Here is a 72089-nt window from a genome sequence, read left to right as displayed (position 1 = left end):
TCTATAAACATCTGTAAAACTGAAACACCAAAAAAATCTCTGCCAAATAAAAGTGGGATAATAAACTAAAAAGACAATTCTCGAAGAAACACAAATAGACAAATGGGTATTTTTTAAAATTTTGATTGTGCTGCACTATTAGGAAAATGCACAGTAAAACTATTTGAGATTGAGTCACACCTCAGTAAAAATCTACATATATACTCATGAATACAGTACTTTGCATGGCAAGTGGAGGCAAGAGCACTAGAGTTCAAGGGCAACCTTAGCTATAATGCACGTTAGAAGTCAACTTGAGCTACATGAAATTGTCTCAGAAACAATCAACAAGCAAGCAAACAAAAACAGACATAACAACAACAATAACAACAACAACAACATACACACACACAAAACACACACAAAAACTGACAAAAAATTCTAGTAACGATGTAAGGAAAATGGAACCCCTCCTTATTCAGGGCTGGTAAGAATATAAACTTATGCAGCCATTATGAAACACAGTATGTTTTGTTCTTTACAAAGTAAAATTAGAACTACTGCATGATCCAGCTACCTTCCTTCCAGACACATATACAAATGACCCTATCCTGCCACAGTGATGCCATCATATCTCTGTTGATTGCTGCTTTATTCACAAATGAAGTGGAACCAGCCTAGATAGCAACCAACAGATGAATGAATAAGTAAAAGTATGGGTATAGGTGACTAAGATCATGGAACCAAAAAGAGGACTATGATAAGGAGAAAAGATGTGTTGAGGAAGGGGAGGAATGAAGAACATATGGCATGACAGTAGAAAGGGTGGGAGCATGTGAATGGGAGGCAAGGGGAAATCAGCACAAGTGATACTTAAAAATGTCTGACTGAAACACAAGACTTTCTATGCTAAGTGAAAATTGAATTGACATTTGTAGATTTCCCTGGGTTATCTTATATTACAGTGTCTCCATCTCCTCTCTTCTTACCTATCAAATATCTAGAAGATCTAGAAAATATTTACCAAGTCTAATATTTTTAAAGGCCTGATATAGTTCCTTCATGTAAATTGGATTTAAGATGTGTTTATCTCAGGTAGTGTCAGCCACTTGTTGAGGATCAGAGGATCAAGTAAACAACAAAATATATTTGTCAGTACTTAATGATCCTTCACTGATCCTCTGTTGTCCATGGCAATATCTTCTTAACTGATCTCTTAAGTCCTGGTTCTATACTACCACTCCCAATTGAGCTCTCTCCTTTCCCATGATAATCACTATTACACTTGTCTAGTTTTCTGAGAGTCGCCCTTACTAAATTAGACACTGCAAGCAGACACAGAATGTATGTTTTATCAGACTTCTGAGGGCTGAATAGAGCTTGACAGAGAGGAAGCTCAGGGTGCATTTTTTCAGACCTGAATCAAATTCACTGTACCTTTCAACTACATCTTCTCCCTACATCCATCCACGTCCCTTGGCACTCAGAATCTTAAGCCCTGAAAGGTCACTTTGCATCTAGATGAGTGAAAACAAAACTTTGTTCAATCCATTAAAGTGCTGAAACTCTTGTGCTGGGGCCAGGTTGAGTGTATCTTAAGGTGCCCTGGATTTAAGGCCACAATATGAGCAGACAGGACTGCTGTTAAGGGCTTCTGATGGAAGGCCCTTCCTCCCAGGTGTCAATGATGATGAACAGGCGCATTTTCTGCATTTGGTTTTCATTTATATTACTTCATCTAAGGGTCACTTTACCACTCAGCAGTTTATTTATTATTTAGTTGTTTGATTTTTAGAAGCATGTCCTCTGCCTTAAAAGCTTGGAGGAAGATGTCCAATGAAAATGTATCATTAATTAAAGACACTTAAAATGATGAGCAGAAATCACAATAAACAAGTAAAGCAAAAATGGCAAAAAACAACCGCTTCATGTACTGTGTGAAAAGTTAGTCTCACAACTTACTGGTCATGCACCTTTTATGCATCTCCTCCTGTTTTCATAGTTTTTTAAGGCACAAAGAAATAATAACACAATGATGCCTGATACTTCCATGATGTTCCTTAATGGGAAACATAACAAAGATACAGGAATTAATGCAGCACATTTCCCCCATTTTCTTTGTGACTAGAATATGGTTCTAAGCCTCTGTCAAGGATTTCAACAGCTCATGGGAGCTATCTGTTCTCTAGGGTGAGAACAAAGAGACCAGCCTCCAAGGAGTGATAATTAAGAGGTTAAAACACTCAACATCTTGGCCTAGGGCAGTTCTCTGAAAGATTGTATCCTCTTCCCAATCTTGTTGCTTGTGTTGATCTCATGAACACTCTTTCTATCCTACTCTGTCATCCATGTTGCTCTATCGTAGACTGTAGCCTTGTGACGGCTTTCTCCAGATTCCTTCACTTGGTTCTTTAGTTAAGATGTACTTTTCTAAAGGGTGAAGAACCTACTCATGGCTATCCCATTAGCTGGGAGGCACATACATATTGTTAAATTTTAGTAGCTTTAATAGAGATATAAACGTCTGCAGTGGTAAGATATCAGAAGTGCTGTGACTCAGTGAAAAAACATCATGCTTCTTATTCTTTTTTTCCATTGTTTCCCTCCCACGCATACCTCAGCTCTCTGCCTCACTCCCCCTTTGTTTTCTCTCTTCAGTAATCCAAAAATGTAGGTGTTATGGGCCACATTCACAAGTGTATTGCTTACTTTCCTCATTGTTCTGAAAAAAAATGCCTGACAACAAGGAAGGGAGGGAGGGAAGGAGGGATAAAAGGAGGGAGGGAGCGAGAGAGGAAGGGAAGATGGATTTTGGCTCAGTTTGTGGGTAGAGTCCATAATGATTGGGACATCATGATGTCAAGAGCGTGAGGAAGTGTCTCATGTTGTGTCTGTAATCAGGAAAGCTGCAGATGAAATGCTAATACTCCATTCACTTGTTTCCCTTATTTATAATGGCACCTTTACTTCTTGGTTTAACAAACATACAAGGATGCTCAAAAGGTTGTTTCCAAGAAGATTGTAGTTCTTGTCAAGTTGACAATAAATATTAGACAAGTTCATGTGACAAGGATCAAAATAAAAAGATCTATGTCTGATCTCAAGCCTTTAGCAGATACCTACAGAAATGAATTTGTAATTCTCCCTTTCCAAATTATTTGGGTATATCTCTTTTTCCATATACATTTGTAAATGTTAATCTTCTTACAGGCCAAAGGGAAAACACATGGTAAATGATGAGGCTTTTAAAAATATACTACAATATAGTACCTAAAAATAATATTATTCTATTCTTTGTACTGTTACTGTAAATTTCCTTTTCAGCCAATTCTTTTTTTAAATATATAATTTAGAGATATATCTTCCCAGGCATATTCAAAGAATAAACATGACAATAAACTAGTATTTCATTTTAACATTCCCTATAATTTTAAGTAACATTTTTGTAATTGGAAATTGATTAAATTAGATGAAATACAAAAATTCTTTAGATTTTTTTGTTTTGTAATTTTTCATATTTATTTATTTATTTATTTGTTTATTTATTCACTTTACAGTCTGATAGCAGCCCCCTCCCTCCAATCCTCCCAGTGCCATGCTCAAGCCTTATTCTCCCATTCCCCCATACCCTGTTCCTCAGAGAATGTCAGGCTTCCCATAAGTACAAACACACCATGATATATCAAGTCAGAGAAAGACTAAGTGCATCCTCTTCCACTGAGGCCAGACAAAGCAGCCCAGGTATGGGAGGGAGATTCACAGGCAGGCAACAGAGTGAGACATAGCCCCACACTCCAAATGTTAGGGGACCCACATGAAGAAAAAGCTGCATATCTGCTACATCTGTGTAGTAGGCCTAGGTCCAGTCCATTCATGCTCTTTTGTTGGTTGGTTAGTCTGTGAGCTCCTATTGGCCCATGTCTTTCTGTGTACTTGAATACACAAATACACACACACACACACACACACACACAAAAACACAAAGAGTTAATTCATAATCATATATATATATATATATATATATATATATAAAATCATTTATACAGCATTCAGAAAAGGAAAAGGAATATATAAGAAATATAAATGTATATTTAGTGATCATCCAATATTTGCTGAAATCAAGAAATATTGCTTACTTCAACAGCACACATACTAAAATGGAATTATAGTTGGGAAGACTAGTGACTGGTCCTCTCTTTAGCAGCTTCCATAGCACATCCCAATACTCAGAAAGGAGAATCGCAGGACATTTCCATCTGGATTCACGAATATAGCATGAGTGTGGTGCCCCAGCAATAGGGTCTTACCATGAAGTTCTATAACTCAAACAAGGTCAATGTCAATTGTTCATATTGTTGTAGGAATTTCTTGTAATCTGCTGCTCAACAATCTGAGTGATGTTTTCATGCCTGACACTGGGATTTTTGTTAGATATCTTATGGCTCATGGGGTAGCATACACCTTGGCTCACAGGGGAGCAAACACCATGTGGCATGATTCTTTTTCTGTGTCTTTTTCTCTCTTCTCTCTGTCTCTATCTCTTTCTGTCTGTCTGTCTGTCACTGTCTGTATCCCTCTGTCTCTGTTTCTCTGCCTCTGTCTCTCTCTCTGTGTCTCTCTCTGTCTCTCTGTCTCTGTCTCTGTCTCTGTCTCTCTCTCTCTCTCTCTCTGTGTGTGTGTGTGTGTGTGTGTACTGGCTGGTTTTGTGCCAACTTGACAGAAGCTAGAGTCATCAGAGAGGCAGGAGCCTCAGTTGAGGAAATGTCTTCCTGAGATCTAGCTGTAAGGCATTTTCTAAATTAGTGATCAATGGGGGAGGAGCTAACCAATTGTGGGTGGTACCATCCCTGGGCTGGTGCTCCTGGCACTAAGCTACTAAGATAGTAGCTGAGCAAGCCAGTAAGCAGCACTACTCCTACCTCCAGTGTCAGCTCCTACCTCCAGGTTCCTGATCTGTTTGAGTTCTGTCCTGACTTCCTTTGGTGATGAACAGCAATGTGGAATATACCTTTTCCTTCATAACTTGGTTTTTGGTCATGGTGCTTCATTTCAGCATTTTAGAAATAGAAATAGAAAACCTAACTAAGACACGCTCGTTGTGTATAAGATGTATATATTATTTGTAAATAATATATATATTATTTATATATATGTAATTTTAAAATTATATATGTGTGTACTTGTACATGTATACATAAAAATACACGTATTCTGTTTATTTTAAAGTAATCTCAACTTCTCCATGTTCAATGAGTTGTGTAAGTGTTGTCTTCAGCAATGGGGGACTCTGCTATCATGTGTGGAGAACAATCTACAATCTTGGCAATGACCTGAGTTATTTATTGATCTCCTTTAGACCCCTTTGGCCAACATCTAGTTAGATGTGACCCATTTTTGGCACTGGAAGCTTTTTTGGTTGAGGAGAGATGGCCATTTAGGGCTTTGTCTTCCTCATTATTGAGAAATTTCATTTAGATGACCTTCATATATGGGTACATTTTAGAGTTGTATACTACACCTCAAAGGACATATAATTATTTAATTTTAGCTCTCTCCCAATAATCTGTCCCTCATATAACTCTCTCCTTCCATTCCCCACCACTTGGTCCTCACATTTCACCTTACCCATCCATCCATAAGTTCCTAGTTTCCTTTGCACACACACTCACACATGCACACACACACACACACACACACACACACACGTGCGTGTGCGCGCACACACACACACACACACACACACACACACACACACACATATATGCCCTCTATTCTTTACTTTACACCTAAGCTTTGTAATTCTATGGTTTGTAGTTTGGTTGTCTGGTTGTCATTGACTTTACAGCTAATATTCACTTATAAGTTAATACAAGTCATCTTTATCTTTCTAGGTCTGGGTTACCTCACAGAGGAATATTTTTCTTTAGTTCCATCCATTTGCCTGAAAATTTCATCCCATCATTGTTTAAACAACTGAGTAATACTTTATTGGGTAAATGTATCATATCATATCATCTCTATCTATCATCTCTATCTATCTATATATATTTCATTATTCTATTGTGGGACCTCTAAGTGGTTTCCAATTCTGGTTATTATGAATAGATCATCAATGAGCATTGTTAATCAAGTGTGTCTCTGGGGTAGCATGACCTGTCCTTTGGATATATGCCCAAAAGTGATGTAGCTGGATCTTGAGATATATCTATTCCCAGCTTTCTGAAGAACTAAGTCACTGCCTTCCATAGTGTCTGTAAAGGTTTTTATTCCCACCTGCAACATTCTCCTTAAGAGCATGAGCTGTCACTTGATTTATTCATCCTAGGCCTTCAATTTTGATAGGTTTAAGATGAAATCTCTTGCCGGGCGGTGGTGGCGCACACCTTTAATCCCAGCACTTGGGAGGCAGAGGCAGGCAGATTTCTGAGTTTGAGACCAGCCTGATCTACAGAGTGAGTTCCAGGACAGCCAGGACTACACAGAGAAACCCTGTCTCCAAAAACAAAAAACAAACAAAAAACAAAAAAAACAAACAAACAAACAAAAAAAAGATGAAATCTCAAAGTATGTTTTGCATTTCCCTGATGCCTGATCATGTTGAACACTTAAGTGTTTCTCAGTCATTTGAGATTCCTCTTTGGACTCAGTCATTTGAGAATTCTCTGTTCAGATCTATACCCCATTTATTAATTGAGTTATTTGTTTTCCATGTATCTAGTTTTTTGGGTTCTTCGTATATTTTGAATTTTAGCCCATGTAGTTTTAAAAAATCTTTTCCCATTTGAGGCTTCATTTTGTCTATATGGCAGTGCTGTTTGCTGTGCAGAAGCTTTTCAATTTCACATGTTCTCATCTATTAATGGTTTATCTTACTGCTGGTGCTGATGATCTACTGCTTAGTAGTAACTCTTGCCAAAGAGTTATTTCCCACATTATCTTCTATGAGGTTCTGTGTATTTGGTTTTATATTGAAGTCTATGACTCATTAAGAGTTGAGTTGTATGCCAAGTGGTAAGTATGGACCTATTTGTGTTGTTCTAAATGCAGCCAACCAGTTGGAGAAGCACCATTAATTGAAGATACTGCATTTTTCCAGTGTTTAAGGTATTGCCTTTTTCTAGATCTCTTTTTCAAAAATCATGTGTGCATAGATGTGTGGATTTATATGAGGGACTTCAATTAGATTTTAATGATCAATGTATCTGTTTTTGTACCAATACCATTCCTATTTTTATTACTATATCTCTGTGGTACAACTCCAAATTGGGAATGGTGATATCTAGCATTAATCCATGGGGTAGTCAGACAGGATGGAGGGTATTAATTTCAATTTTCTTGTATTTGTTGAGACTTACTTTGTCTCTGAGAATGTGTTCAATTTTAGAGAAAGTTCAATTTTAGAGAAGAATGTATATTCTTTTTTTGTTTTGTATGCCTCTTGTAACTTAATAGGCATCTCTTTCTTTTGATTAAGGAAATATTCTTCTATGATTTTGTTGAAAATTTCTGTGCCTTTCAATTCCAATGAAGACTCCAAATAAAGAGAAGATGGAGTCCCAGCTGGTGATCACCTGTCAACAAATGAAGCTTCCAGTACTGGGACTGGATTAAATTCAATTGAATTGTTGGCCAGAGGGGTCCCATGGAAATTCCAAACAGTCTAGGCTGTCACCAAAATAATAGATTGTGATCCACAAACTGACAAGCCTCACTACTGAAGACAACACTCACATAACTCATTTAACATGGAGTGTTCAAGTTTGTGCCTTCATAGAACCTTTAGCCCTCCAATTTTAATGTTTTTGATATGGAAAAGTACTCTGCAGATACCAAAAGAGAAATATAAATACCAATCCAGGCCCAAAAAAACCCCAAACTCTTCTATGTACAATTTTTGAGTGTGAAAAATATGCCAGAGCAGTGGTTTCCCAAACCTTATAAGAATAGTCAACCAGTGTTTTATTTGACTTATGGCCCGCTCCATGAAAAGGAACCAATACCTGACACTTCTTTGGTGACCAGGAACCAGAGAACCAGATAGCCCAGAGACCTAGGGTAAAGCCAAACACTCCTGGACTAAAACAATAATTAACAAGAAAATGACTCACAGACTGATCAGTGCCTGGTTCAGCCACCCTTAGAGAGGCTTCCTCCTGCAGCAGATGGGAATAACCTGGAGTCATCTACAAATAGGAAATGCCAACTGAGAAAATGCCCCCATAAAATTGACCTGCAGCAAAATCTATGGAGGCATTTTCTTGACTAATTACGGATGTGAGAGCAGCCAGTCCACTTTGAGTGGTGCTGCCACTGCACAATTATTTCTAAGTTGCACTATTAAAACAAGGTAAACAAGCCATAGGGAGCAACCCAGAAAGTGGCATTCCTACATTGCCTGTGCTTCAGTTTCTTTTTCCTTCAATGATGGTCATTGATCATGAGGTGTAAACCATATAAAGGTTTTCTTCCTTAGGCTGCTTTTTGTTATTGTGTTTATCATCACAGCAACAAAAACTAGATAAAGAAATTGGTATCAGGATCATGAGGTAACTTTGTGACAAGCCTGACATGATGCTCTTGGGAGAACACAAAATCATTTGGAATGTGTGCTGGAAAAGCCATTGATATCTCAGAGTTTAGTGAGCTACTTTCAGATCTTGGAAGATAAGAATAACAAGAGCAACACTGATGATGGAGACCAGACTTGTGAAATTTCAGAGGGAAGGTTGGTAATGACTCGACAATTCAATTGGTGCTGTTCATGGGATATTTTGAATTTGTGTGGCATCTAGTCAGCCAGCTGTAAAGAGTCAGCTGTGATTAATGAGAGGCCAGTGTAACCAAGGTTACATTTTGCTTTACTGTGAAATTGATGCTGGTTAGCTGGGAATGAAAAATTACCTATTAGTAACAACAGATCAGCCTCAATGAGAAGAAATCTTCTGGGAAGTATTTCCTTAGGGTCAGCACACAGAACCTTTGGTTCAGAGGAGGATAATGCTGTATCTCAAATTGTTAGCTGAACTTGATGAATGTGTAAGAATCCCCCATATGGTTACCATTTGGTAGCATGAGAGATTCAGAGATGAAAGAATTCTGGAGCGCTGTAGACTTTGCAATTAGAAATCAGGAGAGACCATTGCTGTAGATAACACAGTATTAAAAGGGTGATGAGGAGAAGCTGAGAGTTGGCACCAGGTAGCAAGATTGGACTCCATGAATAAAAGGGCATCATGGGAAGGTATGGCTTAGTTTTTAGTGTGGCCCCAAGATTTGAAGGGCTCTTAGAGAAAGGTTTAGCATGATGAAGCAGAGTCACAGTCCCTGCAAAGGTCCTAGATATGGATATTGTTTCAAGGTGTAACCTCAGTTACAGCGGTGATGCCATCATATTTGAGAGACAAAGAATGTTGTATAAATTGCCAAGGACATCAGCAGATGCAAATTGCATGAGCCCAGGAGACAAGAATTATGTGCTACAGATGGAAGAGCCTAAAAGTTGGAGTGTCCCAAAACACAGAGAGCCCAAATGATTGTAAGTGGTTCTCAGCCTTCAGGAATTGAGCTTTTGACATGTTTGGATATTGGCTTTCCTTCGGTCTGATTAAATTCTTTGTGCCATGGGACTTCTGTCTTAGAATAAGAAGTATTTAACTTACTTTTTTTATTTCAAAGGAACCCACAGTTAGATGACTGAGCTTTAGAGAAACTTTGAATATTTTAAAGAGACTGAACTTATAAAGACTAAGATTTTTAAAGTTATAATGTGATATATACTATGATGATATATTATGAAATTATATAGAAAAACAATGAAAGAATAGTTATTTGTGTCAAATTGACAAGGAGTCAAATTTTTTGGTAAGTTTATATTATATTTGTCAGCTTAACATACCAACTTGACTTGGAATCATTTGGGAAGAAGCACCTCAATTGAATAAAATGGCCTGACAGTATTTGCTCCAGTAAAATCAGAGGGTTTTTTCTTGATAAGTAGTTGATGTGCACTCAGATTGGGTGGTGCAACCTAAGGCATGCATCCTTGAGTTGTATAAAATTAGCAAGGTAAGAAAGGTCTGGTGTGCAAACAGCACTCTTCCTTAATTTGTGCTTCAGTTTCTGCCTCCAGTTTCCAGCTTTGTTTCAGTCCCTGCATTGGCTTCTCTCAATGATATGTTGTAGTGCAAATAGATCCATTCAACCCTCAATTGTTTTGTGTCATAAAGTTTATCACAGCAATAGAATACAAAATACAAACCTCTTTGGTATTAAAAAAAACAGAAAAAAATATTTCAAGCAAATAGCAAATGTAGCTATTCTGATATTTGACAAAACTATTTCAAACCAAAAAACAATCAAGAGAGATGGAGTAAGACTTTTTTTTTGCTAATTAAAGAAAAAGTCTACCAGGAGGATATTAACATTTTAAACATTTATGCACCAAATACATATCATATATTAAATAGATCTAATAAACATATACATGACATTCCATCTAAGCATTAAAGAGCACAATTTCTTCATAGCAGCTCGTGATATATTCTCTAAAAAATTATATATGAGAACATAAAGCAAGTCTCAGCAATTTTAAGACAAGTTGTAATAACATACTGCATGATATCTGACCACAGGGGCTAAAGCTTTTAACAACAGAAATGCAGAATGTACACAAATGCAAACGGGCTAAGCAAGACACTACTGATGGAATTAAAAGGAAAAAAATTTAAATTCTGGGACTGAGTGAAAATGAAAACAAAACATGCCAAAATCAATGGGATACAATGAAGTCAGTTCTAATAGGAAAAGTTATAGCATGAAGTGATTATATAATAAAACTGGAAGATGGAATCTTAATAGCCCCAAATAAAAATGATAGCAATATGACAAAGGAACTTAATGCCTTGCTCAAAAGCTTTTGAAAAATACAAGTAAACAACACATAAACATATACAAACGAATATATTAAATTTTAAGGCTGAAATATTATTAAATAGAAATGACAAAAAAGTACAAAGGATAATGAACAGAAGAATTAAATCTATAGCCAGATTAACCATAAGAAATAGAGAAGATCTAAATCAATAGCATCAGAGGTAAAAGGGGAAACATTCTTACAGATATTAAGGAAATTCAGAGAATCACACAGGTGTACTTTAAAACATCTATGCTCCACTAAACTGGAAAACCTAAAGTAAATAAATAAATTTGTTGAAATTTTTATACATATAATCTACCAAAATGATCTACCAATGAGCTAGAAATAGAAACAAAAAGAAAATCTAACTCAAAATAGATTAGGTCTTCTACATCAGCAAATTGTTATAGACATTTAAAGAATGATTAACATCAATAAACCTCAAATCACACCAACAGAAAAGAAACACTTTACACTCATTTTAGGAAGCTTAATTACCTTTATACTAAAACTAGACAAAGAACCAACAAAAATAAAATGATTGGTTATTTTCCTAATGAGCACAGATTCAAAAATTCTCAATAAAATATTTCCAAATGTGATACATATACTCTATGGAATATTATTCAGAACATCATAAGGAAAACTGAAATCAAGAAATGTTCAGGTAAATGGAAGAAAATAGTAAAAAGCATTTTCAATGAGGTAACCCTGACCTAGAAAGACAAGCATAATGTATTCTTTCCCATCAGAGGCTCCATGCACCAAATCTTCACATGTGGATATTTATCCTGAGTAACTGCAGAATCTAGCAAAGTAAAAAGTAAAAGGGAACCACAGAGGTGACTGGCATGGTACAAGTGATCTTATCCAGGAAATGTGGAAAAGGGAAGTATTTATATTTGGTGGGGGATAAGTTAAAATTAGGAGGAGAGGAAGATAAAGTAATAGTAAGGAAATTTGTATCAATATTTAATCCCTCCAAGAGAGAAAGGCCAACTAACAAAATCTTTGATATCAGAAAGGAAACTCCTTTTGAGTTGTTGGTTAGAGACTAAAAAAATATTATAGGCTATTGCTATTTCTTTTAGTTACCCTCCAGAGGTGAAAGGTCTGTCTTCATTGCTAAAGTTACCATGCATTTCCAGATGCAGGGCCCCGAAGCCCCCAAGCTAGTAGAACTAACCTGAAAGCCTCACTCATTGAGGTCTACTTTTATGGTACCAAAAAGCCATGCAAGATTCTAAAGGAGAGAACCACCAACAGTCCTACCCAGCTATGATGTCTATGAAACATAACAAAGATAAGCATTACAGGATAGCCCTAAAGGTGTAGTCATGGCATGTATAACTCTCTAATTGGACTTAAGGCCTGCTAAACCATGCCTGGTACTACAAACCCAGCCAAATACCCAGAGCTACTGAAGTCAAGAAACTTTGAGAAGACCCTATAGCTACTACTTTATAACATCAATATACTCCCTACTATATTATAACATCATATCATCTGTATATCCACAGATAGGTATAGCCCTCACAACTTATCAATGAAATTTCTCTTTGCAGCAGAAGGAAATCTTTATAGAAAACCATAACCAATTAAAATACAGAGTTGTAGAGCCTGTTCCAAAGGTTACATCTATAGAACAACTCCTGCAACTATGGCCCAGGTTATGTTATGGAAGAGAAAGTGCAACAACTGTAAGAGCCAGAGACTCAGAAATGATGCTGTAAGAATTGTGTCTCCTAGGAATGTCAGAAGCTATTCCCATAAAATTCTCCCAATACAACTGCTTTAACATGTGCTAAACAAGGACAACAATAATATACATGTTAATGTACTCTGGGGAAAGCCCAACAGACCACAATCCTACAAAAAGAACTGGAAGCAACTAAGGAATGGTGAGAGTTGAAGAAATAGTTCTCCACAGGGAAGAGCATACATTGTGGTTAACCAATACCAAATGTTCCATCACTGAAACCATACACACAAGTAATATTATACTAACTTGTGCAGGTTGTATTTCTATATTTAGGAATTTATGTATGTATGTATACATTTCAAACGCTGGAAAAAGTAATAAAAATATTTGCAAACAAATTTCAAAAGTACATCAAAAAAGATTGTTACTGTGATCAAGTTGTAAAAATCAAACTTGCCTATATATGCATTCTATTTCTATTCTTTTTATTTACATTCCAGTCTTTGTCCCTCCCAGTCCCCCCTCCCACAGTTCCTCATCCCATTCCTCAACCCTCTTGCCTCCAAGAAGGTGTCCTTCCCTCTTCACCAGGTCTCCTTCTTCCCTGGGGCATCAAGGCTCTCCAGGAATAAGCACATTTTCTCCCAATGAGGCTTGACCAGGCAGATCTCTGCTACATATATGCCTGGGTCCTGGTTGATGGCTCAATCTCTGGGAGCTCCCTGGGGTCTAGTTGAGACTGCTGGTCTTCCTATGGGGTTCCTCTCTCTTTCAGCTTCTTCAATTTTCCCCTAATTCAACCATTGCAGTCCCCAACTTTAGTCCAATGGTTGGGTGTAAGTATCTGCTTCTATCTCAGTCAGCTACTGGTAGGGTCTTTCTGAGGTCAGCCATGCCAGGCTCCTGTCTGTAAGCACATCATAGCATAGTGGTGTCAGGCCTTGGTGCCCCTCCCCCACTCCCTTGAGATGGATCCCAAGTTGGGCCAGTCATGGGACCTCTTTTCCTTCAGTCTTTTCTCCATTTTTGTCCCTGCAGTTTTTTTAGACAAGAACAACTCTGGATCAGGAATTTTGACTGTGGGTTAGTAACCTTGTCCTTCTAATTGAGTTCCTGTCTATCTATTGGAGGTGGACTCTGAGTTTCTTTTCCCATATTGGGCATTTTGGCTAAGGTCACCCCCAATGAGTCCCGAGAGTGTCTCACCTCCCACATCTCTTATACTCTCTAAAGGGCCCCTCAACCTCCCATTCCCCAAGGCTGCTTATTTATTCTCTTGGCCCTCTGGTTGAATTCATCAATACTTTTGTTCTTTTCAGTATATTGGAATTAAAATTACATAATTAATTATTATATTTACTTATTATATATTTAAATTGACATTTTTAATAAAAATATGAAAACAGAAACCAACTAGCATCATTTATTCCCTAGGCCTTTCATTATTTAATTTTCAAGGACCTACATTTCAGATTGTTAAAAGATTGTTAATAGGTAATTGATGATTGGCATTTTTGTGGGGGAGCATCTGTGTTGACTATTATTTCTTACATTTTTGTATTTAATTGATTCTTTCCTCCCAGGGAACTAACATTTCTGATATTTTCATTTGAAAACTTTATCTGTTTTCATGTTTTATTAAAGTTTGCTTAGATCTTAAGCTCAAAATTTCCCAGAACAAATTAAATATGTAATGCCAATGCATGCCAGCATCCAGTGTTCCTTGTAAAATGTTATTTGCCAAATTATTTTTCTTTCATTTTACTTAAAAGGTGTTTTTATTTTCTTTAACCCAGAAATTCATTTTTTCATGATATTTCCAAAATTACTGAAGATTTAGATGCAAACGTTGTATCCCACAATCCTCATTCTATTAGATTGTCTTTAATCTATGTGGTAAAGGAAAAGAAATATTAAGAAAAGCTTTCAATATCAAATATACAAGAAAAACTTAAAATTCAGATGTTTGTGGCTTAAAACCCAACTTGCCATGGGTTTCTGATTACCTTTAGGGAAACAAAAAGAATATGAATATACTTTTCCAGTGCTCAGAATCAACTTGATGAAGTACCAACAAACTTCTAATGTCAGACTCATGAACTTTATCTACAATACATTTTGCCTTGACTGCAGCAGTAGTAGGCACTACCACATGTACAGAATCTGGAAGATTCTGACAAACTGGATAAGTGGTATCTCATTTCTGGCACTGGGACTTTAGTTAGATATTATTTGTTATTATTCAGAGAAACATCATCACCTTAAGTGCCTTATGTGATCTAAGTTCATCTAAATATGTATATATTTTACTATATATGTATATACTCACTTATATGTACTATATGTAATTTTATGTAAATATAAAGGATTATATATATATATATATATATATATATATATATATATATATAATATACACACACACATACATATATATGTATGTATGGATAGATATATGCCCAGATTTTGAGAGGGATGTGAGGAATTTTGTGAGTGTGGAGAGTTGTCTTTTTCTTAATTGGTTATTTATTTACTTTCTTAATTAGTGCTCTGTTGCTATGAAAATACACCATGTCCATAAAAACCTGTTATAAAAGAAAACAGTTTAATTGGGGAACAGCTTACAGATTCAGAGGGTTAGTGCATTATTTTCATGGTAGAAAGTAAACAAGCATTAAGCTAGAGCAGTGAATCTGTAGGGAGCAGGGAGAGAGAGAGAGAGAGAGAGAGAGAGAGAGAGAGAGAGAGAGAGAGAGAGAGAACCTGACATGGGATTTTAAACCAATAAAGTCACCTACTCCCGGTGATATATCTCTTCCAACAAGGTACAACTGCTCCAATAAGGTCACACCTACTAATCCTTCCAAAAAGTTCATCAACTGGGAACTGAGGATTTAAATATATGCATCTATGGGGGCACATTGTCATTCAAACCACTACAGGAGGAAATGCTGTAATTGTGTTTAATTATAAGTAAGACAAATTATAAATAAGGATGCTAGGGACATACTGGAACACCTGCCCTTGTGATATGGTGAAGATTCTTTTGGATATATGCCCAGGAGTGGTATAGCTGATTCTTCAGGTAGAACTATTTCCAATTTTCTGAGAAAACTCCAGATTAATTTTCAGAGTGGTTGTACCAGCTTGCAATCCAACCAGCAGTGGAGGAGTGTTCCTCTTTCTCCACATCCTTGCCAGCATCTGATGTCACATGAGTTTTTGATCTTAGCCATTCTGATTGATATAAGGTAGAATATCAGGGTCACTTTGATTTGCATTTCCCTGATGACTAAGGATGTTGAAATTGCTTTAGTTACTTCTCTGCAAGGGCGTGTGCTCCACTATGTTCATAGCAACCATGTTTATAATAGCCAGAAGCTGGAAACAGCCAAAATATCCCTCAACAAAAAATGGATATAGAAAATGTGGTACATTTACACAATGGAATACTGTCCAGCTATTAAAAACAAGGATTTCATGAATTCTGCAGGCAAATGGATAGAACTAGAAAATATCATCCTGAGTGAAGTAACCCAGACTCAAAAGGACATACATGGTATGTACTTCTGATAAATGAATATTAGCCCAATAGCTTAGAATGCACATGATATATCTCACAGATGATATGAAGCTTAACAAGAAAAAAGGCCAAGTTGTAGATGCTTCAATTCCACTTTGAAGAGGCAAGAAAATAATCATGGGAGGGAAAAGGAGAGAGGGACCTAGGTGGAAGAGGGGGGAGAGAAAAGGGGGTGTACAAGATCATGTATGGGAAGAGACAGGAGAAAAGTCTAGAGGGCCAGGAGAATGAATAGAAATATGTAGAAGTGGGGGTTGGGGAAAGGAGGAACCACTAGAATGTCCCAGATGCCAGAGATGCTAGAGGTTCTCGGGACCCAATGGGGATGACATTAGCAAACATGCCAAACAGCAAGGACATAGAACAAGAAGAGAACACCTCCAGTAGGTAGACATGACTTCCAGTTGAGGTATGGAGCCACCCATCCATCTCAAAAATTTTAACACAGAATTGTTCCTGTCTAAAGGAAATACAGGGACAAAATCTGGAACAGAGACTAAAGGAAAGAAACGCCATCCAGAGACCTCCCCACCTTGGGATCCATCCCATTTTCAGATACAAAACCACAACACTATTGCTGATGTCAAGAGGTGCTTGCAGACAGGAGCCTGGTATGGCTGCCCTTTTGCCAACACCTGACTAAAACAGATGCAGATACTCCCAGCCAACCATTGGACTGAGCATAGGGATCCCAATGGAAGAGGTGGGAGAAGGATTGAAGGAGCTAAAGGAATTGTAACCCCATAGGAAGAACAACAGTATCAACTAACCAGACCTTTCAGAGATCCCAGGGAGTAAACTACCAAATAAAGAGTATTCATGGGCTGGTCCATGGCTCAGGCTACATATGCAGCAGAGAACTGTCTTATTTGGCATCCATCAGTGGGAGGATAGGCACTTGGTCATGTGAGGGCTTGATGCCCCAGAAAGGGGGATGTTGGATGGATGAGGTAGCTTTGGGTGGATGTTGAAGGAGCACCCTCTTAGAGTCAAATTTGAGGGGGGATGGGTTAGAAATGGGGACAACATTTGAAATGTAAATAAATAAAATAATAAAATGAGACAAATTTAAAAATACTACTTAGAACAAATAAGTGATCGTTCTTAGAAGACAATCATCTATTGTTACTTTACTACACCACCATAACTCGTAGCTGCACTCTAAAACTTATCCTTACATGCACAGATAAATGCATCTCTTATTTCTCCTCAAAGAAATTTAATAGTAAAGATAGATAAAAGTACAGAAAACCACAATAGTTTGAAATGCAGAAATCAATGAATTATATTGTACTCCTGCCCACAACAAATACATATTCAACACAACTTACATATCTGTAGCTCAGGGAACACAGAGGAAGTGGGAATAGAAAGATTATGAAAATTAGAGAACAAGAAAATCTGCTGTGAGATTGCATTTTCTAGAAATGACAGGGAAGCTTCATCCAGGATACCTCAGAAAGCCTCTGAAATGGGACTACCTTAGAGTACCTAAAAATGAGGATATCTATAGACATTAATGAGCTAGAGGAAGTCTCAAGATGCCTGACCTTAGTGAAATATTATAGTCAAATAATAACTGCTGAGAGAGAGAGAGAGAGAGAGAGAGAGAGAGAGAGAGAGAGATTATCTAGCCTTTACCAGATATTAGTATCCTAATTGACCATCCAATATAAAATGGTCACTCCTAAAATCATCTAGACAAAGTCACAATATAAGAATTTTACAGTTTGTATTTATATATTTATGAATATATGCACATCTGCATAATAATAAAAAGGGGTCATTACTTTGAGAGAAAGTGAGGAAAGATATAGATAAAGTTGCAAAGAGGGCAGGTTAGAGAGGAAGTGACTGCTGTAATATATTTTAAGTAATAAATTAAAAATTCACAATAGATAAAATCAAAAGTTCAGTGAATCTCATTGGGCCACACTCATAAATAATTAACTATGGGCAATTAAGGATGCCTGAGAGTAGAAAGAAATAGTCTTCATTAGGGATGAACCCCATGATTGGTTATCCAATTTCAATTGGCCAGCCTATAATCATATACATAAAAGTAACATTAAATACTCTGAGCATATTATATTTATGTATGTGTGAGTATATATGTATATATGCAATGATGACAAAGAAAAAGAGACTATGAATTTGAAAGTGATCAAAAAGTAGGGATATTGGCTGGGTTGGAGGAAGGTAAGTGAGGTTGTAAAATTATATAATCATATTTTAATTTCAAATAAACATTGGGAAAATGTTTGGTGGAAATTTTTACCTATATAATTGGTTAATGGGGAAGCCATAATATCAGAGTATGAAGACAGAAGAAAAGATTTAAATAATTCACTCAAGGTCAATGATAATTTTTAAAAATATGTGAACACAACATAGAAGTTTGAGAAAGCTAAAGCAGAATTTTATGAAAAAGGCATGGAAAATACATTAAATAAAAGCACTGAATGTCATAATTCCTTCTGAAGATACTATGCAGTGACCTCCCATTAGGATCTACCTCTTTTTTTTTATTATATATTTTTTTATTAGATCTTTCATTTACACTTCAGATGCCATCCCCTTTCCTCATTGCCCCCCTTAGAAAACCCCTATCCCATGCCCCCTTTTCCTTTTTGCATTTATACATTTTTTAAAAAAATGTTAATCATAGGCTTTATAAGTTTGGTATTGTTCAATCAGAGGTGTAACCCACTACCCAACCTAGATATATCTACTATCTTTGACTGGTGGAGATTCATGAACATCTGCTTCCCTGTCTCCCCCCCTCTATAGGATCTACCTCTTAAGGCTTCTATCTTCTTGGTCATTACAGTGTACTTTCAGAATGGATAACAAGATCTCAAGCCATTTTTCTTTCCTCTCCTTTTCATGACTACAATGAAGTTAACACTTTTGTTATGCTCTGCTCCCATAATATGCTGTCTCCCCTGATACAAGGCTAATGAATCTTGTATTAAAATCTCCAATATCAAAAACCATGTGAGCTTTTTATGGAGCAATAAATGGATGTTTATTTGCCTCAGTTATGCATGAATTACAGTGCAAATAATTCCACACATCTATCTTAGTGACCCTGAGTTTAATTTAGGATTACTTCAGGAACAAGGATAAGGAATTATTTACAGGAGAAAGGACAACTTATAAATGGTTGCATCACTTAAGCAAATGCCTCTGACTCTGTTTCTCTAAAAACAAAAAAAAAAAAAACCCATTAACGTTATATAAATTTTAAAATTCATTGAAAAATGTTTTCTAAGAATAGAGTTAGAAAAGCTCATCCAGATTTAAATGGTATACAAAATATCAGATGAGACTATGAAAGAAACTGCATGTATTGTATTATAGTTAATCACTGAAACTACAAAACAAAGAAAAGATACTGAAAGTTGCATGAGACTAGGACAAATTAAATTCAAAGGCTGTTCTATTCAAATAACAGTTGGCTTTTCAGTCAAACCCTTAAAAGCAAGAAGGGTTTGGAATGATGTATTTCAAATTCTAAATGACAAAACTACAAAACTGCTAATCTAGTCTAAAACACCTGCCAAAACTATATGTATTAAGTGACAGTAAATGAAAAAGCAGTCCATGATAAAAGGTTACAGAAATTTATGACCACCAACCTAACCATAAAGAGGATAATGTAAGGAATTCTTTACTCTGAAGAGAAAGATGGAAAATCTCAAAAGGTTAGTGGAGGAAAAAAATGATGCTAAGATGCTAATATATAAAAGAGGACCTAAGTATCACTAAAAACACTGCAAAACCAATAAAATGATGGGAAACAATGAACACTTCAAAAATAACTATGAAAATTAACCTTCTAAATTCTCCTATCAAAAGCCACAGACTAGCTTATTAAAAAAAAACAAACAAACAAAACTCAGAATTTCTCACTTTCTGTCTTCAAGAATGACATTTCTCCATCAAAGATAAGCATTAACTTACTGTGAAAATAGGAAAAAAAGTTATTTCAAGTAAATGCGGATCAACTGTACATAAAATAATAAATGTGTCAATTACATGACATCTTCTACAGAAGATTCCACTAAAACAACTTAAAAATGTACATGTTCTCATCATCTCATCGACCTTTTCCAAAAAAAAAAAAAAAAAATCACAGAATATAAAACAAGTCTCAGAAAGTGTCCAGGAAATAAAACAATGACTTGCCTAATGTTAAGGAGCTAAATCTAGTAATCAATAGCAAGAGAGACTACAGAAAGGAAACAAACTCCAGGACATAAGAGAACACACTATTGAATGTCATTGAAGAAATCAAGAAGGAAATAAACGAATTTCTAAAATTAAATGAACACTAAAACAAACGCATGTTAACCTCTGAAATACAGTAAAAAAAATCAGAGACCACAAATAATTTGCCTGATGATGAACTTTAAACTACTGGAAAATAACAAATAAAAAAAAAAACAATAGCTAGAGGAGAAACAATAATCTTCAGGGAAGAAATAAACAGTATAGAAATGCAAGACAATGGAAGTATCAATTAATGTTGATAATTTGAAAGAGCAAACAATATCAACAAAATCTTAGGCAAATTACCCCAAAAGGAAGAGAGAAGGTCCAAACAAAAACAATTATGTATAAAAAGAAAGACATTTTAGATATCACTGAATTTCAGAGAATCATCAGAACATATTTTTATAAGGCCAGGTGGGTACAGAAGTGAGGAGGTGTTCTGGGACTCTGGGGGTAGGAATATATGACAAAAATAAACAGGAAACTTTAAAATAAAAATTAAAAAATATTACGCTTAACAAAATATATAAAATAATAGATACATCTCTAGATTCATATACCTACCAATGTTAAACTAATATGAAGATAATAATAAAATCTACAAGAAATGAGAAAGAAGCAGTAATTAAATATCTCCTAAATAAAAAAGTATATTGCCTGATAGGTTCAGTATATAATTTTATCAGACCTTTAAAGATCTGACAATAATTAGTAAATTATTCCATAAATGAGAAAATTATAGAATCCTTCCAAACTTTCCCATTATTGCTATTAGCATTTTATGATTAAAATTATAATTGAAAGTGAATTACATCACTCCACTCCTTGTTTTTTTCTTTCAGTCCCTCCCAGTTAACCTCCCTCAAACTTCTTCCATGCTGCCCCAAGCTGAATTTGATAGCCTTTTTTCTTTGGTTATACTTGTTTTATATGTCTTTCTCTATGTTTGTATATGTTTATGCACAAATATATAACTAGAACATACTGAATCCATTTTTATTGCTTGTGTGTATTTGATTCCTCCTGACTACTATTGCTTTAATATCTCTGGGAGAGGCTAATTTTCTTTCTTCCAATAGTCAGTAGTTGCGTATAGTTATTTGTCTAGGGATGGGACCCGGTGAAATTTTCTGCTTCCACATCAACATGTCCATAAATATTAGTATCATTCCAGTTTTATTTATGCAGTCACTTCTAAGGTAGACTGCTTTACGGCAGACTTCCTTTTATTCTGGATTGTATAATCTTTCTACCTCTTCTTCTAAGATGTTCCCTGATCCATAAATGCAGCAGCTGCAATGTAGATGTAACAAGTGGGAGTGAGATTCCCCACAATCCGTTGACTTCTGCATGGTGCCCTGTTGTGTTTTCAGTGATGGCCTCCATTTTATGTAAAAGGAGCTCTTTTGATACAGTGTGGTAGCTATACTTCTCTGTGGTATATGAATAAAATGTATATTAAGGTCATTCTGGTTTGCAAAATGGTGGTAGTAGATTCATTTCTCATTAGCCCCTGGAAGCTGGCTGGATTTCCAGCATCATACATCATTTCCCTCCTGTTGAGTCTGTCTTCAGTCTGATTAGACAGATAGCTGTTGGTTGCCACCAACATGTGATTGCCAAGTTTTGCACCTTTATGTGTATCTTGCCATGTTGGAAACTGTTGTGCTTCATAGGTATTGCAGGTGTATCAGAGTGTTTAATTATTTTCTTTCTTTGGCATATTGCATAGTATTTTTGGAACTATGAAATTTATACTGTAGAAAAGAGCCAGCTTGAATCATCTGAGTCATGTGTTCTAATTATGTGGCAACTGCAGTGATAAGAGCCTAAATCTAGTAATACCCTTAAACCAAAAGCAGACAAGGATTCAAGGAAAAAAAGAAATGTGTAGCCCAGTCTTCCTGATGTTGAAGGTGCAAAAACTCTCCAAACTCAAGACTACACTCAAAATATCATGAAGTTGGCTTTATTTAAGGGTTATGGAGCTGGACCCTACATATGCAAATCAGTAAACATAATTCACTGCATAAATGTATTTAAGGCCAGAAATCACAATCTAAGAAAAGATGTTTGCTAGATTCCAACATCACTTTACCATAAAAAAATGAGAACAGGTATAGAAGAAAAATATCTCGACATAAAACACACACACACACACACACACACACACACACACACAAATATACATACATATGACAAACCTATAGTCACTATCCCACTATGATCTGAAATGATAGTGCCAACCCTAGTCACTCCTATTCAATAGAGTACTTGAAATCTTAGCTAGAGAAATTAAATAGATGCAATAGAAAATGAAAATAAACTATCTCTAGTTTTAGGTTATAGACTTCTGTATGAAAATACTCATACACATAAAATGAAAATAAATAAGAAGAAAAAAACGTGAGATTTTGCAGGGCACATGGATAGGGGATTCTGGGAGAGTAGGAGGTAGTTTGCAGGATAGAAATTATAGAAATACACACATTGTGTACATCTTTGAGAATTTCAAAGAAAAAATTTCAAAATTCATAATAAATTAATGAATTAGTAACTTAGGAGGATTAAAAATTGTAAAATTCTACACCTGCATATGTACTTAGGAGATGTCTTATATCCATGATATCTCTTATATCATGGGTTGTCCACTGAAACTGAGGCTGGGACTTCAGCAATGTCCATTTCTGGCCTCTTCACAGGGACTGTTACTAGGGACACCATATAATACCTCAGCTGCTCTATGTTCCAAACCAGTGATATTTTATCAACAGATTTTCTATATACCACCAACAAACATCCAGAGAAATATTATTAAGCCACTTCTATTCACAATAACCTCAGAATATGAATTATCTAGAAGTAATACTATCCAAGGAGGTGAAAGACTTTCACAATGAAAACTTTATACCTTTAAGATAAGAGATAAAGATACTAGAAAATGGAAAGAGAACATGCTTTCATCAATTAACAGAATTTATGTCATGAAAATAAGCATTTAACTCAAATTATCTCTATATATGCATGTTTGTATGATTTATATGTATTCAATGCAATCATAATCAAAATCACTAATTTTTCAAAGCCATAAAAAACTATCCAGAAATTCATGTGAAACCACACAAATCTAGTGCCCAAGACCACCCGAGCAAAAATTACAATACTGGGGGGGATTACCATTCTAGATCTCAGGATGTATTACAATGCCATAGTAATGAAAAGAATATAATCGGAACAAAACAAAAGTGTAGACCAGTGGAACAAAATCAAAGACCTAAACCTTAATACATATATTAATACACTTAATATTTGACAAAGATTCCAAAAACAAAGGTTGAACAAAAAAGAAAGGAAAGGAAAAAAACAAAAGGAAAGGAAACGATTTTTGAAAACAGTGCTTGGGAAACCAGATGTCCGTATTATTGAAAGCTGACTGTGGATCATGCTACATCGCTGAAATTATTGGTTTTCTAGAAATTTTATGTTAGATTTTGTGGGAACTCTTACATATAATATCAAATCATCTGTAATCAACTCATCTCCAATCTCATGGACTAGAATATTTTGAACATATTTGGTGTCTGTTGTCATATTTCCCTGTTCATTTATGATTCTGTTAACTTGTGCCCTCCATTTCCATTGTCAATCCAAATGTTTCTTTCTCTTATTTAAGTTCTCAAACAACCAGGTTTTTTATTTCTTGATTATTTAGCCCATTTCTCCATTTTGTTAATTACTGTTTTATTAATTAAATGTGTTTCTTATTATTTCTCACCTTCTTCTGGGCTTTGGGTTGACTTTGTCCCAAATTATTGAGTTAAATCACTAAGTCTTTTATTTATGCTCTTTCTGACTTTTAGTTTAGGAACATAGAACTATAAATTTACTTTATAGACTGCTTTTAATGCAGCCTGGAGGTTTTGCTATAGTGTGCTTCCATTTTCATTTAGTTACTGGAATTTAAAAAAATGTTGATTTCATCTTGATGCATTCATCATTCATTAATATGGTATTCAATCTCCTTGAGTTTGTGCAATTTTCAGAGATCTGTTTGCATATGTCTTATCGTATTATGGTAGGAAATGATAAATGGAGTTAATTAAATGTTTATGAATTTGTTAATATTATTTTGTGTTCCAGTGATAAGCCTATTTTAGAGAAGATTCCATGTACTTCTAAGTAGAGTATATAGTTTCTGGCATTTGGGTAGAATATTCTACAGATATTAGACCCATTTGAAATATGATGCAATTTAATTCTGATGTCTGTTTTTTTTCCCACATGACTAGTATATTGAAGAAAGTGATATACTGAAATCACCTACTATCATTAAGTTGGAGTTAAACTGTGTCTTTATTTTCACTAATATTTTTTAATATTCTTTGAATGAAATTTGGTACCCCATAATTTAGCTCATATATATTTAGGATAGTAATGTCTCCTTGGTTAATCATTCTACAGATTAGAATGAAGGTTTTTGTTCCTTCTGATTCACAATCTCTATTTCTTTCATTGTTTAAACACACACATACACACACACACACACACACACACACACACACACACACACACACACACATTCTTCCTAAATATATAAATACAACCTGTTTAGTCAAGTAAACATCTTTTCTAGTGTTCAGTGTAGCACTGGTTTGGTAGACATGCATTCTTTTACAATGTTTATATCATGGAAAGTTTTATTTCTTCAACAATGGCAGACAGTTTACTGGGCACAGTAAGTATAGGTTGGAATTCATGGTCAATTAGAGCTTGAAGTGCATTGCTCTACAATCTCTTTGTTTTAATTTTTCTATTGAGAAAACAGCTGGCATTCTAATAGATTTTCCTATACATGGGACTTGTGTTTTTTATATTTTAGCTTTCAATATTCTTTCCTTGTTGTATATATTTAGTGATTATCTGTAATGTTCTGTGGTAAGATCCTTTTCAGTTCCTGTTTATTTGGTCTTGTGTTTACTCTTTGTACATGTATGAATTTCTTTAATATTGGAGTACTTTCTTCTGTGATCTTGTTGATGATGTACTCTGTGCCATTAACTTAGAAATCTTCTCCTCTATTTATGTCTATAATTTGAAGATATGGCCTTTTCTTGGTATACAATAATTTCTACATATTCTTTATATATATATATATATATATATATATATATATATATATATATGGTCTAGTTTTTCTATTTATTGTAGAGTCTCCTTTATACTTGATTTATTCTGCTTTTTAGTATATTCCCAGAGTTTTGTAATTGTATTATTGTATTTTTAATTCTATTTTCATTTCAGTTTGAGTTTTCTTTGGCAGTTCAGTATTTTTTAATCTCATATTGTTTCATTGTCATATATATATAAATATATATATATATATATATATATATATATATATATATATATATTCATTCTCTTGGGCATCACTGAGACATTGATTTCCATTTCTTTAACTTTAAAGCAGTTTGTCATGTCTTCTTTTAAACTTCTTGAATTCTTTAATGAAGTTTATGGTTGTTCTTGTAAGTTTTGTGTTCATGGGCTCATATAGGTAAATTTTATTGGGAATAATTCCTATAAGACTGGTGGTCTTAAAGACGTACATGCTTTCTTGGCCTTCCATATTGTTGGTATTTTTTCAGTGAGACATAGATATGTGCACTTCTTTCCTTGGTCTTGTATCTCATGTGTGTTTCTATGCTGCCTCAAAATCTTGTTTTTAATTTTATTGTTCCCCAAGCTTTATTGATTTTAGATAAGTTATGAAAAATTAGTAGGTTCATTTTATAGAAACTCAGTGTTAAATTTTCAGTGGATAAAGGCACGCGGATATAACCAAAGGCTGGATCTGTTTGGAATAAGCTTTGCTAATGGAATTTTTGGAAGTGTTGGAGTTGCATGGGTGGTCTTGGGTTTTTAGTAGTCAACAGACTAGGAAGATATACAGGTTATACAACCAAAGGCATGTTTGAGCATTGGTGGTGGTGCAGGAATGCAAGTTTCCAGTTGTTTAACAGGTGAATCTATTGCCATATGTAAGCACAGTCTATGTCTGCAGTTTGTATATAATTCATGTGGGCTAGACCAAGCCTTGGTATTAGGGATATGACAATTGGGGCTGATTAGATTGAATACATGGCACAGGATGTATAACAGGTACAGAGTCTGGGGAATGTGAGTATCTGAACAGCTGTGACAAATCAAGGTTTTGTGTCTTAACAGAGAAACATCTAACATCTATAGACATTTGTGTACAAGTCTTGGCATTGATATATGATTTTATTTTTCATGAAAATGAGTTTCATATATACTTAAGATATATGATAGTTGGCTTATATTTACCTTTAAATAAAATTGTGAAAAAAATTTCCGTATCAACTATACTGGATTACATTCTCATTAACAATGGGTTATAGCAGTAGTTCTTTCACACCATTGCCAAATGTGAATAGTCAGAGTCATTTTAGCCATTTTAATAGGTAAGGAGTTATATATTTATTTTTTAAAAGATGTAGTGACTAATAATATATTTTCATGTGTTTAGTTGCTATTAGTAAACATTAGTGATTGAAATTTTGTTCATGCCTTTCACAGGGTATCTCTTTATCAAATGTAAAATTTGAAACATTTTCTTTTGAGGTTTGGATTCTTCTTCTTCTCCTTCTCCTTCTCCTTCTCCTCCTCCTCCTCCTCCTCCTCCTCCTCCTCCTCCTCCTCCTCCTCCTTCTCCTTCTCCTTTCTTTTTCTTCTTTGTTCTGCTGAGCCTAAATCTCAACTTTGCAAATTCTAGTTTACCAATATATTTTGTATAGTTTGTGTGTTCTGTACTTTACTTAATACTTTGGGGAGATCGTTAAGATGTTTTGCCTATCTTTTTCTAGAAGTTTTATAACCTAAGCTCCTATAGTTAGATCCATGATTTATTTCAAATTAATTTTTTGAAGTTAAAGATTTTCCTCAAAATTAACCATTTTCTATGTACAATTTCCTTATCAGATTATACTTTATCTATCAAATTTTCTTAGCTCTTCAAAAACCTCATATTCTATGGATGAGTTGATTTACATACTCCATATTGTATTTTACTTCCTTAAATCTACACCAGAAGCTCACACCATGCTATAAGCATTGCAGTAAGGGAAACACTCCTGTATTACTGGTAGAGTACAGCCACAACAGAAATCAGTATAGAAGTTCCTAAAAATTCTGAAAATTAATCTTCTGCAAAGAACCAGCTATTCACTCTTGGTCATATACCCAAAGGATGCTTCGTCCTACCACAAAAACAGTTGTTCATCCATGTTCATTGCTTCTGTGTTCATAACAGCCAGAAGTTGGAAACAACTTAGATGCCACTAAGTAGAGGAATAGTTAAAGAAAATATGGTACATTTACATGATAGAGTATTACTCAGGACCTAAAATAATGACATCATGAGATTAAAAGGCAAATCAATAAAACTAGAAAAATCATCCAGAGTGAGAGAACACAGACCTGGGAAGATAAATATTGTATGTATTTGCTTACGTCTATATATTAGCAATTAATTAAATAATAGCCAAGCTACAATCTGTAGACTGAGACATGTTAAGCCTAGAGGAATGGTATAGATGGGGGATATATGAATCTCCCTGGGAGGGGTAAATAGAATAAATTTTATGAGGAAAGGAACTAGAAAAGGAAGACCAGATGTGTAAGATGAGCCAGGGATGGGAATAAGGGGGTAAATGAGGGGTGAAAAAGCTAGAATTGATCTGTATTTGAGGGGTGGTATAGAAACCTAGGGCAGTGGAAAAATTCTAGGAATTATATGAAGCCAATCTTAACAAAGTCTCAAAATAATGAGAAAGACAGAATTCTAACAGGCTATCTTTTGTCACCAAATGGGCCTTCCAGTACAGGGATTGTATTTCATTCAGTTGAGATATTTGGTGAAAGATTCCCATAAAAAATTTCAAACAATCCATGCTGTTGTCAAGACAATAGCTTGCTTTCCATAAAATGAAAGCAAGGTCCTATTGCTGAAGAAAATACTCACAGAACTCATTAAGAAGGGAGAGTTTGAGCTGGAACCTATATAGAATCTTGCCTCCTATGTTCTAATGTGTTTGACATGAAAAGGTACTCTATAGGCTCCCAAAAGAGAAACACAAACACCAACCTAACCACAAACCTTTTATCCACAATTTGTCCTGCTTGCGAAATATGCTAGGGCAATGGTGGAACAAACCATGTAGGAGTAGCCAACCAATGTCTGATTTGACATATGGCTTGTTTCATGAGATGGAACCAATATGTGACAGTGCTTTGATGAAAACTAACCAGAGACTAGAAAGTCCAGAAACCTAGGTTAATGCCAATTACTACTTGTCTTACAAGAAAACAGTAACAGTAAAATAACTTCTAATCATATTATTGTATATTCACAAATCAATACCTTATTTAACCATAAGCAAGGCTTCTTCTGGCAGCAGATGGGAACAAATACAGAGATGCCCAGACACATATCACACACACACACACACACACACACACACACACACAGAGAGAGAGAGAGAGAGAGAGAGAGGCCTTGGAACTCATAGCCCTAAATGGGATGTCTCCATCAAATCCTCCTCTTGAAACAGGAAGCAGAAGGAGTTGAGGAGACAGAGGAGACAGAGGCCACTAGAACAAGTTTCTCTAAAACAACAGAGCAAAACTCATAATGAATGAAGAGAGACTAAAGCAGCAATCACAGGGCCTTGTATAGGTCTGCACCAGGTCATCGGCATATATACTATAGTTTTAATTTTAGTACATTTATGAGACACTTGAATATGTTAATGTGTAGGTCTCTGAACTTGTGCATGCTATTTGGGGCATTTTTGTTTTCCTTTGTGGTTCGTCTTGTCCAACTTTGATGAAATGATTTGTATTTTATTTTATATATAACTTATTAAAATAAATAAATATTTTGTTTTTAAACTAATTTTTTATAGAATATTTTATTTACATTTCAAATGTTATCCTCTTTCCTCATTTTCCCCCACCCAGAAACCCCCTATTCCATTCCCCCTCCTCCTGCTTCTATGAGGATGTGCCCCCACCCACCCACCCCTCAACTCCCTCCTCCCAGCCTCAAATTCCCCTACCCTGAGGCATACAGCCTTCACAGGACCAAGGATCTCATCTCCCACCTATGCCCAGAGAGGATGGCCTCTCCTACATATACAGATGGAGGCATGGGTCCCTCCCTATGTGCTCCCAGGCTGGTGGTTTAGACCCTGGGAGCTCTGGTTGGATGGTATTGTTGCTCTCCCCTTGGAGCCACAAAACCTTTCATCTCCTTCAGTCTTCTCTCTAACTCCTCCATTGGGAACCCCTTGATCAGATCAATGGTTAGCCGTGATCATCTACTTCTGAATATTCCAGACTCTGTCAGACCTCTAAGGAGACAGCTGTATCAGGCTCGTGTCAGCATGCACTTTCTGGCATCTACATCAGCATCTGCCTTTAGTGACTGCACATGGGATGGATACCCAGGTGGAGCAGTCGCAGGATGGTCCCTCCTTCAGTTTTTGTCCCACAACAGTGTTTGCATCTGGTGACTGCACATGGGATTGATACCCAGGTGGGACTGTTTCAAGAAAGCCTCTCCTCCAGTCTTTGCTCCACACTTTGTATTCATACTTGCTCCTGTGAGTATTTTGTCACTCCTAAGAAAGATCAAAGCACCCACACTTTGGTCTTTCTTCTTGAGCTTCATGTGGTCTGTGAGTTGTATTTTAGGTATTATGAGTTTGAGGGCTAATATCCACTTATCAGTGATTGCATACCATGTGTGTTCTTTTGTGATTTGGTTACCTCACTCAGGATGGTATTTTTCAGTTCCATCTATTTGCCTAAGCATTAAATTAATTCATTGTTTTTAATAGCTGAGTAGTACTCAATTGTCTAAATGTACCACATTTCCTGTATCCATTCCTCTGTTGAAGGACATCTGGGTTCTTTCCAGCTTCTGGCTATTATATAAATAAGGCTGCTATGAACATAGTAGAGGATGTGTCCCTGTTATATGCTGGAGCATCTTCTGGCTATATGCTCAGGAGTGGTATAGTTAGGTCCTCATGTAATACTGTGTTCAATTTTCTGAGAAACCGCCAGACTGCTTTCCATAGTGATTGCATTTGGTGACTCTGTATGAATTGAAGTTACTTTCAGTTCATCCTACTCCTACCTTTGATAAACACTTATGTATTTCGTGTCTATGTAGGTTTATATGTAAAGAATATCCACATTAATAAACATAAAATACGAATCCTTTCGAATCTACATTATTTAAGGTTTTAATACCTTAAAACTTACACTAGAAAAAACCCCAGCCTTTTGCTAATTGGTAGGAGGAAAACTGGATAGCTACATGGATTTAAATGTATATTTCTCATCTTTCAAAAAGTCAATTCAAACTGGATTTACAACCATAATATAAAACATTAAATACAGAATTTATCAGACAAAATCATTGGAGATCATTTCAAAGTATATATAGACACAAATTTTCTGAAAATGATTGCGATACAATAAGAATTAGCTCCAAGAATTAGAAAATTGGATTGCATGGTATTCAAATTCTCTTCTGGTCAGCAAAGTCAACTATTACCAGAGTGTAGAGACAACCTGCTGAATGGGCTTTCATTCTACAATTCTAGAGTACAAAAACTGCAAAAAAAATGCCCACAAAACTCTTAATAATGTGATGATAATAAAATGAACAAAGAAATCTCAAAAGAAACAAAAGTGACCATCAAATATTTTAAGGTATTCAAATTCTTTATCCATCAAGAAAACACAAATTAAAACTACTTTGAGAGTCTATGTCACCTCTTTCAGAATGGCTATCATCATCATTAAAAATGATATTTGCTGGCATGGATGGTAAAAAGAGGAGGCCTTATTTACTCTGGTGTTCTTGTATATTAGTGAAGTAAATACTGAAACAAATTAAAAACAGAAGTACCCTATGACATATCTATACCACTCCTGGGTAAATACCAAGTGACTGTATGTCTATGACAAAGGTACCTAAACAAACGTGTTAATTTCTGCAGCATTCATTATAGCTAGAAAATGCATTCGAATAGATGTCTGGCAGGTTAATAGACCAAAAAATGTGGTACATATATACATTGGAACGTGGTTGCAGATGGAAAATATTATATTTAGTGGATTTATCCAAGCCAAAAAAACCCAAATATTTCATGTTATCTATTAAGTGTAAATCTCAGATTTCTATTTTTAGATATATGTATATATGTGTGTGTGGGTGTGTTTCATATCATGAAACTAGAAAGGGGACTAAGTATGAGAGGAAAAACTGATGAGAGAGATGAAAAACCAAACTATAATACAAGTAACATCAAAGCAGAAAAAGTACAACATAACAGAGAAGAGAGAAGGAGGATGATCCACCAGAAATCTTTGATTCATGAGCTTTAAGGAGAATAGTGTGACACATATCCCTTGTACACATGAGCATGCCATAGTAACTTCTCTGCATATTGACTAGATGAGGGTCTCTGTGTTAACTGGTATTTGCTGTAAGGAGAAGCTCTTTTGATAAAGGTTTAAAGAAGTTGATCAATGAATATAACAATAAGACATTAAGAGTCATTTTACTACTATGTCCACTTAGCAAAATAGTAAGTTTCTCTTATAGAGCCTATGAAATAGTGCCAGGTATGATACTCATTTATTTCATGGAGAAGACTTTCGACTCATAAGTAGGTGATGTGTTTCTCTTAAATCATTTATGACCTTATTACCAAGGAAACATATCTTGTTAGACCAGTCATCATTATAACTTATAGACATTACAATTAGGTTAAATAGAGATGATTACTTTTCTCATCTTATTGTACACATAGCACCTTACAGTAATTCAGAAACACCCAATAGCGATGAAGCTTCTAGGCCATTCCTACATTTCTCTATATTCTGTGACTTAAGTAAATATTGTCTTAAGCAATAAGGTCTTATTTGTCAAGTTCTAGAGAGTAACCAATGGTATTGGCAATAGACTGCATTTCATGGGATCTATGTGTTCCTATTGGACAACAAGTCAAAAAGGGGTAGCCTATTTCTGGTATTAGAGATTATATCTGCTAGAATTTGTTGCCGAGTTAGAAAATTCACCCCTTTTTGCAAAGAAACCACATTAAATCTCTATATATGTAAAAATATATGTGTACATATATGTGTACATGCATATGTTTTAGCAAGCTTTGACAATAGTAGGTTTTTATGTGACATTTTCAAAAGAGTTTCAGTGTTATTCATTACATCCTTATTCTATCCTATTCTCCAATCTCAACCCCAAATTTCATTACTAACCTTTACACCTGTCCTCCCTAACCACATAATATAACCCTTACTATTTTTCTGACCTCTATTCACACATCTGAAGGCTCAAAGCTAAATATACAAATGAGAGAAAGCAAGTAAAATGCATCTCTTTGTGTGTTGGTTATTCTGTCCAAATGATACTTTCCAACTCTATCCATTTTACCTGAAAATTCCATAATTTCATTTGTTTTAAAATCTGAACACTATTCCATCATTTAAATATGCTATATTACCATTCATTCATCAATATGTGAACATGTAGGCTTTTGCATACTTCCTGGCTAATAGGTCAGGAATGAACTTTAATAAACAGTTGTCTCTATTGGAGCTGATAGAATCTTTTGCTTAATTGCCCAAGAGTGGTACATCTAAATGGGGTATAGATCTATGTTTGTCCTACTTTGCTTTATACTTCTTTAACCAAATGCTATTACCAAAATCACCATGAGGACAAAAGGGTTCATTTCACCATAAACTGAAAACAAGGCAAGATCTCAAGGCCAAAAGAAACCGAAGAACAAGTTATGGAGTAATGCTTAATGACTTGTTCCTAAGAGCACCTCAGTTCACATTTTATGCAACCAATGCACACTTTTGCATGGGCGATACCATGGAATCTCTGGTACTTCTGGATTTTACAGAAGCCCACAGATGATGAACTACATAATTTAAATAGAGTATAAATTTTTCAGTCATTGGTTTGGATATAGTAACAGTTTATTGTAAAATATGCAATGATTCACACAACTAAATAGCCAACACTACAAAACAAGAGAAAAACCACAAATAACCTGTTTTTAAGATAGCTAAAGGAACATGTGATGGTTTTAATGAGAATGGTCCCCATAGGCTCAAATGTTTAAATGCCTGCTTACCAGTTGGTGGAATTGCTTGGGAAGGATTAGTAAGTGTGGCCTTTTTAGAGGAGATGTGTCACTTTTGGGGGTGGTCTATAAGATTCCAAAAGCATATGCCATTCTAATTGGATCATTCTTTCAGCCTTGAGTTTGTTGTCTCAACACGAAATCTATAAGCTACTTTTCAAGAAATATGTTTGTCTGTCTGCTGCTATGCTCCCTGCCATGATCATATTAGACTAACACTGTGAATCTCTAAGCAAGCCCACAAGTCAAATGCTGTCTTTTATAACATTCCTTGGTCATGGTGTCTTCACAGCAACTGAAAAGTAACTAAAACAGAAGTGAATTGAAACTCCCCAAAGAAGACATAAAGATGAACACAATACATATGAAAATGTCTCTAATTTTGCTCAGAATTAGAAAAAATATAAATTAAAATCCAGTGGCATCCCATCTCATATCTTTATGATTATGATTGTTATTACAAAAATTTTAAAAATTGTTAGATAGTATGACTCTCTTGTCAACTTGACTGAATCTGGAATAACCTTTTTAAAAAAGACCTCCAGAAATACTCTGTAGGGATTATGCTAACTAGATCTGTCTATGGTCATGCCAGTGAGGGATTATCTTGATTAGGTTAATTTAGGTAGAAAGATGTATTCTAAAAGTAAATGGTAACATTCCCTGCCCTTAGTCTATGTTGAATAAAAGGGAGATAGTTAACATAGCATGCATAATCAATCATTAATCTCTGTTTTCTTCCTAACTATGGGTACAATTTGACCACCAGCTTCAAGCTCTTGTTGACTTGACTTCCTCACCAGAATTGACTATAGCCTAATACTATTTTCCAAAATAATCATTGGCATTTAAAAATATTTTGATATGGATGGTGTCCTGGCTATTTTTATGCCAACATGACACATGTTAGAGTCATCTATAAAGGGGCAAACTCTGTTGACAAAAATGCCTCTAAGAGATTCAGCTGTAGGGAATTTTCTTAATTTATGATTCATGAAGAAGGTTCCATCCAATGTAGGTGGTGCCATCCATGGTCTGGTGGTTCTAGCTTCTATAAAAAAATAGGCTGAAGAAGCCATTACGAACAATCAAATGATCAGCACCCCTTGATGGCCTCCGCATCAGCTTCTTTCTTCAGGTTCCTGCCCTGTGTGAGTTCTTTTCTTGGGTTCCTTCAGTGATAGACTACAATGTGAATGTGTAAGACAAATAAATCCTTTTTTGCTTTTAGTTCATGGTGTTTCATCACAGTAGCAACTCTAACTAAGACAGATTGACACAGGTGATATAAAGGTGGAAAATGGAAAAAGGGGGAGGAGCCTTATTTGGGGAGGAGATACTGAGGCCAGTACAGAATGAGGAGAGAGGAGTGATAAATAAAAATAAGAATGTTTGTAGCAGAAATAGAGAATAATATTATTTAATATTTACATAAAAATGAATATGGTATATCCAAGTCTCTCTCCCTCCACTCCTCTGTGTGTGTGTGTGTGTGTCTGTCTGTCTGTCTGTCTGTCTGTCTGTCTCTCTCTCTCTCTCTCTCTCTCTTTCTGTGTGTGTGTGTGTGTGTATGCCATTGAGATGATAATGCTCCATCTATAATTACCATTGATTATCCAGCAAAAACACCACTACATAGACATAAGAAACCTGCTTTTACGTTACTATACAGATGAATTCAGAAGTCTCCCAGAACAATATAAAATATGGTTGTTGCACTTGGTTGTATTATAGAAGATTAAGGTAAGTTTCTCTTGATGAAGATGCCATAAACTTCGGATATTGGATTCAGAAGATTCAAGTTGGATTCAAACTAGAGGCCTCTTTTCTGAGGAACAGCATTCATAATACATAAAATTAAAAGTAAAGCTCTCAAGAGTCGAAAGTAATAAATTGTTTTATATAGCTGTGGTGCCTGTGTGGCACAACAGTAACCAACATAGCAAGATATGTTGAAATGTGTAATATTGCCACTTACATCTTTGCAGCAACCAATAATTGTCTAATTGGACATAAGGACAGTTTATCAGGAAAGAAATTATGCCTGGTGCTAAAAATTTAGACAATTACATATGTCTAGTGTCTAGTGTCAACCTTACAACTAATAAGATTGTAGAAGTTAGAGTAGAACCAACTACTGCCACTTTCCTAAACCAGTGTAATATTTAAGTGCTTTCTACATTATTATGCTTATAATCAACTAATATATCTAAATACATCTATCTCCTTCATCTTATGCTGTGGGAACATTGTAGAAGGTGGAAAAACTGTAAGATCTAGAGGACTAGGAAGGACCAGGAAGTCTGCAGTACAGTAATATCTCCTATATATAACGGGGAAGCTATACTTATAAAATCTCAACAAGATGCTGGCCTAAACAAGATCTAAGCAAATAACACATCTGTTGACATCTCAAATGGGATGGAGAATGGAGCCCCACATTTCATGAATAATGACAAGTTAATTCTTCACTCCTAGGAGAGGAAGAGTAAGTTTTCCCCAGAGAAGAGTCTCTTAAATATTTACTCAAATTTATTGTTTCTAATAGCTGAGTAATACTCCATTGTGTAAATGGACCACATTTTTTGTATGCATTCCTCTGTTGAAGGACTTCTGTATTCTTTCCAGCTTCTGGCTATTATAAATAAAGCTGCTATGAACATAGTGGAGCATATGTCCTTGTTATATGTTAGAGCATCTTCTGGGTATATGCCCAGAAGTGGTATAGCTGGGTCCTCAGGTAATGCTATGTCCAATTTTCTGAGGAACTGCCATATTGATTTCCAAAGTGCTTGCACCATCTTGAAATCCCACCAACAATGGAGGAGTGTTCCTCTTTCTCCACATCCTCGCCAGCATCTGTTATCACCTGAGTTTTTGATCTTAGTCATTCTGACTGGTATGAGGTGGAATCTCAGGGTTGTTTTGATTTGCATTTCCCTGATGACTAAGGATGCTGAACATTTCTAATTTGAGAAATTCTTAGGTAAATACATGGTACTAAAAAATATCATCCTGAGTTAGGTAACCCAATCACAAAAGAACACACATGGTATTCACTCACCGATTATTGGATATTAGCCCAGAAGCTTGAAATACCCAAGATCTGACTCACATACCACATGAAGCTCATGAAGAAGGAAGACCAAGTGTGGCTTCTTCAGTCCTTCTTAGAAGGAGTAACAAAATACTCAAGGGAGCAAATATGGAGACAAAGTATGGGACAGAAACTGAAGGAGGGGCCCTCTGGAGATCATTCCACCTAGGTATCCATCCCATGTGCACTCACCAAAGGTAGATACTGATGTGAATATCAGGAAATGAATGCTGACAGGAGCCTGATATAGCTGAGTCCTTAGAGGTCTGCCAGAGCTTTACATATTCAGAGGCAGATGCTCACAGCTAACCACTGATATGATCATGTGGTTTCCAATGGTGGAGTTAGAGAGAAGACTGACGGAGCTGAAAGGGTTTGTGGCCCTATGGGGAGAGCAATAACATCAACCAACCAGAGCTCCCAGGGTCTAAACCACCAGCCTGGGAGCACATAGGGAGAGACCCATAACTCCAGCTGTATATGTAAGGGAGGATGGCCCTGTCGGGCATAGGTGGGAGAGGAGATCCTTGGTCCCATGAAGGCTGGATGCTGTGTGTGTGGGAATTCGAGGATGGGGAGTTGGGAGTGGGGAGGTAAATGAGGACACATCCTCATAGAAGCAGGAGGAGGGTGGATGGGATGGGGGTTCCTGGACGGGGGATGGGGATGTGGTAAGGGGATAACATGTGAATTGTAAATAAAATATCAAATTAAAAAATGTTTACTTAAAGCCAAGTGGTCAGCTCTAAAACTGTGTAGATAAATTTGACACTAAATAGACTCAGTGGGCTATATTTATATATTTATTCATATATGTGTATATGTATATATGTAACAATAATAATTAAAGAGAAAGAGATTATGTATGGATTTGAGAGGGAGGATGGAGTACATGGAAAGAGTAGAGGGAGGAGGGTGAGAGTGATAATGCAATATTTTAATTAAAATAAAATAATTTAAAAGTTGGACTATGTTTTATATTGTAATTATTATAGTAATGATATGTTGGGAGCAAACAAGACAGGAAAGGACAGTTTATGGTTTAGTAATGAAGTATTTATATATCAAGTTGACAAAGGGTCAATGGTGTATTTTGTCAAATGACATAAGTGAGAATGATCTGAGAGGTAGGAGCATAAATTATGCCACTGCCTTCATCAGACTGGCCTAAAGGCAAATCTGTGTAGCATTTCCTTTATTAATGATTAATGTGAGAGGGCTCAAGTCACTATGGGCTGTTCCATTCGGGGGAGGCATTACTGAGCTGTATAAAAAGGCAAGATGAGAGAGACATGATAAATAAGACAATAAAAAGTGTTCCCTAATGACCTTTGCTTCTGTTACTACTTCTAGGTTCCTACCCTAAAATCCCTCTATGATGGGATATAATCTGTAAGCAAAATACACAAATTCTTTTCTGTTTTGCTTTTGTTCCTGGTGTTTGTCTCAGGCATAGAAAGCAAACTAGGACAGTTTCTTTTTTGTTTTGTTGTTCATTTGTTTTAAATCAATTTTATTTATTTATTTATTTATTTATATTAATAATTTCCTTTGTTTACCTCTCAAATGATATTCCACTTCCTGGTTACCCTTTCACAAATGACCCATCTCACATTTGCCTCCACATTCTTCCACTTTGCCTCTATGAGGTTGCTCTCCCATCCACTCATCCTTTTCTACCCCACCACTCTGTATCCAAATATATTGAAATACTTGTAAGTCTAGCTCTAAAAGATTATTAAATAAACATTTCTTGGGTGAATTTCTATCATTGAAATGTGTTCTGTGCTTGACTGTACTAGTAGTACACTTGTATTTTTTTCAATTGACTACAGTCCCAAATCAATCTTACTGGTTAATTAATAAGCAACATAATTATTAGAATGTGGACTGAATAAATTTCCAGACACTCATGCTTTCTCCAAGGGATACATATACCAATAAGACATGTAAAGTAATGCATAGGTCAAAGTATTTACTCTTGCTTGTCTGAGTATCAACCTCAGTGTATCTGTTGACAATCACTTATTAATACTTTATTTTGTATTTGCTATTGTGTTTTCATTTTCTATTCTACTCAAGACTCAGTGGTGTTTCCACTTCAGTAAAAATCTCAAACTAGAGAACATAGAATGTAGATGCCCCAAGTGATAACCTGAACCAAAGTGAGCATGGTGAAGAATGGGGCTGAAGACCTTATTCCACATATCTATCCCATGCCATCAGCAATGAGAGATAACAAATACAGATGCACCACAGATGGCATGTCCTGTAGTATCAGAGGGACTCTCCTTTTGGGAAATGTACAGAGAAATCAAAATTCTTGTGTTATAATCCAGTGAACAAAACCTACACAATCTGCCTAACAAAATACAGAATAAACATTATGTTGACAAATATTTATTTCTGTTCCTATTCTGTGGATTTATCTTTCTCTCTCAATGTGATAGCAGGAACTACTTTCTTGTAATAATTCCTCTGCCCCAATTTATGCCCTTCTAGTTAAGCCAGTTTTCCCCCACTCTTTCCATATCTTTACAATGACCCTTGACCTTTCTTCTTTTGTTATTACTGTGGGATACACTTCCCCAATCATATCTGTTAATGTACTAATGCCTTCCTTACTGCCTCCTCATGTGGAACTGATTATAATGATTGTATCTGGCCTTTGAAGGCAATCTAAAATTGCACATTATTGCCAAGTTTTCTGCTTCCGGAAAGTTTACCAAGGGGATCTACTTAAGGTCATTCCACACACTAAAATGATCTGATGTTCTACTCCTGTCACATGCCTTTAAAGAGCCAGTCGAACAGCTTTTAAAACAGTAAGGTGAGGTGGCACTGAAGCTATTTTAGAGGAATACTTTACTCCTAGCTATCTTCTACCTTTGCTTCTCCCAAAGTAGATTCATTGACTTGTACTCCAACCAATATCTTTAATGTTGAAATGCATGGTCCGTGTCATCCAGCATCTTTGACTTAAGTTTTGAGATGCTACATAGTGGATCTTCTTTGGCAATACTTATTTGCTTTTCAGTGGCATAAGTAAAAGAAAGTTTTATTTTAATATTTTATTTTCTTATTCCCATCCTTCTGATTCTAATCTTTTAAGACAAGCAGGCAGTTTCCTATTCCTGGACAGATTAAAATATTACCATTGAGTGTGGTTCCCAAGTTATTTCAAAATTGAAGCTTTCTGATTTTTCTATCATTGGCTGGGTCTGTTTTCACATCTAGCCCTGGAAAATGCAATATGGGATCACCATAAACATATACTGGTAATGTTCATGGGTCCCAGTAGCAGTAGAATAGCAAGTTCAGTTAATAACTTGAACAGTTTATCTAGAGCAGGAAAATAATCAAATAGCAAGGCCAATTCACGTGGTTGCTATGACATATGGGAGGAGTAGAGATATTAACTTATAATTCCTCTCGAGAGAAAACAAAGACTTGGGATATATGTGACTCAGATGAACTAGGGTGAAATATCAGGATTTAAATTCAATGTTTGGAAATAATACTCGATTGGAAGCTAGAAGGCATAGGTGCTAGCACAAGTTCTGTAACTTTAAGTGAATATCTACTATTCTTCACATCAACAATGTCTCCATGCTTTATTTCTACATCTTTATCATGAAGAGGTTGAAATAAATGGTCTATCGAGGCTATTTCTAGTTTTGATCTTTGAAGAGTCTTAGAATTTCAAAAGCAAGCTTGTATTTTACAATGGTTTTGGTGTAAAACATTCTAGTCTTGCCAATGGAAATCACCAAAGTATGAACCATAATATGAATAAGTCCAATAGTGAATAGACCTTCTTGAAAGTAAAATCACCTGGTAGAAACTTAAGATGTACACATACACATATACATATGATCACTCACACACACCACACACACACAGACACACACAAACACACACACACACACACAGAGAGAGAGAGAGAGAGAGAGAGAGAGAGAGAGAGAGAGAGAGAGAGAGAGACGAAGTTTATGGAGCACAATGCCAGGGTTTTCAATGCCAAGGTTTTCTTTGGGGGAGAATATAAAAATATTTGGAAGTTTGCTGTAGTTCTCTATGATGTTATGTTAGCAAGAGATAAAGTTGGGACAGCATCTGGATTTCAAACAGGTCTTAGCACATTTGTTAAGTGTTAAGGCTCTTTTAATTGTCAAGTTAAAATTACTTTTGTTTCTTCTACAGTATTTTTAATGTAAGTTGCATTGATGGTACACCTTCTAATTGTGTTAGTGTTTTGAAATCCAGCATGTCATTTACTGGAAGCTCTATCAACCAGCTTTTGTTTTATTGCCCTGAGTATCACAGAACCTTGGTATTCTAAAAATAGCTTGCAAGTACTAGAAGGAATGAGTCAGGCTTTGAGCAGAAGCAAGAGGGTAGCGGGCTTGATTATTGCTGGTATAACAGCTTTAATTACATTAATTTTTAGCACCACTGCTTCTGCAATTGCTTTGACACAAGAAGTTAAGACAGCTACTTTTGTTAATCATTTAGTAATGCCAAGTTTATAGAGTCTAGTTACTAATCCATTGTTATGTGAAAGGTTGTCCTTATGCTTAGGATATACATAAATAGGTAAATATAAGAGCCATGGTTCTGTAGTTGAACTTCAACAGTAAAAGTAAAATACACATAGAGACAATGAATAAGACAGAGAATATAGGATCATATAAAAAGTAAATACTAGCAAATATATGAATATAATATACATTATTTATTGGAATAAACAAAGTATTTAAAATACATAAGAAATGCTAGAAGGAACAACAAAATTAACTTAATGATATTTACTTAGCCTCATATAAATAAGGGCTATTTTAAGAAAGAAGATAGTAATCATACTTAGGAAAAGCTCAGCCATGAGAACCAGGGAAAACTGGTAAAACTATTGAGTTCAAGTTTATGGAATGTAGTATACTATATAAATTAAGGGTTGGTTCCTAATATAGAAATGCAATCCCTATAGCATATCAAGACAAAAACAAAAGAAAACAAAACAATAAGTATAGTTGCCAAAATATCTATTTCAAATGAATCAGGGGCAAATATAAACAGGGCCAAAGGGGAAACAAGAACTTCCCAGCCCTTTAGTGGCTAAGACAAAACCAGACAATTCCGCTGGTTAAACACATGAAAAGATGGTAGGCCTAAAGCTTAAAAGGCTCAATCTGGGATCCCTGATATATTTTTAAAGAGGATAGCTACTGCATGAAAAACATATAAGTATATTTTATATGCAAAGAAGGATTATATGCAAGGTTAGTTCACTGAGCTCAAAGATGCACAGAAGTTGTAGACCTATGTGATGGAAGTAGAAAACCTGAGCCAGATACCCAAGTGGCAGTGATAAGGAGTTAAACACAGGGTCTACTTAAGAGTACAGGCAAGGGAAAGGAGATTACATCTGAAATGTAAATAAAATATCCAATTTTTTTTTAAATTTATTCTAATCTCAAAATATAAAAAAAAAATTATAGGTTAATTTAGGGAAAATGGGCTATTGAAGTGAAACACTGTTACTCAACAGACTGCCTATATCTGAAGAAATTGTCATTTTCAGAATTTGTCATTGTCATACAAAACATTCTTAGAAGTCAGCAGTACAAAGGAAAGCAACACAATAAAAACAGACAAAGTAAGGCCAGGGAGCTGGCTCAGTGAGGAAGAGCATTTGCTGCCAAACTTGAGGACTAGAGTTTGATCCCTCAGTTCCATCCCAGAAGACACATGTTAGAAGGAGAGAATTGACTCCTGAAAGTTGTCCTCTGACTTGGGCATGCATCCATATCTGTATGCATTTGGTCAAAACATTTGGACACAGATTTCAAAAACAAAGACATGCAAATAGCTAATGTGCATGTGAAAATATTCCCTATATTCTTAGTTATAGGGAAAATGTGGATACCAACATCCACTGGAGTGATGGAAGTATGAGATACTGACTGTATCAGTTGTTGGAGCATCAGGAGTGCAGCTTGGTAGAAATATAAATATGTAATTACTTTGGAAAATGCTTGGTAGTTACATATTTATAAATTTATACCAACCCCATAACCTAAGAAATTCCATTCCTGTGTATTTACTCAACAGAAATAAAAATGTGTATATCCCCACCACCACCAAAAAAACCAGTGCAGGCAAAGAAGAAAACCAAAAGTCTTCAGAAGATCACATTGGTGTTTTGGACAGCAAACATGATAATACCCCAAACAAAAGCTTAAGCTTAACCAAGAAGCATATTTAACCATAGTAGAAGCATTTATCCTCACAGAAACAGAGGGTATAGAAATGAAGCAGGAACAACTGGTGCAATGAGCACCCATTTATTTTGCCATTAGCAAATGTTTGTTGTTCTTCTCTAGAGCAGTGGGTTTTAACTGTCCTAATGTTGTGACCCTTTAATACAGTTTCTTATGTGGCAATCCACAACAATACAATTATTTTCATTGCTACTTCATAACTGTAATTTTGCTACTGTTATGAATTTTAATGTAAATATCTGATATGAGACAGTTATTTGGCCCCAAAAAAGTTGTCACCCACAACAACAGGTGGTAAATGTTGTTCTAGAGGAACCAGTGTGTGTGTATATATATATATATATATATATATATATATATATATATATATCTCAGTTGGTATTAATTTTTAAACACCATACTTTGATCATATTCTTTTCCTCCCTAAGTAAACTTCTCTCAGATTCAATTTATCCCCCCTCTCACTCCTTCTCTCTAAAAATTCAAATCAATTCAAATTACAAGAAAAAAGTAAAATAAAAATAAAACATGTAAGATAACACATACCAGATACAATATAGTACTGATACACACATGAATTCACAGAGACTGTGGTAGCACCCAGAAGACCTGTACAGGTTCAAACCTGACAAAATCCCAGCATAAAAAAGGGAAGTGAACACAAAGTCCCATCCCCTGCCAAGGAGCTCTTTTCAATTGATACTTGCATAGAAAGGGAAAATCAGCATTCCTCAGCAGAGTGTCACTGAGTATATCCACTACATTCCAGGGTAGGTCCAATGACTAGGAGTATTTGGTTAGGTCAAAATCATCCCACTTTCTTATGTTTTATTTGGATAATCTTATACTTGACTATATTGTTAGCTTATGTTGACATAGTACAGAGCTCTGACTCACACATGAAAGACTGAGGATCCAGTAGTTGTGCAATTCTTAAGGCTGGGTACCTAGGCAAGCAGAGTAACTCCAGAATAGCTATCCTGTCTGTGGGAAAGCCAACAAACTGGTAGAAGTTCAAAATGAATGGTGGGTGTTTCAGCAATTTCAAGCCCATTGTCTTTGGTCCACAATGGTAGTCTAGAAATGCTGCTTCTGATATAACAAAGGAATCAACAGCAGCAACATTGGAAGTCCATGTGATGTGAAGAGGGAAGATCAAGCAAACAAAAAGCCAGTAACCTTCCTCTGCCTTATATGGTTTTAAAATCTGGACTGCTAGAGGATGCTACCCACTATCAGGTGTGTGTGTGTGTGTGTGTGTGTGTGTGTGTGTGTGTGTGTGTTTGTGTGTGTTTGTGTGTATTCTACCATGTTCATTTTAGTCAATTAAAGCAGTTCTTCAAGTGAGGACCCATAGTAATGGATCTAATTTGGAGGAATCTGACATTAAAACTGACCAGAACAACAAGGAGCAAGAGAAAGTATTCTTACAGTGTTCTTCGCATAATAAATTTATACTTGCTTGCTGTGTACTTTATTTATAAGAAACACTATATCTCTGAACACAGTATTCTACATCTTTAAAATCTATTCAGTAAACAAATAGTCTATATTCTTCATAGGTGTGCATGGAAGGTTAAATGATTCTGCTTCATGTGGGAGGAATTGGCCCCTCTGCTTAAAGTCCAGACAAAGAAATTTGTGTTCATAAGTGTAAAAGATAGATTTCAAGCCAAACAAGGAATAGCCTTGTGATTGACCTATTTAGACATAGCATGGACTGTGAGACTACAAAGGAGTAAGTAGCAAACACCCAGAAGCTACATGGTGATTAGACAGATATGCTCACAAAGAAACTGGCTTGCAAAGGCTCTATTGCCATTGAGGCTTGGTTTTCTCCTAGGTTTGAAATGAGTACCTGACAATGAAAAAAAATCCATAAAGTAAGCAGAGACTAATGTGATAGGCAGGATTACATGATGATCCATGTGCATTCTACTGTTGATCTATTCTTCTAAAAAGAGGCAGTTTGTTTCCCACTAAATTGTTATTTACAAAAATAGTAAAAATAGATTTTGTTTATATTTCTTCAGGTAACTTCTAGAGTGATCCACTATGGCTTAAAGATCTACTTAAAGGAATCTTCTACCTATGAAGGAAATCTCTCCAGGACTATTGAAGTGGCAGATGCAAATGAAAGGGCACCTCATCTGTTTGTTTCTACCTTTAAGAAACAACCCATAAACATTTATAAAACTTTTAATACTCTGTGGGAGAGAGGAATTGGACTTGAGCTGGCATTTCTGGTCCTCAAGTTACTCAAGCAAGATCTGATTGTGCTAGTTGCACCTGATCTTTTAGGAATTTATCAGAAATAAAATAAGCTCTCTATATTTTTGTAAAGCTTGCTATTGATGGCTGTGAAAAGGGATTTGGAAGTGGATATTAATTGTGGGTGGAAATTGTAATGCCAAATTTTCCTACAAAAGCAAGACAACCTCTCTTCCATTGTCTACTTCATTCTAGTTCATGGTTCCTGGTTCTGGCTAAGCAGGCAACATGCAAGAGCCTTTTGTAAATATAATAAAGCTAATCTTAAGTGAAAATATCAAGAGGGTTTTGCCAACTTCCTCCCTCAAGGCAATGGGTGGTAACTGCAGAAAGTGGATAGTCACCATGACAACACTTTTAATGACTAAACCTAGCAATGGGAGCACACATAAGGCCCCCACAATGGATCCTGGGAAGAAATAGAATGGAAAAATTGAAGGAGTTTATAAGGACAGTTTTCAGATGAAGAAAGAGGCTGCCCTGGGCAACAAGCTACAGGCAGGACTCAATGCCCACATCTTGAGTCCAGTTCTTGTGTTGTATAAAAGCTCCAATACTACCTATTACATATAGAGAATAGACATTCCATTGTGTGAATTGGTATTTTTCCAAAGAACACAGGGTACCCCTCCAATTATTCCTTTATCCCTATGGAGCTTTCAACAAAAGATGTGGCAACTATTAAAGACTTAAATCCTGTTTCTTTGCTTTCAAGGAAGAAGTGAGATCAAAGTAATGAAAATTTGACTACAATGGCATCTTCTCTCCTCAAAGACCCGTATTGGTTAACACAGAGAGAAAGAAGTTGTGTTACCTGAAGGAGGATCCTTCTTAGCCAGTCCCTTTTAGAAGAAACAGAATGTTCAAGAATGTTTGTAATTCTTCAAAATCTGCACTTGCTGTAATAACTTCTCTATGGCATAATTGCTCTCCTCAGTCGTGAACACCAACCTCTGGCAATGACTTTAAAGAAACTATGGGAAGTTTGAAAACCAAGCCGGATTTGAAGAATATTCCTAAAATAGCTTTATATAAGCCTCCTTATACAGATTATCCATAGATTTATTAATTATATTTTTGTTATAAATTTTTGTTATAAGTAGGAACTTATAAGTACAAAGGCCTGCCTTCACAATTCTTTTCTACCTACCTCTTTTGTTGTTTCCATATAATTTTAATTGTTTAAATTTTATTTTTAATGATGGTTTTTAAGTGCTTTATCCTTCCTTGTAGCCCACCACCTACTCGTAGTGGAAAAGAAAGGATATGGGGGAAGTGGACGTGTTTAGAAAGATTCTTTAGAACAACTCCCATCAGTGTTGTCTGGAAATCAGCAGTTTAGTTCACAGGTTAGCAGGCAACAGCAGCTTGATCTACTCACAAACACCTAGCAGTCCAGTTCTGTAGAGTTGGGTTAGTAACAGTGGTGACACAACCTAGCAGAGACAGCCAGGCCTCAGTTTCTCCTTGAGTCAGCAGAAGGCACCAACACATATACCAGGAGAAGATCTCAGCTGTGCCTCTCTCAGATAAGATGTGAAACACACAAGCATTGCACAGCTCTGTCTCCATCACTCTGTGAAATCTTCATGTGTCTTCCATGTGCCTTGCCTCAGCATGGGTCTTGCCTCATCACTTGCATCCAATCAGCCCCAGTCCTTGGAAGTGTCAAGAAACTGCAGCACACCACCAGAAATGTTTTGGTGCTTTTCTCTCTTATGGCATCCTGACAAATGCAGCTCAACTATGCAATGTAAGGCAGACCAATACATTCATGTTAGCAAAGAATCTTTCATCTTGTATCCTTTCACATATTTGATTTAGCAGAACATCCTCTCTCCTGTGTCTGCTTCAGTGAAACGTTCCTTCATATGTTTAACCCAGCAAAACACCATCCAACTTACTTTCAAAAGAACCCTAAAGTTTCAACTTAATTTTCTTTGTCATTTCTCCTATTTCCTTGAAAAAGATCTTGCCATCCTATTTAATTTCTCATGTACCCCGTGACTTGCTTTATTCCTTAATACTTTTTGTTAAACCAACTATTTACCACTGGTTTTCCCTTTTCTTCGCTTTTCCTCTTTCTTATATTTTGGATCTGTTTCAGTTTATTATTTCCCTCAAGATCTTATTTTGAGTCTCACCATTGGTTTATTTACTCTCTTTATTGTGTTTGTTTTTTATTAATAATTTTATTTGTTTACATTTTAAATGATATCCCCCTTCCAGGTTTACCCTTCAAACCTCCCCATCGTATTCCCCCTCTCCCCTTCCCCTTTGCCTCTATGAGGGTGCTCTTCTACCTACTAACCCACTCCCGCCTCACTACCCTGGCATTTCCCTATGCTGGGGGATCAAACCTCCACTGGACCAAGGGCCTCCCTCCCTTTGATGTCCATCCTCTGCTACATATGAATCTAAAGCCATGGCTCCCTCCATATATACTATTTGGTTGGTGGTTTAGTCTCTGGGAACTCTGGGTGGTCAAGTTAGTTGGTATTTTCCTTGTATGGGATTGAAATCCCCTTCAACTCCTTCAGTCCTTCCTCTGGCTCTTCCATTGGGGTCCCAGGGCTAAGTCTGATGGTTTGCTGTGAGTATCTGCATCTGTATTGTTCAGGTGCTGACATAACTTCCAAGAGAACAACCATACCAGGCTCCTGTCAGCAAGCACTTCTTAGCATCAGCAGTATTGTTGGGGTTTTGTGTCTGCAGATGGAATGGATCCCTAGGTGGGCAGTCTCTGGATGGCCTTTTCTTCAGTCTCTGTTCCATTTTTTGTCCCTGTTTTTCCTTTGGACAGGCCAAATTGACTTTGTATGGCTATCCTTAACTACACCAAAATGCAGCCATTATATTAACATCATTAACATTTCATATGTAAGAGTGACCCTTTGACATGTGGAAATCATAGATGAAAACTGTCCTTGACGTCAAAAATAGCCTCATTTAGTTGAAAAAAAAAATGACAACCAAAACCAAGTATATATGGCCAAATATATAAATATAAATAAGGTAAATATTTTTGGCTTTTATAAGACTTGTTTTTTCAACTTTAGAATGTAGCTAAATACCACAACAATTCAATATTTATGAGTAGCCTAACCAGGAATTAAGAATTTATATGTTAAAATGTAGACAGCATTAATGAAAGAAGTTTTAAAAACCACTAGTAAATTGAAAGATAACAATAACTGGGGATTGGGAAACAATATTATTAAGATGTATTTTTCTTTTTTTAAATTAATCATGCTATTTGTTTACATCTCAAATGATATCCTACTTCCCAGCTACTCCTCCACAAACTCCCCATTCCACAACCACCCTTCCCCCTCTTCTTTGCCTCCATGAAGGTGCTCCCCTACCCACCAACCCTTTCCTACCCCACTGCTCCAGCATACCACTACACTGGGGAATCAAACCTTCACAGGACCAAGATCCTCCCTTTCCATTGCTGTCAGGCAAGGCCATCTTCTGCTTCCTATGTGTCTGGAGCTATGGATCCCTCCCTGTACACTCCTTGGTTGGTAGACTAGTCTCTGGGAGCATCGGGTTGTCAGGCCAGCTGATGTTGTTCTTCTATGGAGTTGCAAACCCCTCAGCTCCTCAACTCCTTCTGCCAGCTCCCCCATGAAATTCCTGAGCTCAGTCTGATAGTTGGCTCCAAGCACCCATATCTGCATTGGACAGTTGCTGGCCAGACCTCCCAAGGAGCAGCCATACTAGGTTCCTGTCAGCAAGTGCCTCTTGACCACAGAAACAGTGTAAGGTTTGGTGTCTGCAGACAGGATGAATCCCCAGGTGGGGCAGTCCCTGGATGGCCCTTCCTTCAGTCTCTGTTCCATTATTTTTGTCTCTGCTTTTCCTTTGGAAGGGAACATTTCTGGGTTAAAAACTTTGAGATGGGTGAGTGGCAATATCCTTCAACCAAGGGCTGTGCCTATCTACTGGAGATAATCTCTATAAGTTCTATCTCCCCCTTGTCTGTGTATTTCAGCTAGAATCATCCCAGTTGGTTCCTGGGAGCCTCTCTTTTGCCTGGTGTCTTAGACCTTCCAGTGGCTATCCCCAGTTCCTCACCCCCCTGCTACATATTTTTATTTGATTTTCTGACCCTCTGTACCTCTCTTTTATCCCCCCCAGGACTTGATGCTGCCCCCTTTCCCCTTCTCCCTCCCAGGTCCTTTTGTCCCTCCACATCCCATGATGATCCTATTCTGAATCCCTCAAGGTGGGACTGAAGCCTCTACACCCTGGTCTTCCTCCTAAGCTCCATATGGTCTATGGGTTGAATCATGGACATTGTGAGTAAAAAAAGGAAGAAGAAAAACTCTGCTACATGAACAATAAGGTCTGATATGAAACTTAGAGACAATTTTAGAAAGCTATGAAACTCTTTAATGTCTAGAATTAATATAAAATGCAATGTAATCCACTAGAAATTATGGTACATAACAAAACAGAACAATAGCTTATATATTTTCAAATGCCACTACTTGCCATAACCTAAGGTATGCACAAGGCATTTAATTAGGATTATTTTATTAAATGTAATTGTGTGGTGCATTGTTGTGAATTTAGAACCAGTAAAAATTTTCTCTAAATCTGTGCAATTGCATTAGTTTTTATTTTTACAGCTGGATTTCTAAGTCTCCATCAAGTGAGCACACTGGCATTTTTATCTTCATTACTATTGTATATTTTAACAAGTTCATGACATACACAAAATGCTTAAGTACCCAATCCCTGGATTTATTAGCAAACTTTCAGGACATTTATTCTCTGGCCAGTGTTAATAGACCATTGACTCTGACTCTCTGTCTCTGTCTCTGTCTCTGTCTCTGTCTCTGTCTCTGTCTCTGCCTCTCTCTCTCTCTCTCTCTCTCTCTCTCTCTCTCTCTCTTTCTGAGACTGTGACATCATGTCTAGCTCTATCATCAGATCTTTGTTTTTGGTGTCCATTAACTGTCAATGTGACACAACACAGAATCATTGAGAAGAGACTCAGTTCAGAGCTACATGGGTCAGAGAGGGTTGTAAGTATGTCTGTGGAGTACTATCTCTACTGTTAATTGATACAGTAAGGTTCAGCCCACTGAGGGGTGCACCTTCCCAAAGCAGGTTAATCTGAACTGTATGGGAAAACTAGACAAGTCTAGGCCAGTCTGAGTCACCAAGGGGAGGTTCTTCTGTTTCTTTGTCAAGCTCCTACTTGAGATCATGCCCTGACTTCTCACCTGGAGGTGAGAGCTGAAATAAACTCTTTCCTCCTTCTCTAAAAAAATATTTCTCAAAGTGATGTTTAGATTTAACATAATCTCCATTGACTTCTTAATGAGTTTGAAGAAAAAAAATGAGCAGCTCGTGGTAGTGCGCGCCTTGAATCCCATCATTCATGATGCAGAAGCAGGTGGATTTTTGAGTTCAAGGCCAGTCTTCTTTACAAAGAGAGTTCTAGGGTAGTCAGGACTACACAGAAAAACCTTGTCTTGTAAAACAAAAACGAAAGAAAGGAAGGAAGGAAGAAAGAAAGAAAGAAAGAAAGAAAGAAAGAAAGAAAGGAAGGAAGGAAGAACCAAAGAAAATGGCATTGCTCCAGACCCTGTATCTCCCAGTCTTACTCTAACCTCCAAGATTCCTCTAAGTACTCTACGCTAATTATTGGCCTACTACCTCTCATTGGGACTCTAGTCTGATGGACTAAAACCTCATACCAAAAGAAAATAAGTATCTTACCAATACAGATGCGGATTCTTACAGCCAACCATCAGACTGAGCATAGAGACCCCAGTGGACAGGCCCAGGTAAGGACTGAAGGAGCTGAAGGGGTTTGCAACCCCATAGGAAGAACAACAATATCAACCAACCAAACCCCCTGCCCAGAGCTCCCAGACTAAAGCACCAACCAAAGAATACACCCGGAGGGACAGATGGCTCTAGCTGCATATATAGCAGAGGATGGCCTTGTCTCACATCAATGGGAGGGGAGGCCCTTGGTCCCATAAAAGCTCGATGCCCCAGCATAGGGGAATGTCAGGGCAGTGAGGTGAGAGTGGGGAATGGGTGGAGGAGCACCCTCATAGAAGCAAGTCGAGAGAAGGATGGGATAGGGGGTATGGGGGTGGGGAATCAAGAAGGGAGATAACATTTGAGATGTAAATAAATAAAATAAAAATAATTTTTAAAAAGAAAATCAATATCCTAAATTCAGGTGCCCAAATCCTTTCACCAAAACACAAATAAAAGCATAAACTAGAGCAATATGCTACATCTGAATTATGTATTGTTTAGTAACATAAGGAGAAGAATTAAAATGAAACTCAAGGCACACATTAATGACCACTGTGACAAGATTTCTATAAAGGTTTTATAGTGGCACTAATATCTTAGCAGTAACCAACAGCTATTTAATCAAACTTAGAGCGAGCTCAACAAGCAGGAAATGGAAACATAGTAAACTATATGTGGTTAGAGAATTAATAAATTTTAGAAAACAGTCTACTACTGCCACTTTTTTAGACCAGTATAATTCCTAACTACATGCTAAATACTTATTTTTGTATGCACAGATAAGTAAGTGTAGGTCTTATACCTCACCAAAGATTATTCTTTTTGCAGCTGTTATAGATAAACTACAATTGGTCAAAATGCAGAGAATAGTTGACTGTGAGTTTTCAGCCTCAGTGGATACATCTACAACCCACCCTCTGTTCCTGAGGTTCTCGGAATATCATGAAAAAGGGAACACATAATTTTATGATTCAGGATGTTTGTGGTACAGTTGTACCTTCTAGCTATGACAGAGAAAGTATACTCATGAAATCTCAGCAACATTGTTGCTTAAAGACCTGAATAATTCCAACAGAGGAAATCTCAGTGTAAATGAGAGCTTCAAGTAATTAACAACTCCTGAGAGGAGTTAATGTTCTCCACCAATATGATTGGTCATCACTAAAACCATGTTGATATAAAAAGAAACCCCACTAAAGTATATGAGCAAGTTGTAGTTCTATATTTAGGTGTGTGTGTGTGTGTGTGTGTGTGTGTGTGTGTGTGTGTGTGTAAACAATGGTTAAATAAGAATAGGCGATGAATTTTGGAGATAGCAGACATGAGAGGGGTAAAATAAAGGGTGAGAGAAATTATGTAATTATATATTAATTAAATTTTAAAACAGAATTAGAAAGAACAGTTATAAATATGTAAATGTGTTCAATGATTTCAAAGCCTTAAAAATACAAATAAAAATAAAGAGATAAGGAATGATTATAAGAAAACACAGAAAATGGCAGAGTGAAATAATAAAGACAATACAGGATATGAAAACTGAATTCAACAGTTACAAACAATAAGGAAAATTCAATGAGTAATGAAGCAGAAAACTTAAAAAAAATCAATAAGCTTAATCAGAAAACACACCTCTGTGGAAAGCTTCACAAATAGAATAGATGATATAAAATACAGAATACTAGATCTTGAAGACAATATAGAGGAACTTCATCATTCAATAAAGAAAATAAAGTAAAAATATGAATATTGTATGCAAGAAGTGTAGAATGCAATGGAAATCCCTATGAATTAAAGGCAAAAATAAGTAGAAAAATTCATGGCAAAAGACATAGCTTTTTCTGGTTTGTACCTGTGCCCAGGGACTCAAGGAACCCCCTACCCCATCCAACCAGAGGCACACATTGCTTTTCCTAAGCACCTGTTCTTGGAGTGGGCCCAGGGTTCTGGCTCCCCAACCACAGCTGCAGCACCTAGAGAAACCTTGTCTCCCAGGAGCTCTGACACATCAGGATCTCAGGTGAGACTCCAACCTTTGCCTCAATACTTGTATAACTGGGATCACCAGGACCCAGGAGACACAGGAACCCCTGCCAGCCAGGGACACATGCTCCTTCTGGTTTGCACCTGTATCCAGAGTAGACTCAGGGCTCTGGCTCCCTAATGTCTGCTACAACACCCAGAGGCAGCAAGACTCCAAGGAATAAGACACACCAGGATCTCAGGATCTCAGAGGCAGCTTGACTCCCAGGAGCTCTGCCACACCCAGGACCTCAGGATCACATGATCACAGGATCCGAGAATCACAGGATCCCAGAGACAGCTGGACTCCCAGGAGTTCTGATACAACCAGGATCACAGGAGGGACAGGCTCCAGTCAGAGACATCAAGGCCAGTTAGCACTAGAGATAACCAGATGACAAGAGGCAAAGACGAAAACATAAGTAACAGAAACCAAGGTTACTTGACAACATAAGAACCCAGTTATCCTAGCACACCAAGCCCTGGATACCCCAATATGCCTGAAAACCAAGATTCAGATCTAAGAACCAATCTCATGCATATGATAAAGGGACTTAAGATGGACATAAAAACTCCCTTAAAGAAATATAGGAGAACACAGGTAAACAAGTAGAAAGCCTTAAAGAAGAAACACATAAATCCCTTAAAGAATTACAGGAAAATGCAAACAAGTGAAGGTTTTGAACAAAATTCCTCAGGATCTAAAAATGGAAATAGAAACATTACAGAAAACACAAAGGGAGACAAACCCGGAGAAGAAAAATCTAGTAAAAAGATCAGGACTCACAGATGCAAGCATCACCAACAGAATACAAGAGAGAAGAGAAAATCTCAGGCATAGAAGACATTGACACAACATTTAAAAAAAAAAAAACACAAAAAGCAAAAAGCTCCTAACTCAGAACATTCCAGAGATCCAGGACACAATGAAATGACCAAACCTAAGAATAATAGGTATACAAGAGAGTGAAGATTCCCAACTCAAAGGACCAGTAAACATGTTCAACAAAATTATATAAGAAAACTTCCCTAACCTAAAGAAAAGATGCCCAGAAACATATAAGATGCCTACAGAACACCAAACAGATTGAACCAGAAAAGAAATTCCTACCAACACATAAAAATCAAAACACCAAATGCACAGAACAAGTAACATATAAAGGCAGACCTATCAGAATTATACCAGACTTCTCAACAGAGACTCTAAATGCCAGAAGATCTTGGGTAGATGTCATACAGACCCTAAAAGAAGAAGAAAACATCAACACAGGCTACTATACCCAACAAAACTCTCAATAACCATATATGGGATAACCAAGATATTCCATGTCAAAACCAAATTTAAACAATATATCACCACCAATCCAGCCCTGCAGAGGATAATAGAAGAAAAACTCCAACATAAGGGAAGAAACTACACCTAAGGAAAAGCAAAAAATAATTAAACTTTTTACAACAAACCCAAAAGAGGAGAATGATACAATCATAATTCCACCTCTAACAACAAAAATAAAAGACAGTAACTATCATTGGTCCTTAAAAAAATAAGTGCTAAGAGGAAAATTCATAGCTCTGAGTGCCTCAATTAAAAAAAATGGAGAGAGAGCATACACTAGCATCTTAACAGAAAATCTGAAAGGTCTAGAACAACAACAACAACAAAAAAGCAAATACACTCAAGAGGAGTACATGGCAGGAAATAATCAAAATCAGGGCTGAAATCAACCAAGTAGAAACAAAGTGAACTATGCAAAGAATCAACAAAACTAGGAACTGGTTCTTTGAGAAAATTGACAAGATAGATAAACCCTTAGCCAGACTAATCAGATGGCACAGAGACAGTATCCAAATGAACAAAATCAGAAATGAAAAGGGAAACATGACAAGAGAAACTGAAGAAATTCAAAATATTATCAGATTCTACTACAAAAGCCTATATTCAACATAACTGAAAAATCTAGGTGAAATGGATGATGTCCTAGACAAATACCATGTACCAAAGTTAAGCCAGTATTATATAAACTATATAAACTGTCCCATAACCCCTAAAGATATCGAAGCAGTAATTGAATTTAGTAGTGTAGCCACTGAAGAGCTCACTAACTTCAAGCTATTAGTTACTAGTTACTAGTTACTAGTTATAAAAAGAAGCTCTAATAATTAAAACTCCATGTTCATATGGATGATCTTGGTAAAATGCCCTGGGACTGATTAAAAAAAAGACACACACAGACAAATAACAAAGCCCTTTCATAAATGTAGGAAAAGAACTTGTAGGGAAAGGAGGATGTAATAAACATGAGATGAGCTTAGAGAGATGGGGCTTACAATAATCAGAATTCATGTTACATTCATATGAAATTTTAAGAGAACCAAAAGACCCATATACTCATTAGGGTTTTGTCCTTCACTTAAAAAAAACTGATAAAAACACTTTTAAAAAGCAAAAGAATTAGCTGACTGGAGATTCACTGTCTAGGATGCGAAATATTGCAACAAATCTGTTTGAGGTTAGAAAAATAAAACAAAACTGTGACTAGTCATTTTGATCAATGCATCAAGTCATCTGTATAGACTAAGGCTGATTTGGAAAAGTCAATCTTCCCACCCCCTGCTTCTGTTTCATGGGACTTCAGTGGATAAAGGAGAATAAAAGCAAAACCATAAATCCTACTATTGAGAAAACCCTGAGCTATGTTTTACCAGATCTCATTTATATAAATTGGACTTACAAAGGCATCCCAAGGGTATGGCAAATCAGAGCAATTCATTCTTATGGACTCAGATCTTTATAGCTCTAAAGGACCTTAGAGACTATGTAATTCAGCTTCTTTGCTTTACAGATATGTAATCTGAGGCCCAAGAGGATCCCATGCTGCAACTTATTAGTAGTAGTTAGTATAAAATCCAAAACTCTAAAAAATTCTTCCATGTTTTATCTTAAGTATCTGGGTTTCTGGGTTTTTAAGGACATGCCTCTGCCACTATCCTGGAAGAGAACCGACATATTTTGCTTCAAATAATCTGATGATAGCTATGAACTTTGTTTCTGATCCTCCTCCAAAATTCATATATAACAATGTAAGCACAATCTCATATATAGAGAGAGACCTTAGGGACCTCAGCTTCATTCTTGCATACAGAAAGTTTCAGATACGACACTCTGCATGTTTCTATACTTTCCAGCATAAAATGTAAAATTAACCACTGTATATTTGAGGAGTACTCTTACTGGCTACTGCATCCTGAAAATATAAAATAATTGAGACAGTAGAAATGGGAAATCAGAACTATCAGTGATGGATTTCCATGTTGCATATATTTCTGAAGTATATCATCTAAATATACAGGACTTACTTCAAAGAAGATAATAGATTCAACACATTGTAACCTCTGTCACTTATGTGACTCCAGATTTCAGCAGCATCAGCTATTTTGAGAAGATGAGTTCATCTCTAAATTTTGTATTTAGGGGAATTCTCTCTACTTTTGTCTACCTTGTCCAGTACTCACTATAAGAACAAATTAAGTTGGTACACAAAGATCCAGTATGGATCTGATTGTGCTTTACCTCAATCTTTCTGCTTCTTTCACCTACAAAAAATTTGATTTACCTCTCAAGTAGTACTCCTTTTGGGGCTATAAACTACTCTAAATCTTATCTCACATTTTCATGATTCCTTAAGTGTATATATACAATTCTGGTATTGGTTTCTAGAGAGTTGTTATGAACTAGAAAGTTACACCTTGAATCTAGCATTATGATAGAACAGGTTGACCCAATATGACATATATCTTTTCAGTCATATCATTGTACAGTGAAAAAAGCCGCACACTTGTATGCATCAGCTTTGTGGATACTGATTAACATAGGTAATATGTGGATGCCCATTTGTGGGATTATGTTTTTACTAACATGCAAAGAGTTGAGGCATTGTTTGTGGAAGTCCTTGACATTCTCTATAATAAGTACATCTATTAGAAAATAGAGAAGGGGGAGGGAATGGAGATGAGGTACAAGAGAAAGCTAGTAACAGCTAAGAAATGGCTAAGTACTCACTGTGAGTAATATGTTCTGTCTCAAATAAAACATTCTGTTTCACAAATATTGAATCATAACTCCACACAATAACACAATTCTTATTCTGAATTGAGCTATCTATATTTAAATCACTATATTTATCACTATTTATGGTTAAGAGCCTACTATAATTAAAACATCTTATCCATTCATATATGTTTTGAGGGAACTAAGAACATTCTTATCCTTATTTAAGCATAGACTTTATGCATCTCCATAACATTTCTTTTTGTAAAACATAAAGACTGTACATATTGAATAATGATTCTTCATTCATTCATTGTAACCTTAGCCCCTACACTCCACTTCTACTTTATTTCTCTATGAACTTGACTTCTCTAGATACTTGGTGTAAATAGACTTTCATTACACTGTTTACCATAAAAGCTATCTTGCTTTACATTTCTAATCACAATGCATAGTATTCCATTTGTTTGGAATCTTTTAAACTCATTATTTTGGAATTAAATATATGTGTATGTGTTTGGTAACAATACTAAGAAGTATGACACAACATATCACTGTAGTTTGGTTTTGCATTTTACTGTTTTATTAATCACATACATGTAATGCTTTATTGTTTTTTTTAAGGCAAATTTAATTTTAATTAAATTTGAAAGCTTAGAAGTTTGCAAAGATAGTTTGGTATTTAACTCTCAGATTCTTCATCCTAAAACCTTTTGCTTCATTTTCAAACTTACCCAGTGACTCCTAAGGTCAGGCAGAAACATAATTCCAGCTTTTAAAATAAAGAAATCAAAATGAAGAGGCAAGCCTAGCTATGTCCCAAGATATGACCTTAAATTGTCTGCAATGACTGGAACCTAGATCAGCAAATGGCAGTCTGTCCAATCATGTACCTGTCATTCATTGTTTGGTTGTTGTTGTTTGGAGATGGGGTTTCTCTGTGTAGCCCTGGATGTCCTGGAATTCGCTCTATAGACCAGGCTAGCCTTGAACCCAAAGATCAGCCTGTTTCTGCCCCACTCCCATCTGGCTAAAGTTGTCATTCTAAGAAAGGGCTGGGTCAGGGTTCACCTCCACTTGAGTTAGAACCCTTGAATCTTGATGATATTAAAAATATCTGTGTTAAGACTTAAAAAATAAAAGACAAAACAGGATTTAAGAATGTATAATAGAGGGGCTGGAGAGATGGCTCAGTGGTTAAGAGCAATGACTGCTCTGCCAGAGGTCCCAAGTTCAATCCCCAGCAACCACATGGTGGCTCACAAGCATCTGTAATGGGGATTGAATTCCCTCTCCTGGTGTATCTAAAGACAGCTATAGTAGACTCATATACATAAAATAAACAAACAATTCTTTAAAAAAATAAAATAAATAAAAACAAAAACAAAAAATTGTCTAAAAAAATAATGTATAATAGAAGGATCACATGCCACACTATGGAGCACCAAGGTAGGAGATGGAGCCTGTTCTTATCTTCAAGTAGTTTTTCTCTGATCACCAGACCAGAATGTGTTTCAGTTCGGCTAGAATAAACTCAGTGTGACTACTTTTTTTTCAAACAGAAACAAATGTCCAGTCATCCAAAAGCACACCAACAATGGGAAATAGAAAAATAACTGTAATTTAAGGGCTTTTTTCATTAATTAATTGAATTATTTTTCCTAATACTCATATCTCATGTGTGCATTTCTCATTTGAAGAAATTTTAACAGTGTTTCAAAGTTATATTTTTAAAGCACAGGAAGTTTTAGAACATAGTGTAATTCTATGTTTGGAAAATTTAAGAGAGCTAACTGATTTTCTATCTATATGCATGTGTATAATCTATCTATATTTATCATTTCTGCAGTGGGCTATACTCATTAAAAGATCTACTGATAATGTGTTATCATTGCATCTTTAATTCTTTGTTCTTTTAAGAATAATATTGGTGAAGACATTGCTATAGTCACTGTTGTCACAATCTCTATTTTGGAGAGAAAAAAGTTTATTTCATATTTTATCTTATAGTACATTATGAATGGTAGTCAGGACAGGAAATCAAACATGAACTTGGAGGCAGGCACTGAAGAAGAGGTCATAAAGGAAGAGATTTACTATCTAGTGTAGACTGATTTCTTATTCCAGCTGTTCAGGGATGGCACTTTCAATAGTAAATCATTAGTCAAGAAAATCCTCAATGATCTTTTGCCTTCTAGATAATCTGATGGAGACATTTTCTCAACTGAAGTTTTTTTCAGTTTGACTTCTATTAGACTGTATTTGATAAAAACACAAAGAAAGAACAAGAGAAAGGAAGGAAAGAAGGAAGGAAGGAAGGAAGGAAGGAAGGAAGAAAGAAAGAAAGAAAGAAAGAAAGAGAGAAAGAGAGAAAGAGAGAAAGAGAGAAAGAGAGAAAGAGAGAAAGAGAGAAAGAAAGAAAGATTTTCTCAAAGAACCAGTTCCTGGTTTTGTTGGTATTTTGTATAGTTCTTTCTGTTTCTACTTGGTTGATTTCAGCCCTGAGTTTGATTATTTCCTGCCGTCTACTCCTCTTGGGTGTATTAGCTTCTTTTTGTTCTAGATCTTTCAGGTGTACTATCAAGCTGCTAGTGTATGCTCTCTCCAGTTTCTTTTTGGAGGTATTCAGAGCTATGAGTTTTCCTCTTAGTACTGCTTTCATGGAGTCCCACAAGTTTTGGTATGATGTGCCTTCACTTTCATTAAATTCTAAAAAGTCTTTAATTTCTTTCTTTATTTCTTCCTTGACCAAGTTAACATTGAGTAGGGCTTTGTTCAGCTCCCCTATGTGGGCTTTCTGTTGTTTTGTTGTTATTGAAAACCAGCTTTTAGTCCGTGGTGATCTGATAGGATACATGGGATTATTTCAATCTTGTTGTATCTGGTGAGGCCTGTTTTGTGACCATTTATATGGTCAGTTTTGGAGAAAGTACCATGAGGTGCTGAGAAGAAGGTATACTCATTTTTTTTTTTGATGAAATGTCCTATAGATATATGTTAAATCCATTTGGTCCATCAGTTCTGTTAGTTTTACTGTGTCTCTGTTTAGTTTCTGTTTCCATGATCTGTCCTTTGATGAGAGTGGGGTGTTGAAGCCTCCCAGTATTATTGTGTGAGGTACAATGTGTGCTTTGAGCTTTAGTAAAGTTTCTTTTATATATGTGGGTGCTATTGTGTTTGGAGCATAGATGTTCAGAATTGAGAATTCTTCTTGATAGATTTTTTCTTTGATGAGTATAAAGTGTTTTTCCTTATCTTTTTTGATAACTTTTGGTTGAAAGTTGATTTTATTCAATATTAGAATGGTCACTCCAGATTGTTTCTTAAGACCATTTGTTTGGAAATTTATTTTCTAGCCCTTTACACTGAGATAGTGCCTGTCTTTGACACGTAAATGCATTTCCTGTATGCAACAAAATGCTGGGTCCTGTTTACATATCCAGTCTGTTAGTCTATGTCTTTTTATTTGGGAATTCAATTCATTGATGTTAAGAGATATTAAGAAATAGTGATGATTACTTCCTTTTTTTGGTCATTAGAGTAGAATTATGTTTGTGTGGCTATCTAATTTGGGGTTTTTTGAAAGAAGATTACTTTCTTGCTTTTTTGGGAGTGGTGTAGTTTCCCTCCTTGTGTTGGAGTTTTCCATCTATTATCCTTTGTAGGGCTGGAATTGTGGAAAGATATTGTGTAAATTTGGTTTTGTCATGGAATATTTTGGTTTCTTCATCTATGGTAATTGAGAATTTTGCTGGGTATAATAGCCTGGGTTGGCATTTGTGTTCTCTTAGGGTCTATATGATATCTGCCTGGGATCTTTTAACTTTCATAGTCTCTGGTGAGAAGTCTGATGTAATTCTGATAGGTCTGCCTTTATATGTTACTTGACCTTTTTCCCTTACTGCATTTAATATTCTTTTTTTTGTTTCATGTGTTTGGTGTTTTGACTATTATGTGACAGGAGAAATTTCTTTTCTGGTCTAGTGTATTTGGAGTTATGTAGGCTTCTTGTATGTTTATGGTTAGCTCTTTCTTTATGTTAGGGAAGTTTTCTTCTATAATTTTGTTGAGATATTTACTGGCCCTATAAGTTGGGAATCTTTGCTCTCTTCTATAGCTGTTATCCTTAGTTTTGGTCTCCTCATTGTGTCCTGGATTTCCTGGATGTTTTGGGTTGGGAGCTTTTTGTGTTTTCTTTGACTGTTGTATTAATGTTTTCTATGGTATCTTCTGCCCCTGAGAGTCTCTCTTTTATCTCTTGTATTCTGTTGGTGATGCTTGCGTCTATGACTCCTGATCTTTTCTCTAGGTTTTCTATTTCCAGGGTAGTCTCCTTTTGAGATCTCTTTATTGTTTCTATTTCCATTTTTATGTCCTGGATGGTTTTGTTCAATTCCTTCACCTGTTTGGTTGTGTTATCTTGTAATTCTTTAAGGGATTTTTGTTTCCTCTTTAAGGGCTTGTCCCTGTTTACCTGTGTTGTCCTGTATTTCTTTAAGGGAGATATTTATGTCCTTCTTAAAGTCCTCATCATCATGAGATGCGATTTTAAATCTGAATCTTGCTTTCCTTGTGTGTTGGTGTATCCAGGATTTGCTGTGTTGGGAGAACTGGGTTCTGATGATGCCAAGTAGCCTTCCTTTGTGTTGCTTATGTTCTTTTGCTTACCTTTCATCATCTCGTTCTCTCTGGTGTTAATTGGTCTTGCTGTCTCTGACTGGAGATCATTCTTCCTGTGGTCCTATGAGACTGTGATCTTAGATGTGTCTGCATTCCTCAGGAGACCAGCTCTCTCTGGGTGGAATTTGAGTACAAAGGGCTGTGGGACAGCCTTAGCTCTGGGGCATAGATGGAGACTGGAAAGATCCTGTCCCAGGCTGCTCTGTGGTTCCTGTGCCCTGTGCTCTCCTGGCGGGTCCCTCCTTGGAAGGTTATCAGAGTAAAAGTGTTGATCTCACCTATAGGCTTACAATTGAGAGCACTCCTGGGAGACCAGCTCTCTCCTGACAGCTCTCTCCTGGATTTGTGTACAGAGGGCTGTGGGACAGCTTTAGCTCCTGGGTGCAGATGGAGACAGGACTAGATCATTTACTTGTTTACTTCTTACAACCATTATTATCTTAAAAATATGAGTGTTCTGACATTTTGTGGCTTGATTTTAAAAATAAAAATGTTAATTCTGTTACTTTTAGGAACTATAATATTTCTAGACATTTAAATCAGGATTAAATTTAACAAGTATAAATTGCTGCCTCTATCAGGGCTCAGATTAATCATGGACTGGTTACTGGCCAACAGCCATGACACTATTGTACCAGTGCACCCATTTTGAATCGCAGGTAGGTATTGTAGGATGCAGAGTCTAGGACTGGGTAAAAACATTGGTGTCTTTTCTCTTCCATTGCCCTGCATAGCAATTGAAAATATGGCAAAGGTTTGCCAGGAGAAGTGGAGTTCCCTGGTCAGCTTGGGATTGATTTCTCTATATACTGCAACCAAACTCTTATGCTATCTTCATCTAGTTATGGTGGTTAACGAAGAGAAAAGTTAATGAACTGTGTTGCATAGAGTGCATCTGAGGCCTCCCTAAACAATAACTCAAAGGTAAGTATCATGCCTGGCAATGGACTGGTTTTTCTTTTCTGTTTGGTTTGTAAGATAGTATGATTACATATGGCTTTTAAAAAAAATATTTGATTCATTTTAGTTAACCACCCTCTCCACACTTTCAATTTCCTGAATCCCTCTACCTCTTGCCCTGCTTAAACCAAATGCCTCATATTATACTGCTTGTTTTCCATCTATCTATGTTCTATTATTTCTTTTAGTTTAAGGTATCTGCACTAATGCCCTCTTGCAATTTCCTGAATTCCATAGGATCACAAAATTAAACATACAAAACTAAATATTTGAGTTTAGTATCCACATAAAAGAGATATTATTTTGCTGGACCAGTGTTACATTATGCAGTGTATATTCTCAAGTTTCATTCATTTATTTGAGATTTACCTAATTTCATTTTTTGCAGCTGAATAAAAATTCATTGTTTATATGGGCTGTGTTTTTGTTGCCCATTAATCAGTTGGTAGATATCCAGGCTATTTCAGTTTACTGTCTATTTTGTATGGAACATCAGTGAATATGTAAGTACAGGTACCACTGTAATAGCATATAGAGTCCTATGGGTATATGCCCAGGAATGAAACAGCTGAGCTGAGTTAGTAGTTTTGTTTCAATTTTTTTTAGAAACCGCCCAGAACAATTTCACAAGTGGTATGTTAGTTTACAATAACACCAAGTGCCAAATGGTTTATCTTTTTTCACATCCATAACAACATTTTTGTGTTATTTATATTCCTGGTGATGGCCAATTTGACTAGGATAAAATGAAATTTTAATGTAGCTTTAATCTGCATTTTTCTGTCAAGGGATACTGACCATTTTAGATAGTATTTTCTAGACATTTTTAATTACTTTGTTGTAAAGCCTAGCCCTAAAACATATTTTAAATGGCTTCTTTGGTCTCTGGATGTTTAGTGTTTTGAGGGGCTTTTGTTTGTTTATTCTAGATTTTATATGATAATTCTTATCATTTACTATACTTAATTTAATATTGAAAATTAATTCTAAAAAATAAAGCTATGAATTTTGTAGGAAAAAACAGTGAATTTTTTTGAAGTTTTGGCCTGGGAAAAGTTTTTTTTGTATTGTTCCTAAAGCCATAAGTCATAAAAAATGAAAAATTATAAATGGTACTGTCATGTTTCAAAAATGCTTTTCAACAAACACTCTAAAAATTAAAAGAGCAAATTACAGGATGTTACAAAAATATAAAAACCTGTGTCATAAAATACTTATAGAAAAATATTAAGAGAACACTAACATCTCTTTTAGAAGAACATCATGTTAAAAAGTAAAGAAAAATGTTGACCTTTACCTAAAGATAAGTGAACAATAAAGAGGCACAGGAAAAGCTTGATGCATTAGTTACTAGCCAATTATAGTAATGAGACATCAAAGATTTGACAATGATTAAAATTCAACAATAATATATCACTATTTGATAAAGATGTATATAGTATCTGTAATTCAGATATTGTTGGGAAATGTGATGTTTACCTTGTCTCAGAACTTCATTAGATTTGTACAGTACATGCTTGAGTGTATAAGTGAGGATGTTGCCAGATATAAAATTCTGAGAACTTTCACCTAATCAATAGAAATCTATTGATAAGCTCATAATTTGAGTGAATTATTTCACAGTGTTCTGATTATGGAAGGTGGGGGCCTGGTTAGGGGAATTAGGTCAATGGAGGTAGCTCCTGGAGGGATGTGTTGATCCATCTGCTTCTTATTCTCTGTTTTCTGTTCTTCATGAGATGAATAGACATTTTATGTACATATTTCACAATGTACCATAGTTCACTGGGACCAGTATTCATGTTTTTTGAGAACTGTAGAGTAAAAATTTCTGGAACCAGGAGTCAAAATATATCCGTTTTAGATTGTTTTTGTGTGTTTTGTATAAGCAACCAGATTAGTAGGAATTCCAAATAATTCAGACATTTTGGAAATATTTTGGCCATTTATATCAAAGATTAATGTAAACTTAAGCTAAAGAGTAGTTTTACTTGTATGTAGTTTCAATGAGATATTAAAATATATATATCCCCATAAGGCCTTTATGTGAGTGTTAATAGTACTTTTGTAATAGTATAAAACATTTGATAAGTAGATGTTATGGAGCATCACTGAAAAGGAATCATAGAAATGAAAAAAGTAACTTTAAAAATAAAGGAATGCATACCAGATATATAGCATACTTTATGAATCTACAAACATAGAAGAAGCAAGTATATAAAGGCTTCTGTATTTAGGCTTTAATTCTCTGATACACACATAGGAATTTACCTGATACATTCAAGTATTGTATTGAACTATGTAGGCAGCCACTTCAGTAATTTAACACTCCCTTTGCTATACAGAAGCTGTTTAATTTCATGATATCCTATCTGCTACAAGATCCTTATTAGAAATCTTGTACCGATGCCTATAAATTGAAGTATTCTCAATATGTTTCCCTGTAGAAGTTTCATTTTATGTAGTTCTATGTATATGTCTTCAATCCATTTAGAGATAAGTTTGATACAAGATGAGATATAACATATATAGATTCTTTCTGCATGTTTATATCGAGGTTTCTCAGCATCATTTGTGGAAGATGTTGTCCTTTCTCCAATTAGATTAGATGTAACCCATTCCTGGAAATCAAATTTTCATTTGGTGAAAATATATACATATATGCAGGAATTCTAAATAGAACTACCAAACAATGGGGGATACAGGCCCCAATATCAATTTACCAAATGAACGTTTCATTTCCAAGAATGGGTTACATTTAATTAGTTGTTGGCCAACCCCAAACAACCCAGGGTATTGTCATAGTAATTGGTTGCTCTCCACTAGCTTATAATAAGGACCTATTTCTAAAGACAACAACTTCACAATTCAATGAACACAGAGAAGACATCTTGGTCTCTACATAGAGCCTTCACCCCTACTGACTAGTGTCCATGGTACAAATAGACACTGTGTACACTACCATAAAAAAAGGCAAACACCATTCCAGCTACAAACCCTTTGATCTAGATCTGCAATGGTGATCTGCATGTGAGATGCACTAGAGCAACAGTTGCACAAATATTGTAGGAGTAACAAACCGATATCTGACTGTATTTTTAAGTCCATCCATGATCTGGAACTCATACCTGACACTACTTGAGTGGGAAAGAACCTGAAACTAGATAGGCCAGAGACCTTAAGAAAATTGAAGTACTACAAATATGATAAAGAAATTTTGCAATGAAATGACTCCTAGAAGTAGCCAGCTATACTCATAGATCAGTGTCTTGCTTTGCCACTGTCAGAGAAATTTACTCTTGTAGCAGATGAGACAAATAGAGACCGAAAGATAGACAATGTGTGGATAGTGATAGAAATTTGCATGCTTAATCCTAAATGAGACTTCACCATCAAATCCCTCCTCTTGGGCTCAGGGTACCCTGTGAAGCAGGAGATTTGAGAATCTTAAGAAGTTGGAGAACACTAAGAAAAATCCAAACAATTTCCTAAACATAGCAGGGCCAAAGCCTATGTGCACTTACAGAGACTGTGACAATATACACAGTGCCTTTATAGGTCTAGACTAAAGCCCCCATCACAAACCCAGATGTTGTCTCCAGTTGATAGCTACTCAGAAGAAAACAATTACATTTTTTTCCAGTGGAGTTTAACTTGGTATGCAAACCACACTTAAGAGCAGGTCCTATGCTCAGCAGTAGATGGGCAACACAAAACGAACTCAGTGTCACTTTGGGAGGTTCTTTGTCTCATAATGCATTGTCAAGGCTTCTCTTTTATTTCCTTACAGGTATTTTTACAACTATTGTTTCTGACTTTGCACTTTCACTGGGTTTTTGTATGTGAATATATGTGAGTTTCTGTGTTTATATGTATGTTTCTTGTGAGTTTTCCTTGGCCCCCTTTCTTATGAAAACAATCGCTTTTCAATAAAAAAGTGAAAAATGAAAATAAATCAAGACATGCAAGTAGAATTTAACAAAGGAATAATTTAAAGAAAACCATAACATAAAAGGGAGATAAAAATTAGGATGCAAAACAAAATCCTCAGATTTAAGACACACTACTTAATTACAAGACCCAAAAGAGAGAGTCTCAAATGCTGAAGGAAAGGTAGGAGAATTTGATATCTTAAAGAACATCTTAAATCTAAAATTAAAAGAAAAGATCGAGGCACAAAACATCCAGGGAATACTTCAGTGACACTAAAAAAATACAAAACCAATGAATAATAAAAATTGAGAAAGGAGAAAAATATCCAAATTTATGGAACAGAAAATATGTTTATCAAAATTGTAGAAGAATAGTTCTGCAACTTAAAGAATAAATTGCCTATCAAGGCAAAGAAAGCATTCAGAACTCCAAATATGCAAGGCCAGAAAAGCAATTCCCTACAGCATATAATAATCAAAACACAAGATGTACTTATCTATAGCATTGGGAAAAATATTAAATAGTTATCAATGGAATACAAATAGGAAAAGAAAAAGTTCAAAGTATCCTCTCCCTCTCCCTCTCCCTCTCCCTCTCCCTCTCCCTCTCCCTCTCCCTCTCCCTCTCCCTCTCCCTCTCCCTCTCCCTCTCCCTCTATCTTTTCCCTCTTCCCCTTCCCTCCTCCATCCATTTTCTCTCCCTTTCTCTCCCTCTACATTCTTTCCTCCTGTGTGTGTGTGTGTGTGTGTGTGTGTGTGTGTGTTAGAATTGATGCACAAGCAATTAAAGGACTTATATAAAAAAATAAGAGATTGTAGAAAGAAACTGAAGAAACTGGGCACATGGAAAGATCTCTCATACTAATGGATTGGTAGGATTCATATTGTGAAAATTGCACTCCTATCAGAAGAAATCTACAGATTCAAAACAATGTTAATGAAATATTTAGCACAGTTCTTTACAGAAATTGAAACAATAACTTTTTGTTTTATATGGAAACACTAAAAATTCAGACAAGCTACAAATATTCTAAGTAGTAAAGGAGCAATTAGAATATCACCATTCCACATTTCAAATTGTACTGTAGAGCTATAGAAATTTAAAAACAAAAAACAGTATTTACATCAAAACAGATATGTTGATAAATAAAGTCTTATTGAATGCACATAACTCTCCACACATATGGATATCTAATTTTTGACATATACAAAAGCAATAAAATAGAAATAGAATTTGAAATAGAGCTGTATTTATCACCTTGTACAAAACTCAACTCTAAGTAGATTAAGGACCTATATAAAATACCAGATTCCTCTTACTATACAGACATAAGAACTGGCAAGGTTGAGCAAGTTCAGACCCCAGAAATCTCAGAAATCTGAGGCAGGTAAGAGTAGGACCACTCACTACTTGTTTGTGTACTGATTCTGGAACATGTAACCATGACACCCCACTGAGAGGACTATGGGCAATTGGTCACATAAATTTAATACCTGGAGTTATTCTCCAGTCTAATGAGGTATCTAGATGGACTTGAGCCTTCAGCCAATCAGCCTTTCTTCAATTCAGCTTTTCCTTCCCCCAAAAAAGAGCAGACACAGCACAATATCAAATAGTCTTTGAACTCACTGGAAACCTAAAGCATTATCTGAAGAGGACACTAATAACATATACACTAATAACAACAATTAATAAATGTGGCCATATGAGATGAAAACCTTTTGTATAGCAAAGGACACCATCATTTACACAAAGCCTACACAACCAGAAAAGGTTTTTACCAGTTGTTTATCTGATAGAAAGTTGGTACCCAAAATATATAAATGTGTAAAGAAAGAAAACATTGAACATCAAGAAAACAAATAACCTATCTGGCAGTGATGTTGCATGTCTTTAATCCCAGTGCTTGGGAGGGAGAGACAGGGGATCTCTGACTTCAAGGCTAGCCTGTTCTGCAAAGTGAGTTTCAGGACATTCAGGATTACATGGAAAAAGTTTGTTCTTAAAATCCAAAAAACAAACAAACAATCAAACCAAAACAAAACCAACAACCCAAGTAAAATCACCTTACAGAACTAAACAAAATTATCAAAGATAAAACACAACTGGCTGAGAAACACAGAAAGAAATGTTCGATATTTTTATTCATCAGGGAAACATTAATTAAAACTACTTTAAGGTTTCATCTTATACAAGTCAGAATGGAAAAGATCAATAAAATCAAATGTCAGGTCCTGGTGGCAAGGATATAGGGTAATGGAAAACTCATCTATTGCTTGTGGTGGGAATGTGAACGTGTACTGTCACTATGAAGATCAGTGTGGTATTTCCTAAGCAATCTGGAAATATGTCTACCTCAAGATCCAGCAACAGAATTCTTGGGCATATTCCCAAATGACTCTACAGCCTACAATAGAAGTATTTGTTCATGCATCTCCACTGCTGTTCTATTCATAATAGCCATAAACTGGGAAAAACCCTCAATATCCATTAACTGTTGGATAAATAATGAAAATGTGGAGTTTCACAATAGTTGTTAAGAAAAATAAAATAATGCAATTCACAGGTAAATTTATAGAGTTAGAATCAATCATCTTGAGTAAGTTAACCCAAACACCAAAGACAAATACTGTTTTTCTTATATGTTACCTATGAAGCCTTCAATACTCATGCTGAAATACATATAACCACAAACGCTTTGTACCCAGAAAGGGACTATTGGGAGGAAAGGGACTATTTGTCAAGGGAGTAGCTATAGAAGATAGTTATAGAGTATATAGTTACGGAGAAATGAGGAAAGACTGGAATTGGAGAATTTAATGGGGCAGGGGATAGAAAAGAGATGTAACGGAGAGTATACTGGGAGGAGCAACTAACACTAAGAAGCATTTGAACAGCCATATGGAAAATTGTTACTTTAGAAGCTTCATTTCATTTAAAAACCATTCCATGAGATGGCCTCATGCCTGACAATGCTAACATACCCAAGAAACTGAGAATGGATAAGCCATAGGTCTAGGGGGGAAACAAATATTTTTCTGCTAAAGGAACATAGCACTTAAAATGACTCATAATGCCATTGTACTATACCCATATATTAGTGCCTTGCTATGTCTTTATCAGAGAAGCTTCTTTCAGTAAATGGGACCTCATATAAGACACACGCACACACATGCGCGCACACATACACACACACACACACACACACACACACACACACACACACACACACACACCTGGATAGTGTGAAGAGAGCAAGAGACTTGTAGTTCTCAATTCTAAATTGTATGTCTTAATCAAAAACCTCCTCTCAAGACTCAGGGATCTATGTGGAAAAAGAGAGGGACAGATGCTAAGAGCCAGAGAGGATCTGGATGATACCAAGGAAATAGTGTCTTCTAAACACAACAGGGCTGATGAATATGTAAACTAATGGAGAGTGTGGAAGCACTCCCAAGGCATGTACAAGTTCAAGCCAAAAGGCATCCCAGCACTGGGCCAGGGAATTGAAAACAGACTCCTTCCTATCCTTAATCAAGTCGCTATATGCAATTGATAGAAAGCTTGTAGTTTCTAGAGTGATATTTACAGGAGGATCTATGGGCTGCACTGGACAGGCAACCTTGCCTATGGAATATGATCCAGGCTAGTGAGAAACTCTGTCTCTAAGCACAAGGATCAACACCCAGTTTTGTGTACACACATTCACTTCATTCTTATGTATTCCTACACACAAGTATATCCTCACATATACACATATTCTCTCATACTATCTCTGTCTCTGTCTCTCTCCCCCTCTCGATGAAGACATACTCTTGGCCATCTTAGTAGATGATCACTTAGGTTGTATCTGAGTGTAATATCTTCAAAGTGTTTGCATAATTGCAAGTGTATACTGAGATTCATGTTGTACCCAAGGATGATTTAGGCTGAAATAGGATATGTGTTCAACAGAAGCAAATTTAAGAAACTTAACTATTAGAACTGGCCTACTAAGAGTTATTGTACTTGATGCTGGAAATCAGGTAGTTGAAATAGTTCCTTGACCAACAAGAATGACACTAAACTCAGCTGTCCTAGAGACTCATAGCTATAAGGGCTCTCACAATCTCTAGAGTGAGTGAGGTACTCCTCAGTAACACTTGAAGGCTGTTTAACAAAGGTAGTAGAAATCCAGGTCTGTCATATAGGCCTCTGCTTGAGCTTGGAGCAAGCTAGAGAAGTTGTCTCTGGGCTTTGATATAGCATATATAAGATTTGGCTTTTATTAGGTGATTTCTCTGACCAGAAAATATCTGAACTGAGCTCTGAGACAAAGCACTGTACTCTTATCTATAGATGAAGTTCTGTTCTCTGCTCTGTTGCTCAAGGGTAGGCACACAGTGACAAGTAGTTTCTTTGCTGCCAATTCTAATATGAGTCTAAATGTTTAATTCATGGGTTGGTACTGAGTGTGACTGAGGTATGGCCAGTAATAGGGGCCAAAGGGAAGGGCCAGGAACTCAATTTCAAATGCAGGACTTGGATATAATTCCTGTCTCCTCCTCCTCCTCCTCCTCCTCCTCCTCCTCCTCCTCCTCCTCCTCCTCCACCTCCTCCTCCTCAAAGCAGGGATTGTTTCTCTTCCTGCTGGGTTTCATGGAGTTAAGAAAGAATGATTATGCAGACAATTCTTTTCTTCTTGCCATTTTCAATGCATCTTTTCAGTTTGTCTTAAATTCAGGCCAGATAGTCTCTTGCATAGTGTCATTTGCTGATTCATCTGTGGGAAAACATCACAAAAAGATTTATTTTGGTTATTTTATTTATTTACAGTTCAAGTGTTATCTGCATTCCCTGTTACCCCTCCACAAACCCACTATCCCCTCCCACTTCTGCCCTGCTTTTATGATGGTGCTCCATCACCCACTTACCCATTTCCTGCCTCAGCAACCTAGCATTCCCTTATGCTATGTCATCAAGCCTCCATAGGACCAAGGGACTCCTCTCACATTGATGCCAGATAAGGCCATCCTCTGCTACATATGCAGCTGGAGCCATGGGTTCCTCCATGTGTACTCTTTGGTTGGTGGTTTAGTCATTGGGAACTCTGGGGGGAGTGGTAGGTTGACATTGTTGTTCTTCCTGTGGGGTTGCAATCACATTCAGCTCTTTCAGTCCTTACCCTAGCTCCTCCATTGGGGTTTCAGTGCTCAGTCCAGTGATTGTCTCTGAGAATCCTCATCTGTATTGGTCAGGCTCTGGCAGAGCCTCTCAGGGAACAGCCATGTCAGGCCCCTATC

This window comes from Arvicanthis niloticus, chromosome X (genome assembly GCF_011762505.2).
Source record: "Arvicanthis niloticus isolate mArvNil1 chromosome X, mArvNil1.pat.X, whole genome shotgun sequence".
NCBI lineage: Eukaryota > Metazoa > Chordata > Mammalia > Rodentia > Muridae > Arvicanthis > Arvicanthis niloticus.
The sequence above is the reverse complement of the archived record's forward strand: the minus strand, read 5'-3'. Positions refer to the sequence as shown.